Raw genomic sequence first — 72089 nt, forward strand, 5'->3', positions numbered from 1 at the left:
CATGCACTTTAACACTTAAAAAATTGAGCTATGCTAATCTTTATCTACTTTGTGTGTTTTCTATGATGATTTCTTTACTATATGTTCCATCCCTAATAGTCTTTCAAGGATGTCATTGACTAGAAGACTGGGGGCATGGGGCATGTTTTCTTGATTTCTGCTTGTGGGTATACTTTGTTTGTCTATAGTGTTGTAAGCATTTATGCTTGACCTATTCAACATTTTGACTTACAAATGTACCATCCTTGACTATTTCACAAGATCACACTTAGGGTTTATCCTGGTGCTTATGCCTTAATACAAGTGTAATCTTGCTAAATTAAACTTAGGGAATCTAATCGTGTAGTTATCTTGACTTACATGTCTCTGATGCTTAGATTGGATTTCCACATACCTATCTAATATCAATCATATTCATATCCTCGTAGTTATACTAGTGATGGTTGTATGATCTCATGATGTCCCTAATAAATGCCCAATGATGAAATTAAGAGTCTAAATGTTATGCACTTATTGTTGTAAACCACTTTTCATATTAGCTTGCATTTTAGGTTCATTTTCTAGCTTAGTCTTGCATTCTTGCATATGGGGAGAGCTCTCTCTTCATCTTTTCACAAACATATCGGTTAACTCCTTTCATATATTTCTTTACTTTCTTCTTGTTCATGTCTTTTCACCTTCTCAATCTTTTGCTTCATCTCTTTTCTATCTTATCATCACATTATATAAAGTTTTGATCTCTTAAATAATTTTGATGTCTTGGATTCATTTTCAGGATCGAAATCCAAATTTAAGTTCATCTTGATGGTCAAAATTGTATTTTAGAATTCTACTTTCTTCTGAGCAGTTAGTTGACCTTTTGAGGTCTAATCTCCAAATCATCACTGGGGCATCTTCATATCTTCATGTCTTCATCATTTCCATACTTCATATCTACTTAAATTCAACCTTTTCATGTCTAAAATAATCTTTCTACTAGATTTGACCTAATTTTTACATTGTATCCTTCATGGTCAATTCTAGTCAAACTAGGGCATTTTACTAGTCTCTTTAATAGTCATTCTTTGGTTCTAATCATCCATCTATCATCTTGGACATTTCTATATTCTAATTTTCTCATATCTAGATTGTTTCTACGTCCCCTTACCTCATTTTGATTTCAATCTTGAGGAGGCAGAAATACTCTATCACTGCTTAGGAGCATTTGTTAGATCTTCTCACTTGCTCTCACTCTATCTGCTTTTCTAGGTGTTAACATTCTTCTTGAATTCTAACATTGTTCTCTTCCTAGTGTTTAGTACTAACACTATCAGGCTGGACATTTAGGACTTGCTATCTTTTTGTACATTTCATTCTTCAAAATTAGATATCTATATCTATTACCGCCTACTTGGCTTTCTATTTTCTTTGACATAATGTGTTCCCAAATTAATCACACATTAGTCAAAGAGGGGAAAATGTAATCACCTAAAAATGGTCATCTAGACTATTAGCCCCCTTTTTAACATTTTGGCTAAATTAATTTAATCATTTACCTAGACCAAATTGCTAATAATCAATTTATTTGATTATAACCTATAGTTTGACTATGCTATCCTAAGTTCATTATTTGATTAAAAGAACATGTCCCCTTTTGATTAAATAAAAGACCCCATTCTTCTAACCCACTTAAAATGCACACATAAAGTCCTTTTTCTATTTTGCAATTAAAAGAAAAGGCTTTGTGACTTTTGTCTTATATGACAAGTCAACTTATATTCCATTGGTTGACTTGTGTGTGCACATGGATCACTCCTCTTTTCAAATTCCACCGCTGATCATCCACCATCTTCATCTTGATCTCTACTATCCGTACCACTTTAAAAGGGAGAGAGATTTCCCTTTCAAAGCATCCATCTTTTGAGTATTGTTATGCTGCAGGTTTTGTAATAGGTTTCTTTAGAGCTTTGTGGAGAACTTCTATTTCTTGTCTACATTCTCTCATACCATAGCATTTTAGCTTAGATTCATGTTGCATGTTATTTTAGCTTCTATTTTGCAATAATCTATCTCACATAGCTTAATATTTGGATTGTAACACTCTCATACATGTTTTAGCATAGCTGCATTTTGCATTTTCATCTTAGCTTAGTTTCCATAATTGCATTGCATTCTTGAGGAACTCCTTGAGACATTTGCATTCTTGCATCTTGTCTTTGGAACCTCCCATTGCATGGTTTACTATCAAGAAGAGTATTCCTAAGGCTTAGCTGACAGCCCTTGAACTTGAAATACACTCTTTTGCACTCTGTGGATAGGGAGCTCTAAGCCAGCATCCAAGTATTCCAAACTCATGGAATCATTTGGATAGAAGGGTTTAGAGTGAGGCACTTTCGAGTGTACAGATAGCAATATCATAAACCAAATATTTTCAAAAATTATTCAAATACATAGTTTGTGATAAGAAAATACCATCACTATTATATACAATTTCAAAACCCAATAAATACTTCATCTTGCCAATCATGCTCATCTCAAACTCCTTCATTTTACCAGCAAATTCCTCACTTGCTTCATCATCACCTCCAAAGATTATGTCATCCAAAAATGCTTTAATAATCAATAAAATATTCTCAATTTCCTTCAAATACAAGTTACTATCTATAGTACCTTTAGAAAATTGCAATTTTGTCAAATATTTATCCAACCTCACATACCAGGATCTAGGTTCTTGTTTTGATCCATATAGTGCTTTCTTCAACTTCTGTACCATATCTCCTTTTTTCAAAGAAAAACTTTAGGTTTCTCAATATAAACTTCTTCTTCAAGTTCTCCATTAAAAAATGTTGACTTCACATTTATCTAACACACTTTGAATTTATGCTTATCCGCATATGCCAAAAAAATTCTAATTGCTTCTATTCTAGAAACATGTGAAAATGTTTCCTCATAATCAATACCTTCTTGATGTGAATAACATTTACATACCAAGCTTGCTTTATTTCTCACAAACTCATCTTGCTCATTCATCTTATTTTTAAAAACCCACTTAGTTCCTATAACATTCCTATCCTTAGGTTTAGGAACCAATTCCCATATATCATTCTTCTCAATATAATTTAATTCTTCTCTCATAGCTTTAATCCAAAATTCATCCTTACTAGCTTCATCTACACTTTTAGGCTCTACTTGAGAAATTAACCATAGTTCTTCTCTTTCTACCTTGTTCCTTATCATTACTTCTTTTTCCTCGCTACCAATAATGTGATCAACAAGATGATTCTTTATCAACTTCTTATTAGGTGTCATTGTCTCAACTCTTACTTCAGCTCTAGGTTCACCCTTGGTTCTTCTATCTATTCCACAATTTGTATGTCATTCTATAAATCTATTTCAATCTCATAAAACAACTTAAGATTATCTTGGTTAGCATTTGGATTAGTCTTTTCATCAGAATCATAATCAAGTATTATTTCCTAAATTCCAAACTTCCCATCAACTCTAACATTTGCACTCTAAAAGATAGTCTTAGTTCATTGATCAAAACATTTTTATGCTTTGCATTTCAATGAATAACCAAGAAACATACCTTCATCACTTCTTGCATCAAACACACCAATTTCATCTTGTCTCTTAATGTAACACTTTCCTCCAAAAACTCTAAAAATACTTAGCTGAGGGTGGATGTCCAAACCAAATCTCATAAGGGTTCTTACCAGTACCTTATTTGATTTGTACTCTATTCATTGTATATATTATTGTGTTAACTTCTTCTCTCCAAAATGTCTTTGAGACATTGTTCTCAAACATCATAGCTCTTTATGTCTCTATTATTGATATGTTTCTACTCTCTAATATATCATTCCTCTTAGGTGTATTAGGGGCTAAAAGATGGTTTTTAATGTCATTTACTTCACAAAAAATTTCACCATAGAATGCTCTTGTCTTTATAGAACCATTAAGTCTATGTGTACTCTCTCCAACTTCACTGATGTAATAAACTTCTTGCTTTCAAAAAAAAAAAATTTATGCTTTTCCATAATGCATTCCTTTCATACCATGTTAGTAGGCTTCACTATTTTAAAAATGATATGATCCAACATTTTTTCCCATAACAAATTGTTATCAAATTTAGAAAACAAGCATGTCAATTGATATATTTCTACTCTCTACTATATCATTCTTCTCAGGTGTATTAGGGGCTAAAAGATGTCTTTTAATGCCATTTACTTCACAAAAACTTTCACCGTAGAATGCTCTTGTCTTTATAGGACCACTTAAGTCTATATGTACTCTCTCCAACTTCACTAATGTAATAAATTTCTTGCTTGAAAAAGAACTTTTAGTATGCTTTTCCATAATACATTCCTTGCATACCATGTTAGTAGGCTTCACTATTTTAGGAAAATCTTTAATAGAAAGTGTAATGCTCACCTTCATAATGTCATCAAAAATTATATGATCAAACCTATTTTCCCAAAACCAATTGTTATCAACTTTATCAACCAAGCATGCCATTTATGTAGGATTCAACTAAAAATATTACCTTTTGATCTTGGGACAGTGTTAATCATCTTACCATTTTTATCCCTAACAATACATGTTCTTTATGTGAACTGCAACTAATATCTCTTGTCAACTAACTATCTAACACTTTTAAGATTATGTTTCAAACCGTCAACAAAATAAACATCGTCAATGTTAGTTTTACCATCAAGAGTAATAGATCATGTTCCCTTTATACGTAAAGTTTCACTATTTCCAACTCTAACAATTCCTCCATCACAACTATTAAAATCAAAAAATATATTCGTATCACTAATCATATGATGTGAATAATCACTATCTATGATCTAATTAGATTTCTCCTTTTCAACTTGTGACACTAATGTCTTTTCTTCTCCAATTTCTTCTTTTTTGGGACTTTTCTCTTTAATTGCAAAAAAACCTATTTCATCACTCTCATTATCACTTTCACTCAAGAATCTTTCCACACTAGCTTCTAGATCTTCATCATTTTCATAAAGACATTCTCTAGGATTCCTAGGCTCGAAATTTATCTTATAATTCTTTGTACTCTCTTAGGATACTTAGAAGCATAATGACCATATTCATTATAATTCCAAAATTTAAATATTTTCTTTCCTTTAGGTCCTCTTCTCACAAGTAAGGAAATCCCTTCTTTAATCTTTTTGTCTTCCTCTGATCTTCCTCTACTAGTGCTAGCATAATCTCTAGGAGAATTTGCATTCCTTGATAATGTAGGTCAAAGAATCAATAAGTTGAATGCAGTTTCAACTCTAGGTAAGTCTCCACTTTGTCTCAAACTTATCTTAGTTGATTCCAATCTTCCAAGAAGAGTCTCTCTTGTGAAAACTCTTTGTACAAGATATCAATTTTTCAATCATATGTGTATCTTCTCATATGCAGTAGTCAAATTTTTCAAGATCCTCGATACATTTTCATCTTCATCATTCTCCCCATCACAAGCCTTAATTCCTACTGTACAATCGAATGTGTCACACTCTAAACCCTTCTATCCAAACAATTCCATGAGTTTGGAATGCTTGGATGCTGGCTTAGAGCTCCCTATCCATGGAGTGCAAGAGAGTATATTTCAAGAATAAGAAGGCTCTCAGATGAGCCTTAGAGATACTCTTCTTGCTAGTAAACCATGCAATGGGAGGTTCCAAAGACAAGATGCAAGAATGCAATGCAACTAAAGATTAAACTAGAATGAATATAAAAAGTGCAGCTATTCTAAGCATGGAAGAGAGTGTTACAATACCATTATTAAGCTATGTGAGATTAAGCTACATGTAAAAATAAAAGCTAAGCTAAGCTAGAATGCCATGGATGAGAGAATGTAGACAAGAAAGAGAAGTTCTCCATAAAGCTCCAAAGAAACCAGTTAAAAACCTGCAGCATAACAATATTCAAAATGAGGATCGGATCCTTTGAGGGGGAAAGCTCTCTCCCTTTTAAAGATGTACGAACGGTGGAGATCAAGATGAAGATGGTGGATGATCAACGGTGGAATTTGAAAAGAGGAGTGATCCATGTGCACACACAAGTCAACCAATAGAATATAAGTTGACTTGTCATACAAGACAAAATTCACAAAGCCTTTTCTTTTAATTGCAAAACAGAAAAAGGACTTTATGTGTGCACTTTAAATGGGTTAGAAGAATGGGGTGTTTTATTTAATTAAAAGGGGACATGTTCTTTTAATCAAATAATGAACTTAGGATAGCATAGTCAAACTATAGGTTATAATCAAATAAATTGATTATTAGCAATTTGGTCTAGGTAAATAATTAAATTAATTTAGCCAAAATGTTGAAAACGGGGCTAATAGTCTAGATGACCATTTTTAGGTGATTACATTTGCCCCTCTTTGACTAATGTGTGATCGATCTGGAAATACATTATGTCAAAGAAAATCGAAGCCAAGTAGGTAGTGGTAGATATAGATGTCTAATTTTGAAGAGTGAAATGCAGAAATAGATAGCAAGTCCTGAATGCACAGCCTGATAGTGGTAGTACTAAACACTAGGAATATGATGTTAGGATCCGAAAAGAATTCTAACACCTAGTAAAGCAAATAGATTGAGAGCAAGTGATAAGGTCAAACAAATTCTCCTAAGAAATAGATAGCTATAGCAATTAGCAATAGAGTATTTCTACCCCCTCGGGATCGAAATCGAAATGAGGTAAGAGGAAGTAGAAACTAGCTAGATATGAGAAAATCAAGATATAGCAATGTCTGATATGATAGATAAATGATTAGAACCCAAGAATGACTATAAGAAATTGATAAAATGCCCCAGTTTGACTAGAGTTGACCTTGAAGGATATAACATAAAAATTAGGTCAAATCTAGTAGAGAAATGATTTAGATGTGAAAAAGGTGACTAGAAGTAGATATGAAGCATAGAAATGATGAAGAAATGAAGAAATGAAAATTCCCCAACAATAATTCAAAGATTAGACCTCAAATGGTCAGCTAACTGCTCAGAAGAAGGTAAATTTTAAAATGTGATTTTGACCATCAAGATGAACTCGAATTTGGATTTCGATCCTGAAAATGAATCTAGGATGTTGAAATTATTTAAGAGGTCAAAACTTTATATAATGTGATGATAAGATAGAAAAGAGATGAAGTGAAAGATTAAGAAGGTAAAGGACATGAACAAGAAGAAAGTAAAGAAATATATGAAAGGAGTTAGCCGATATGTCTATGAAAAAGATGAAGAGAGAGCTCTCCCCATATGCAAGAATGCAAGACTAATCTAGAAAATGAACCTAAAATGCAAGCTAATATGCAAAGTGGTTTACCAGCAACAAGTGCATAACATTTAGACTCTTAATTTCATCATTGAGTATTTATTTAGGGACATCATGAGATCATACAACCATCACTAGTATAACTATGAGGATATGAATATGATCAATATTAGATAGGTATGTGGAAATCCAATCTAAGCATCAGAGACACGTAAGTCAAGATAACTACACGATTAGATTCTCTAAGTTTAATTTAGCAAGATTACACTTGTATCAAGGCATAAGTGCCAGGATAAACCCCAAGTGCAATATTGCAAAACAGTTAAGGATGATACATTTGTAAGTCAAAATGTTGAATAGGTCAAGCATAAATGCTTACAACACTATAGACAAACAAAGTATACCCACAAGTAGAAATCAAGAAAACATGCCCCATGCCCCCAGTCTTCTAGTCAATGAAATCCTTGAAAGACTATTAGGGAGGGAACACATAGTAACAAAATTGTCATAGACATCACACAAAGTAGATAAAGATCAGCATAGCTCAGTTGTTTAAGTGTTAAAGTGTGTGTGTGTAAGTCACTTGGTCATTTCTTCAAGACTTGATTCTGATAGTGAGAAATATCACATCAGAGACCATAGGTAAACTATCTATAAAGTGTTAAAAAACACTTGATGTCAAAGTGGGGGAAGTGTTGAGAAACACCATTTTGTGAGTTGTCCAAGAAACCCTAATGCACAAGAATACCTCAATAGGCTAAGTAGTTGTGCCCCCAAGATGAGGACAAGAAACAATTCCAAGCTAGGAAATGTGTAGCAAAGTGGATGATTGAGACAAATAGGCATAGGTGCGAGGGTTTCAAGTAGCACCTGTTTCCAAGTTTTCACCACTTGATAGATTTTTTCAGGACTTTTTTCAATATTTTTGTATTTTTAAATTTTTGAATTTTTTTTGGTGATACATCAAAGTGTCTATTGCTAGGTTTTCACTAAGATGATCATTTTTCAGGACATTTTTTGATTTTTAGGATTTTTTTTAGGATCATATATGATTTTTTGTGAAATTTTTTAGAAGGTTTTAGATATCACTAGTTCTCAAACAAGATCACATCATTTTCTCCCAATATCTAGCAAGGTATAGGATATGATGGAGCAACGAGCCAGTGGATAAGCAAAGATGGATGAAAAAAGAGTATGAAGCAAGTGAAAGTGATCCTCAAGGACTGACTCCTCAAGAGTACCCAAGCTAGGGAAAGAGGTGAAATAGTCATATGAAGCATATTTTGGATAAGCAATGGAAGTAATGAGAAAGATAGCATGTAGGATAAGCAGTGAAGCCAATAAGTGCGATAGCATATAAGATAAGCAATGGAAGCCAATGAGTAAGATAGCATGTAGGATAAGCAGTGGAAGCCAATGAGAAAGATAGCATGAAAGCATGCAATACAAGAGAGTAGACATGTCAAGAGGCCTATGAGAACCATGTTTCATTTATTATGATCAAGACCAAGGGGTCAACTAGATAGGATAGCGATGGGATAGAGCAATAAAAATAAAGCTCAAGATGGAGGCCATGAGGGAATGAGAAAGCAAAAATAGAGAATCTCATGGATAAGATAGCCAATATGCAAAGATAGCTCAACATTGTAAAGATCAAAGAGAGAAGAGGGGATAGATGGATGGTGGAAGAACTACACATGACGCCTGTTTGCTAGGTTTTCATCATGGTACTTATCCAAGGTGTCACAAGAAGTAATTTTCACCATAGGATAAATTTATTTCTCTTTACTTTTGCTACCAAGGTGCCACAAGAAGTGGTTTTCACTAAGGCACATTTTCATTTTTTTCATTTTTTCTATTTTTTCTTCTTTTTTTGTTTTTTGAATTTTTAGAAAGAGCTGAAGCTTTTTTGAATGTAGATAATGCTCCTATAGAAAAGATAAGTCATGATAAGCCAAGACCATAGAAAGGTATGCTCAAAGATGTTGATGGGGTGATAAAAGAGAAATGGTAGTAGGAAGAGTATATGGAGGATAATAGTTCATGTATAGAAAGTAAGTGTAAGCTTTAGAGGATTTCATGAGGGTAGTTGAAATATTGGACAAGATCAACATTGACACACACCTTGAAGGGTATTGGAATGATGGAGGAATCATGGATGAAGTAGCTTGAGGTTTAGATGTATGAGGTGGTAGAAGAGATTTGGAAAAAAGTGGAGTGGAAGGCTTTGGAATATTTTTAGAAATATTTTTGGAAGAAGATGGAATGGAAGCCTTTGGAAGCTTGAATGTCAACTTTGAAATATTTTCAATATTCAAGTCTTTTAAAAGAGACTTGGGAATCCATATAGCTTTAGATTTTCCTTTGGATACTTCAAAACACATTTCTTCAATAATGGGTTTAGGAACCCATATTTTCTTTGATTTAGCTTTTTTAATAGTGGACCTTTGCGATATCTTTTGTGCATTCTCCTTCTTAGCATTGACATATCGATTAGATGGGACATAGTGATCTTTCTTTTTCAATGGATTCTTATGTTTATTCTCACTTCCAAAGGACTTGGGATTTGTGGATGAATAAGGATGATATGACTAGTTTATATGTATATATGGGTGAAAATTCATCAAGGATGAGTGTCTTTGTTGATCTTGAGGTATTATAGGAGAGCTAGGGAATGAGCTAGGAGTGAATGTAGGAGATGGAGGAACATAAGGCCCCAATATGGATGGAAGGTTTGAATGCTTTAGCTTAGATGGATAAGGACCAAGGATAGATTTAGAAGATGCAAATGGATAGTGGGAAGGGATATCAACATCTTTAGAATGAGCAACATGGTCAAAGCCATCAATAGACTTATGAGTACCTTTGATAGGAACAACATTTTTAATAGAAGCACTTGAAGCTTGAGCATAGTTTTGAAGTGGATATGGAGAAGTAGAACATGAGGGGACACTTTGATCTTGACAAGTAGCTTTGGATTGCATATGAAGAGAACTTTTCTCATAATTTTCAGTAAGCTCAAGGGAGATAATGGAAGTGGTATCTTCATCATACTTAGGAGGTGGACAAGATATAGGATATGGAGGGGAAAAATCTTGAAAGAGATGAAAGTGTTCTTGATCTTGATCTTTCTTGACATTTATAGCTTTTTATTTTTGAGAGTCCTCTTGATATGGAGCCACTTCTAAGGACAAGGGAGAATGAAGAGTGAATGGAGTAATGCTTGGATTAGGCATAGTGGTGCATGAAGGTTGAGGATGTTTAGGATTAGTAGCATGGAAAAGGTTTGCAGCCAAGTGAAGGTTAGCTTGAGTTTCTTTTAGAGATAGCCCTTGAGGATACACATAGTCAATGTGGAAAGCATTAGATTCTTTATTTGATGGAGGCATGTTGGAAAGATTTGAAGTGTTGGGAGATGCATGAGTGTTGGAAGAAGTGGAAGATGTAATGAAGCTACTACTAGACATAGGTTCATTAATGTAATCTTGCTCAAGAAAAGTATCCTCATCGCATGAATCATTAGAGGTATCACTAATTCCATTATCAATAAGATCTTGGATTTTATGTTTTAGCTCAATGCAATCTGAAGTACTATGCTCATTATGCTGATGATAAGCACAATAGATATCCAAGAATGGATTTCCATATGAGTTAGACTTAGGTAATGTGATGAGCTTGGTGCCAAGAAGTTTTTTTAAAGTGTCATCACAAGAATCTTCCAAGGGAGCAAAATTCTATCAAAATTATGTCTAGAGTCCTTTTTTTGTCTCTCAAGTGAATGGTATGCATCCATGTCTTCAGCATTGTCTTGGTCAAAGATAGGCCCATCATGATATCTTGGAATAGGCTCAAAGTAGATATTACTTTCTTTCTCTCTAAGGAGGTCTTTAGATCTAGAAGATGAAGATATTTGATGTCTTGAAGTAGAGCATGGAGACCTAGAAGAAGTTGATGACCTCAAAGAAGGTGACTCACATGCATGTAAAAACCTTAAGGAAGATTCATGTAATGATGCAATCTTCACTAACCATTTCTCAAGTTTAGACTTCATTTTTGTCATGCACTTAGAGAGATGAAGGTAAGAAAGATCATTTGTCTCTTCTAGTTCTTTGTATTGTGCATATAGATCTTGAAACTCTTTAGCGGCATGGAGGATATCATGATCATCTAGATTTGGCCAAGATTTGATAGCACAAGCTTTGAATGCCATAGTGGTAGATAGATAATCAAGCATGAAGGAGACTAGAGGAAGCTAACAAGGTGACACAAGATAACTTGATGTCCAAACTAGAGATGTACATTATTCACTTGCCAATATAGTAGAGAGAGATTAAAGTGACTTGTCAAACAATATGTCCAAGAAACTTACGACATGAATGAATCAAGTCAATAGCTAGGCAAGATGCCCAAATAGCCAAATAAATAGAGCAAGCAGGGTGACAAGTGAACAACTTTCCCAACCCAAGAGTGTAGTCAAGAAATCAAGGTAACCATTTTAGCAAAAGGATAACTAGCAAGCATGTATAGACCATGAAGATAGAAAGACCAAGAGCACCAAGACCAGAGAGTCACTTTAAGCGTGTTCAAGAACTAGAGACATAAAAAATAAAAATCAAATGATGAGACTCCCCTTAGCCAGCAACACAAGAAAATGTTTGCATTTGATGTTTTGACTTGGTTGACAAAGTTTGACAATAGTTGATAGCATAGAAAGTTTCATGTTCAAAAGAAATTTCTTTCCAAGCAAGATAGTGACACATGGAGTAGTCTTCAAACAATAAAGCAAGGGACAAAGCAACCTTGCATGATACAAGCATATGTGAGGTCTTAAAAGAAAGTTGTATAACTATCATCATGTGTATGTTCCAAAGATTTCCACAGGTCTAGCACATTCCAGAACACATCAAGCAATATCTACCTAAAGGACATGGTTCATTACTCAACAACTTGGCCCACGCTTGATGCTCCTTTGCCTCACACCAAGTGGTTTCCCAGAAGAGATATTGGCTTTGTCATGGAAATGCCATAAGCATAACCAAGGGAACACATATGGTGAGTGTAAATCTCAGAGTTATTTGGGTAGTCCACTAGGATCAATCCTTGCACCAAGAAGTTAAGCGGCTAAAAAGGGTAGTTACTAACTTAGGATGTTTAGATAGGGCTTCCGTTCATAGTGTTCCTCTTTCTCCCAATTACGGGACACCTCACCTTGCGATGAGTAACTGATCCTGCGACCATAAGTGTACCTTAAGCATTCTTGCCTAGTGATCTCCCTATGGTCGAAATCCCATAAGTGATCACACTAGGCGAAGACAATCGCTATGTCTACCAAGGTTTTGTGTCCTTGATAGCCTTGAGTTTATAGTGGGTTGGAAGAGCTGGGTAATCTGCTTGTCCCCACTTGGGTCGTTCTGCTTAGGTTGTCCGAGAGCAGGCCCTCTAAAGGATTCTAACTACACAAAGAGTGGATTAGCTTTCGAAAGTCAAGATTTTTGATTCACCTCAACGGTGAAGAGCATACTCTCCTATTCCAATCATTTTCTCCCAAACACACCAAAAAGATTCAGTTGCCTCTTACTCTTGAAATCAAATGGTAAGTCAAGATTTTTGATTCACCAGAAGGGTGAAGAGCATACTCTCCTATCACCAAAAGATCCCAATTGTAAGTTTTAATGTGCCTAAAAATAAACAACTAGTATATGTCACACATGTAAAATTAAAGAATAAGAAAAATTGGGTTTTTATGCGTTGGGCAACCCTGCAAACAATCATTAGTAGCCCTTGTGCATTTGAAGCTCTGACATGCATTCTTTTTATGCAATGGTTCAATTTTTTTTCCACAAGGATGGCAACTTGCAATCAGAAATTGTTAGCACCACAAGTTAGTGTAAAATAACATAAAATAATGCAATAAAAAGTGGTTAGTTTCCTCAAATATCCAAGTTATCTTCCAATCAAGTGTATGCAAAGAAAGTGCAAGTTAATCACAAATGCTCTCATTTTTACTCTTTGATTTTGACCTATTCAACAAGATTGGAATTGTTTGCTATGATTTCATATCTAAAAATAAAAATGAAAAGAAGAGATCCCTATTAAAAATCAGAGAGCTTTTCAAAAATGCAAGAAATTTAAAAAAATCTCTTCATTTGCACTCTAGAGATCAATTTTGTGAAAATAGGCCAAATTTATCAAATTGAGTTTTTGATCCTTAATAAAACCTCAAAATTCAAAACACAAAAAAAGAACACCCATTAGAATTGAAAATTTTTTTTGGAAATGTAATTTTTTATGAAAAATACACTGATGTGCAACCAGAAATGACTTTTTATGAAAACAAAAGAAAATATCATAACTTCCGCAAATCATGTCAAAATGCTCTAAAAATTGGTATAAGACATTTTGAACACATAAGAAACTTGAAAAAAAAAATTTAGAACCAAACTCCAAGCGGTTTAAAAGATATGATCAAATCTTTAAAACAACTAGATTTTTGGCCTTCAAACCAATCTACTTATGGGTTGGCCTTAAAATCAAAGTGATAATTCTAGAAAAGCACTTGATTAGATCCAATATGATGCTATAAAAAAACCAAAGATAATAAATGAAAGCAAATGGAGCTAGAAACTTGATTCATGCCCCACGGTGGGCGCTAAAAATGTACACTTGAATGTGTCACACTCTAAACCCTTCTATCCAAACGATTCCATGAGTTTGGAATGCTTGGATGCCGGCTTAGAGCTCCATATCCATGGAGTGCAAGAGAGTATATTTCAAGAATAAGAAGGCTCTCAGATGAGCCTTAGAGATACTCTTCTTGCTAGTAAACCATGCAATGGGAGGTTCCAAAGACAAGATGCAAGAATGCAAATGTCCCAAGGAGTTCCTCAAGAATGCAATGCAACTAAAGATTAAACTAGAATGAATATAAAAAGTGTAGCTATTCTAAGCATGGATGAGAGTGTTACAATACCATTATTAAGCTATGTGAGATTAAGTTACATGTAAAAATAAAAGCTAAGCTAAGCTAGAATGCCATGGATGAGAGAATGTAGACAAGAAAGAGAAGTTCTCCACAAAGCTCCAAAGAAACCTATTAAAAACCTGCAGCATAACAATATTCAAAATGAGGATTGGATCCTTTGAGGGGGAAAGCTCTCTCCCTTTTAAAGATGTACGAACGGTGGAGATCAAGATGAAGATGGTGGATGATCAACGATGGAATTTGAAAAGAGGAGTGATCCATGTGCACACACAAGTCAACCAATAGAATATAAGTTGACTTGTCATATAAGACAAAAGTCACAAAGCCTTTTCTTTTAATTGCAAAATAGAAAAAGGACTTTATGTCTGTACTTTAAGTGGGTTAGAAGAATAGGGTGTTTTATTTAATTAAAAGGGGACATGTTCTTTTAATCAAATAATGAACTTAGGATAGCATAGTCAAACTATAGGTTATAATCAAATAAATTGATTATTAGCAATTTGGTCTAGGTAAATAATTAAATTAATTCAGCCAAAATGTTGAAAAGGGAGCTAATAGTCTAGATGACCATTTTTAGGTGATTACACCTACAACAATCTCTTATATTCTACCAAAATAACTTCTTCTAGATTCATCTTCCATCATTTTAGCTTCTTCAAATAAACATATCCAGTTCTGCAATCTAACCTTCTTAGCATGTTTGTCACCTTCATAAGTAGATTCTAAAGCTTTCCAATTTTCATGTGCCAAATTAAAATATTTCAACTAACTTTACTCATTTTTAGGAAGATCTGTCAAAAGTGATTCTATCACAAACATACTACACATGAATAGATTAGTAAGTTCTTCAGAATATCCTTCAAGTTTATCTTCTTCAATTAGTGGTTTCAATTTTTCAATAATCAGCCAATATCCTAGGCCTATGCATAAAAAATATATCTTCATCTTCTTTTTCCAATTGACATAGCCAATTCCATCAAAATTTGGACTATCCTTTCTAAAATGACTCGACATAGATCTCCTTAATTTGTTAATATTTTTTGTCAACAACCTAATGCTCTAATAAAAAAATTTAGAAAGTAAAGCCCACCAAGATAAATAAGAGGAGGGGGTGAGTCAATTATCTAATTAAAATAACCCTTATTAACCTTGTTAAATCTGAAATTTGTAATCAGCAAGTGTAATAACCACAAGAATATAATCATACACAGTAACACTAGATTTCTTAACTAGGGAAACCCTTGATCGTAGGGAAAACCCTAATGGGGATGGTACCCACAAAATGATGTACTAATATATAAGTTCCTTACAAGAGGATGGGCCCTATTAGGAGTCAATGAAATATATTTAATACATATTAGTCCTTTTTAGGAGACTTTGAATCCCTGTAAAGAGATTCTAACCCTATTAGAAATTGTTGAAGGTAGAAGTATCCACTTTCACAAAAGATTCAGGGGCAAGACCACAAAACTCACTATCCAACTAGCCTTAGTATTTTTCCTTTCAAAACAATATGAAATGATCAATTTTCCACTAGCACTCTTTGCCAAATATAATTACTTCACTCTTTCATTGTGCCTTTTTTGCACCAAAAACTTCTTTGATCTTAATACTAGATCTGCATACTTGCATCGCATGAAATCCCTTAGATTGCTTACTCACTTACAACTCACAATCTACATTTACAATCTATAATAAAAAATTTACACTTGATACTTAACCATGAGTAAAATATTTTTTCTTTATACCGAGTCCTCAAATTATTTTATTGAGTCAGCCTTAAGGATTTCTCAATTTATAATTACAATAGTACCTCATTAAGATAATACAATACATGTTACAATACCTTTTTTCACAATGACATAATATTTTTGGCTCACAATCTTCACAAATATTCACACATGAAATCTGAAACTTCATACAATCAACCATGTCATCATTGAGATGTCTTCTTCCTCTACCCAACTGTACTTCACCATATTCTATCTCTGTTAGGAGATATAATAAAATTACCATAAGCTTCTTCTTAGGAACTTTATCAATGCTTTGTCTTTAGTAAATATTGAACAACTATCACCATTCTTTGACTTTCTACATGCACAGTTAACCGTGTTATCATAACACTTTGTAGAACATGTCCTCAATTGGGCTTGACCTCATTTACAATCCTTGAACCTCATGATCTCAATCTTTTTCAGTCTTCATAGAATAACTAGTATGTTAACATTAATGATAAATACTTCCATGAATGTAACATATAATCATACTAAAAATTTCCCAAATTCTCTAGAAATTTGGGGATACTCCCTCATCAAAATGTCATCAGCATTCATTCTAACAAGGTTTCCTTGAAAATAAATTATGGTGTTTTGATTTTCATATTATTGTGTGGTTTACTTTTTAATTTATTCATGTGTAGTTACATATGGTTAAGTTTTGAAATATAAAACATGTGTAAAAGTGTTATAGTATTGATTCATATCCCTTGAGTATTGTCTATTTCTTATAATCATGATTGCAACCATTTTCCTTTACTACAATTTAGGCCTAAGAGGATATGAGGTTAGATATATTCAATTCTTGTCACTATCTCTCTTAACCACAACAAGAAACCATAGCAATATGTTATCCTACAAGGATGTGGTAGTGAACAAAGCCATCAAGTGTCATATGTAACATCCTCACTTCTTTGTGGTACAAAATTGGGTCCCACATAATAAGACATGAGGTAATGACTAGATATCTTTAAGAATTTCCCTCAAAAATCACCATGAGGAGTAAATAATACTTCTATCACCATGCCCATTAGTCATCCTTGCAACATGGAAACCACTTCTTGCCATCTAGATTAACCTCTATGAGGGTGTGATAAATGCTTTAAGCATCATTTGTTGAAGGTTCCCAACTTTTGTATTCATATAAACCATATAATTATTTTTGTAAATTCTTAGGGTTTTAGAGGTTGATATTATGAGACATGTTGGATAACATGGTATAATGGATTCAATGTATAACATATTATTATCTGTAGTCCAATTATCTTTATGTTGTATTGAAAATCTCATATGAACAAAATATAAAGTAATTTTTTATTTATTATATTTTCATATGTATGTGAGTTTATAATTGGCATGTTTTCTTGCTAAGAAAGAATTAAGTATGCTGCAATTGATAAATGTAAGAAGTGTATGTATAATGGTATAAATTTGATGATACTATTAGTTATGTGAGATTAGTACATAGATTTTATGCATATTTAGTAATTTGAATCTTGTATTTCTATGAGAAGTTAAACATAAAGTTGGATTTATCTTATAGTTTTTTTAGTGTGTTTCCCTATGGGTTGATTAACCACCTCTCCAAGTCATGTTTTTTTATTATTGATAAATGGATGAAGCCTTGATTAATTATTATTATTTGTTGGAATTTATTATTATTATATGTTAATTTAAGGTAAATTTAAACCCAAGATCTCCCACATAAGAGGCCCACAACTTACAATTGTGTTGTAGTATTTTTCCTAAGACATGTTAGAATGCTATTGGAGAGATCATTATTAACAATCTATAAATATTAAATCAATTTACTTTGTGTTATTGATTTTGTGGTTACTTATTAGCATTCTTAGTATTAAAGTAAAAGATGATGTGAGAACTTTGTTCTTTGATTTTTCTTTTAGTCATTTGAACTCTATTGTTTGACTATTCTTGCAACCATTGGAACTATGTTCTTTGATAGTTCTGATAGCCAAGGTAAGACAAAGTAACTTATTGTTTAATTTTCAAGGACCATGTTTCTATTGTTTTATTCACATCTATTTAGCTTTTTATTCATCTATAGTACTCTAGATATTCCTTTTTAAGCTTTTGTGTTCAATATTATTTCCTTGAAAAACTATGTTAGAATTTCTTTAGAATAACTGAGGGGGGGGGGGGGGGGGGGGAGGGTGAATCAGTTATTCAAGGTCCAAATGTCCTATTCAAACTTTTCTTCAATTGTAGTGAACCAAATTCAATCATTTATTCATCCAAGCTTTAACTTATCTAATCAACAAGTTACCATAAATCAACATGCAAGTATAACACTCAAGAAATCAACACATGACAAAGTGATTTATGTGGAAACCCAATTTGGAAAAAACCACTAGTAACATGCTACTCAATTTTCACCCTTTTGAAGTAATGTCCTATGAAAGGCTTGTCATGTCAAAGGCTTACAACACACTGTTAAATGTGACCTTGTTAGAGGATTTAACCACACTATTAAAAGTGGGCTTGGTTAGAGGACTTTAGAACATTCACTTGGAATGCCACCCTATTAAAGGATTTACAAATGGCTATTAGGCCAACCTAAGTCCATAGGATTTTCAAATCTAATACAATTGCTAGAGACTATTAGAAAAACTTGACCTAATTACTACATACAACTTATCTTGTAGATCTCAGATCACTTCTCAACTCATACCCTTGCCTGGTCTTCTATCTTTGCAACTCTTAACTGCTTACCTTACCTTTCAAGCTTTGTCTCTTGAGTCTCCATACTCAATGTACCAGTACAACCATCTCTTCATGACCACTTGCAGAAGCAAAGCCTCTATGTTCTTCCTTCTCCTAGATGTCTCCCACTTAACACCCTTTCAACCACTTCACAAATTTGGCACTTTTGTAGCAATAATATCAGTAGCTCCTTGCTTCTTGGTCTATGACTTCTTAAATAGAAGTCTTGGAGTACTTTTCCCCACTCAATTCTTCCATTTTTTAATTTCAATTCACATGGATTAGGTAGGATACATTTTATCTAACCCATATTATGTTTCCTCTAGAAAATTCTTAACTAATCCTTTAGAATTCACCCAAAAAATGGTTTACGTAGGTTTCTACACCAACAACTCATCATCCTTATCCTCCAATTCATTCACAAAATTCAATGTAACCACTAAGTCAGCTTAGATTTGGTGAATCTTTGTTAGTTTAAATAATGTAGCAGCTTGGCACTATTGAAATACTAGTGCTCGATACATACTATGTTACTTGGCATCAATTATGTTTTTCCTAATGCTCGGCACATACTATGTTACTTGGCATCAAGTATGTTTTTCCTGATGCTCGACACCTAATCTTTCCTCGACACTTGAAGATCACTCAAAACACACTAGGAATGTCTATTACTCAGCTTCTACTAAGAACTTGCTCAACTTCAACTAACTTTATTGGCACCCACTAAAGATTTTAGTCTAAGCTTTGCAGTCATCCTTGTTACAACTTCTTCCTCCAATGTTTCTAAGTGTGACCAACCTCTGTATCTATGAGTATGTCACTAGTACATTACTTAGCCATTGTCTTAATTGATCCTTGCACTTACAACATCATAACTCAACCTTTCCCTTAGGTGCTCTTGTTACATCTTGTTAATCTAATCCTCTTCATTAATCAACTAAATGATAGCACTTGGATCTTATAAGAAAATGTCATTCCTACAAATAGAAGGTTTTACATCAATGGCAAAACAATGATTGAGAACATTCTTTTACAACAATCTCCCTCTTTGATCTTCAACAATAATGAGCTTCTCAATCAAATTTTCAACAATCTCCCTCTTTGGCATTGATGGCAAACCAAACCTATCAACCATTAGACTAAAATATTCCACCAAAAACTTACTAGGTTAGAACAGTAAGTTAAAATACCAAAAAGTAAATTGTAACACTTTTACAACAATCTCCTTCTACTATTCTAATTGGTTCATTTCACTTCTCCCTCTTTGTTGTTGTATCCTTTATCTTTATCTTTCTTCCTCTATATTATTCATCTTCTTCTATTCTGATCAACCTCTAAAATCTCCCTCTACTTCTTTGATCCTTTATTTTTAACAGTTGTTGATCAATTGTTCACTTCTCCCTCTTTGACAATAATGCCAAAGACATATTAGCACCTTAATATGTAGATATAGCTCTTACAATTTCATTTAATGTCTCTCTTTGTCACCTTGCTTGTGATTGATTTGAAGTTTTCATGACTTTTACTACTTCAGGCATGGATCCCAAAGTAAACATCCTCTACATCAATGTGTATAATTTTCAACATTCTGCTTATTTGATGTAGGGAAAACTTGCTTTTTGGTTCAAGTAGCCTTAGCTAGGGGTATCACCCCTAACTTACCTCTAAGATACTCAAAAGTATCTTTAGGTAGTGCTTTTGTGAAGATATTAGCAATCTATTCCTTTGAGCTGGCATATTCTATCTTCACTTGTTTTTCTTCCATCGGTTCTCTTACATAATGATACTTGATTGCAATGTGTTTAGTTGTAGCATGCATTACTAGATTCTAAAATATATTGACAGTACTTGTATTATCACAATAAAGTTTCATAGGTTCAATTACCTCTTCCTTCATACCTTGCAGCAAATGTTTGATCTACACAATATTGGTGCAATTTATAGCAGCTGTCACATATTCAACTTCAGCAATAGATTGTGAGGTGCAACTTTTCTTTTTACTTGTCCATGTGATCAACCTCTTTCCTAAGAAAAGTGCTCCTTCACTGGTGCTTTTTCTATCATCAATGTTACCTCCCCAATCTACATTAGTGTAAGCTTTCAACTCAAACTTCTCATTCCTCTTGCCAAAGTCATCAATTCCATTCAAGTATCTTAATATTCTCTTTACTGACATTAAATGATTTTCTCTTGGATTGGCAAAAAAATTTGCTACTATTCCAACAGCTAATTTAGTGTTAGGTCTGTTGTGTACAATATATTGTAACTTTCCAATCCTTGACCTATACAATGTCTAATTTACTTCACCAAATTCATCATTCTTGGATAGCTTATATCCAGTTTCCATTGGTGTGCTGACTAGTTTTGAGTCTTCTAACCCAAATGTTTTGAGTACTTCCTTGATGTATTTGGATTGAGTCAAAAATATGCCATACTTCAACTAATGTACTTGTAATCCAACAAAGAATTTGATTTCTCCAAACATTGACATTTCAAATTCATGCTTCATTTGATCAGAAAAAATTTTGCATAAAACATCTTTTCCTCCAAATATTATGTCATCAACAAAGATTTATGATATAAAAATGTCTTTACCTTCCTTAGCTTTGATGTACAGGTTGCTATTGTCATCTATTCTTTCAAATCTTATCTTCATACCATGCTCTACGTGCTTACTTCAATCCATACAGTGCTTTATGTAGCTTGTAGACCATGTCCTTGTTCTTTTCATTGACAAATCCCTCTAGTTGTTCTATATATACTTCCTCTTCTAGTATACCATTCAGAAAAGCTAACTTCACATCCATCTGGTAGACTTTGAAACCTTTATATGCAACATATGCAAGTAATGTTCTTACTCCTTCGATTCTTGCAACAGGGGCAAATGTCTCTCCATAATCCAATCCTTCTTCTTGTGCATAGCCTTTGCAAACTAATCTAGCTTTGTTTCTTGTTATTTCACCATTCTCATCAAGTTTTTTTCTGAACACCCACTTGGTACCAATCACATTCTTATCAGCTAGTCTGGGAACTAAAGAACAAGTTTTGTTCTTCTCAATCTAATCTATCTTTTCTTTCATGGCTTTATACTAGTCATCATCTTGTAGTCAATCTTTTACTTTTTTTGGTTCAACCTTGCTCAATAGACATGATTCATTCCTGAGTCTATTCCTTGTCATTGATCTAGCATTCTTATCACCAATGATTTGATCTATATAGTGATGTCTTCTTACATACTTAGCTAATCTTGGTTTAGTCCTTCTTTCTGTATTTGATCCTTGAGCTTTAGAGTCATCTCATTCTTCTACATCTGGTATTTCATCATTTTTTCCTTGCATACTATTTTTAGAATTAGAATGTGCATTTGCCACATTCTGCAGCTCAGCTTTTGAATGCAACTCGACATTCACTAGTTGAGACTTGGAAGATACTGAGGTTTTTTGTTGATTCCCAATTTGATTTGTAATATTGCCTTCAACTATCATTCCTTCATAGATGTATACAATGGATCTATAATCCTCTGCTTGCTTTGATTTACCAACTTGAACTTTTGCATGCTCATCAAAATTTACATTTGTACTCTCCACAACTTTGTTAGTGTTAGTAATCAAACACTTATATGCCTTGCTTTTAGTGGAGTATCCAAGAAATATGCCTTCATCACTTTTTGCATCAAACTTGCCATTTCTGGTGTCTTTTAGAATATAGAATTTACAACCAAACACTTTGAAATGTTTAACATTAGTTGAATGACCATACCATGATTCAAAGGGTGTTGTATTTGTACATTTCTTGACTTGAACTCTATTCAATGTGTAGACTATAGTACTTACAAATTCTCTCTAGTACTTAAGTGCAACATTTTTCCCCATCATTAAGGTTCTAGCACAATCAATCATTAACCTATTTCTCCTTTCAACAATACCATTCTGTGGTGGAGTTCTTGGTGCTAACATTTGCCTTTTGATACCTCTCTCATTGCAAAATATTTCAAACTCTCTTGATGTGAACTCACCTCCTCTATCTATCCTTAGGCATTTCAGATTCTTTCCTATTTCCTTCTCAACTCTAGCCAAATACCACTTAAACATTTGAAATACATCAGATTTTTTCTTTAAGAACATAGCAGTCATCATCTTGGAATAATCATCTACAAATAACATTACGTATCTATCTCCTAGGTAGCTTTGTACTTCTATTGGACCACATAAGTCTATATGAACTAACTCTAGAATTTCATTGGAAGTGTATCCTTTTCTTTTGAAACTTGATTTAGTCATCTTCCCTAGTTGACATTGCTTACACATTGTGTTTTTAGGTTTCTTCAACTTGGACAACTCTCTAACTTTTTTCTTCCTGCTAATGTTGATCAGATTATCAAAATTAACATGACACAATTTTTTATGCCACAACCACACAACATCAATTTTAACAATAAGACATGTTGCTTATTCCATATCTAGGTAAAATAGATTACTCCTAGTTTGTTCACCCTTTCCTATCAAATTTCCATCAATATCATAGATCTTGGCAATTTTGTTTCCAAATTCCACTTTGCAACCTACATTTCCTAACTAAGATACACTCAATAAGTTGTAGTTCAATCCTTCAACATAGTATGGATTATCACATAAAATTTTCTCTATAAGTTTGATAGAGCCTTTTCCTTTGATTTGACATGGGGCATCATTACCAAATCTAACACTATTTCCATCATATTGAGTAAAGGTAATGAACTTACTTTTATCTCCTGTCATGTGATGTGAGCATCCACTATCTATGATCCACTTGTCATTCTTATTCACATAGGTAATCAATGTTGTTGCTTCATCTTCATCTTTGTCTGATTCATCCTTAATGGCTACATAGACTAGTTCATCATCATTTTCATCAAAATCTTCTTCAACAATGTAGCATCTCTTACCTTTTTCCTTATAGTCCTTACTATAATCTTCTTTCTTGTTCTTGTACTTATTTCTTTCTTTGTATTTCTTCTTCTGTGTACATCTTGTAGCAATATGACCTACTTCATTACAATTGAAACATATGATAGGGAGCTTAGCTTTGAATTTTCCTTTTCCTCTATGAAATGTCCTAGCTAGAAGTGCTTCTACTGTTCCCCATCTTCCTCATCTATGCTACTATGACTGGATGCATGTTTTCCTTTTCTTCTCCCTTTTGTGTCCTCCTTAGTATCTTTCATTTTCATCTTGGCCTTGAAAGAAAATTCAAGGTTCTCAGGTCTATAGTTGTCAAAATTGGATAGCTCAAATGCAATCATTCTTCCAACTATTCCTTCAAAAGTTAGTGTGTTCCCTTGTACACACCTTAGCTCTTGGATGGCTGAAACTTAGCATAGATAGGGAGCAGAGTTCTCAAGTATTTTCTAATGGATTTTTCTTCTTCTAGTTGTCCACCTAGACTTCTTATTGCACTCACCACTTCTTTTATTATTGCAGCATACTGAGTAGCATTTTCATCTCCCTCCATCTTCATGTCATCAAACTTCCCTCTTAGGTGTTCTCTCTCTACTCTCTGGACATTCTGATCTCCTCCATAATTTTTTGATAGGGTTTTCCACATCTTGAATGCAATTCTATAGTCTTTTACATCATCATATTTAGCATAGCTAAGTGCAGAGGCAATCTCCAACATTACTTGATTATGCTCCTTTTTGTTCAAATCATTTTTAGTAAGAGGTCTTGCTGGAGTTACATGTTTTTTTCCAATTGAAGTTTGTGCATAGTCACCTATTGATCCAAGGTGCAATTTCATCAAACTCTGCCATGTAGCAAAGTTGTCTTTGTTGAGCTTGGGAGCTTCTCTCTTGGACATCTTGATCTTCCTGCTTCTAGTAATTTAAAACTAAATCAACAAAGGGCTCTAATACCAATTGTTAGAATTTCTTTAGAATAACTGAGAGGGGGGGTGAATCAATTATTCAAGATGAAAATGTCCTATTCAAACTTTTCTTCAAGTGTAGTGAACCAATTCAATCATTTATTCTTCCAAGCTTTAACTTATCTAATCAGCAAGTTACTATAAATCAACATGCAAGTATAACACTCAAGAAGTCAATACATGACACAGTGATTTGCATGGAAACCCAATTTGGGAAAAACCACTAGTAACATGCTACTCAATTTTCACCCTTCTGAAGTGATGCCCTATCAAAGGCTTACAACACACTATTAAATGTGACCTTATTAGAGGATTTAACCACCCTATTAAAAGTGGGCCTGGTTAGAGGACTTTAGAATATTCACTTGGAATACCACCTTGTTAAAGGATTTATAAATAGTTGTTAGGCCAACCTAAGTCCATAGGATTTTCAAATTTAATATAATTGCTAGAGATTATTAGAAAAAATTGACCTAATTACAACATATAACTTATCTTACAGCTCTTAGATCACTTCTTAGCTCATACCCTTGCCTAGTCTTCTATCTTTGCAACTCTTAACTGCTTGCCTTATCTTTCAAGCTTTGTCTCCTTGAGTCTCCATACTCAATGTACCAATGCAATCATCTCTTCATGACCACTTGTAGAAGTAGAGCCTCTATGTTCTTCCTTCTCCTAGATATCTCCCACTTGACACCCTTTCAACCACTTCATAGATTTGGCACTTCTACAGCAATAGTATCAGCAACTCCTTGCTTCTTGGTCTATGACTTCTTAAATAGAAGTCTTGGAGTACTTTTCCCCACTCGATTCTTCCATTTTTTAATTTCAATTCACATGGATTAGGTAGGATACATTGTATCTAACCCATATTCTATTTCCTCTAGAAACTTCTTAACTAATCCCTTAGAATTTGCCCAAAAAATAGTTTACATAGGTTTCTATGCCAACAACTCATCATCCTTATCCTCTAATTTGTTCACAAAATTCAATGTAACCACTAAGTTGGCTTGGATTTGGTGAGTCTTTGTTATTTGAAATAATGCAGTAGCTCAGCACTATTAAAATATTGGTGCTCAACACATACTATGTTACTCAGCATCAACTATGTTTTTCCTAATTCTCGGCACATACTATGTTACTTGGCATCAACTATGTTTTTCCTGATGCTCGGCACTTGATCTTTACTTTGCACTTGAAGATCACTCAACACACACTAAAAATGTATATTACTTAGCTTCTACTAAGAATTTTCTCAGCTTCAACTAACTTGCTCAACACCCACTAAAGATTTTAGTCTAAGCTTTGCAGTCATCCTTGTTACAGCTTCTTCCTCCAATGTTTCTAAGTGTGACCAACCTCTGTATCTATGAGTATGTCACTAGTACATTACTTAGCCATTGTCTTAACTAATCCTTGCACTTACAACATCATAACTTAACCTTTCCCTTAGGTGCTCTTGTTACATCTTATTGATCTAATCCTCTTCATCAATCAACTAAGTGATAGAACTTGGATCTTATAATAAAATGTCATTCCTAAAAATAGTAGGTTTGACATCAATGGAAAAACAATGATTGAAAACATTATTTTACAACAATCTCCCTCTTTGATCTTCAACAATAGTGAGCTTTTCAATCAAATTTCCAACAAACTAGTAAACACTTTGTACATTAATAAAATTATCGTGAAGAAAAAATTGGCTATTCTGAAAAAACTTGTGTAACAAAGACAAAATGAAGTAGAAGAAAATCTTCAAATGATATTCTCAATTAATTTCTTTAGAAGTATTCATGCATTTCATTTCTTCATAAGTATTCATACCTATGTAAGCCTCACAACTAGATGTAATGAATGTTAAATGTTCCATTCATTCTCATGAGAGATGGGTTCATGTGAACCACTACTCATGAAAGTACATGGGTCAATGAGCTATTTTTACTCAAAAATACATAGTTGAATCTTGATAGAAATATCAAAATTTTACTTTCTATGGATAATATCTCCTACTTATCATTCATATTTTTGCAAAAGGGCCTAGTAAATAAGCTATTCTACTTGTCCTTATACAAATAATTTTTGAAAATGTATAAGATAGGCCTTGATATTCCTTTCATAGACACGAGAAATGCAACAAGTTATAGGTTAGAGTATCACTTTTATATTTTTTTTATCAGTTTCCACTAGTCAATGATATAAGATATTCTCCAAATGAAGGTTGTTACCTTTTTTTGTGTCCTTGATTGAATCTAGAAGTCATTGAGTTCTTATCATTATGAGACCTGTGATTTAACCAATATTTTGAGTCATGCCATTATTTCCCAATATGGGTGGTTTTGAAGGCATAACATATTGGGAATCAAAATTACACCATCTACCCTCATGTAGATGGTTGTGAAAACATAGCATAAGCATAGAAAAATGACTCCAAATCCCCATATTTGGTGTTTACACCTAGACTTTCTTTGCTTCCATTCCAACATAGGCAGAAACAAATGACTCCAAATTCATATATTTTGTGTCTACACCCAAAAATATCTTTCCTTCCATCCTATCTATTAAAACCAAAGTAGTATTCTGAGAGATTGGAGGTATTTGTAAGTCATGGATAGAGTAGTCAGTGAATTTTATATTTTTAAGTACCTATATGATTACATAATGTATTATTAACTGGTTCACCATAATGATCCTTGTATATTTCTGACAACATGGCTTAGTCAATTTGCACCTTCTTATTATGGTAAATTCCTTGATTTTTAGCCTCATCCTTAGCATTCAAACAAAGAAATGTTACTTCCAATAATGAAAACCCCAAATTTAGACAACAAAAAAAAATCCTTATGCATTTTTTCCTTCATTTATTTAAGTTATTTCTCACACTTTCAACCCCCTCAAATGAAGCAACAACTATCCTAAGATTCTTGTCTATCCCAAAAGTTGCAAGAGTTATCATTGTGTTATTTTCTCTTGGTTATAGAAAATTCATTTGTGACACAAAAAGGGTCAATTTGTGAGCTATAAGGAAATGATTTTCTATCAAGGGAATGATTTAGATCAAAATGAAACATTGCATCCATCTTGACATATATTTTCATATTCTTCCTACCACCATATATTGTGAAATTTTTTTGAGTAATCCACATACAAAGTCACAAGGTTGCAACTTACTCAACCTAGGTTATGAAACACATTTCACCACAAGCTCACAGCTTAACCCATTTATAAATGTGTACATATTAGTGTGTGTCTCATATGATGGTGTAGTATAACATTTTTTTTGTCTTCTCATATTACCAAGTTATGTCATGTCATTTGAATTGGTACATGTTGGCATGTTGGGATCTTACCTTGGTCTCAACATGTTATTGAGTAATATATTTATACATAGGAGTTTGTTATTACATGGCATGCGATGATGCAGTGTAATTTTTCTCATATCTCCTTACATTACCAAGCTACATTATGTGTTCTTTAATTAATATGGGTTATGAAACTCATTTCATCACAAGTTTGTAATTATTTTCCTTAACTAAAATTTAGGTCTATGAGAATACAAGGCTATAGGTCTTCAATAGATGTCATTACCTTGCTTAATTGTAACATGCAACCATACCAATTTGTTAACTGCAACCTACAAATAGATACTTATATCCCATGCCAACAAGGACATAAATGCCTACGAGGCTACCCAGCTACCAAGGGGCCCTATTCACATGCATAACCTTGCATGGAGGTCAGGTAAGGGCCCCTACATAAACAAATTATTTAGTATAGCACTTGGGAATACAAAAGGATACTATAGCATAAAACTAGATTTCTGCTACTCGACAGGGTGACATTAATTTCAGCACTAAAGTAGACACCACTATTGTAATGCCAAAATATTAGTTGCATTATTCCCAAACTAACACTAGTCCCTTTATGTTAGTACAAAAACTACCTTGAGTGGCATCCGCCTAATAAATAGTGTCATATTCCAAAAAAAATGGATAAGAAATACATTTTAAAAGTGTGTAGAAGCAAAAAATAGATCCAAAAAGGAAGCTAGTGATAGGGAATTTTTGTAGTGACATGAAGATATGGGTATCTAATGGACCTTCTCTAATAAATTATGAAACATGTGAATAAGTACCATGTAGGGTCTTATGAGGATTTGGTTTTCATTTAAAGAAATAAAATGCCACTAGAGTAGGTCAAACCTAAAAGACTTTGTATCTTTAAGGTGATGAAAGAGGATAATTAATGGTATACTCATCAGCTAAGAAGATGGTAGAATGTGAAAGTATAAGTTTAAGGGATGGAGAAGCTTGTATGCAAGAAAAGGAAATAGATGTGGCTACATAATAAGGGAAGGGGGCATGTTTGTAATGGTGACAAAGGTAGTGTATGAGAGTTGAACTCCAAGAAAAATATGGGCATCAACATAAGGAGGGGTGGCAATTTTCTCAAGGATCATTTAGTGTTAAGGAAAGGCAGCAGGTTGGACATAAAAAGAGGAGGGGGTGTGCAAATATTCTATTAAGGAATTTGAATGTAAACCCTCAAATTTGTGGTGTTGAGGCTAACCAAGTCATGAATGTCAATTATCAATTATGCATGAGAATATTAGTGTAATCTTAAGTTTTCTTATTAGGTATGAATGTGAAATCAATTTTGCATTTTTTATAATTAAACAACTATAAATAGAGGGTGACTTTAAAGGAATGTTTTTTGGAGAATAGACTCTATGCATTGATAACTAGATATGCTTGTTTTGTGCATTTTGGGGTCAAGAGGTTTTTTTTGTATTGTATCAACTACTAAATTAAAGGCCAAAAAATCCATTTTTCCATCTTGGGCCTAACATGTTTTCTAGAGGCTTTTTTCATACATTCATGCATATTTTCAAAGATGACTTGATGGTGTTGGTCTTAGATTGGTTTTGAGAAGTGAGTGTCGACACACTTTAGTCATTTACTTAGTTCATGTTGAATAAGTAAGTACATGTTGAGTACAATATGTATATAATGGAGCATGTTGAGTCCACAATGAGTGTCAAGCCACTCATGTGCCGAGTGATTCAAGTGCCAAGCAGATAGTGGATGCCAAGTGATACAAATTTTGAGCCAGAGTATAAAGAATAGTATATGTCAAGCATTAGATGTTGGATAAGATAGTTTTGTCATAGTTGTTTGTAATGGCACAAACAACTATGTAAACCATTTTTGAGATGACTTAAGGATTGAATTATGATATTTGGAGATAAGGATAAATCTTAATTTGAATTCCCAATACATTGCATGCAGCCAATTAGAAAAAGGGAAAGTTTAAGTAGCAGAAATGGATGAATCATAGTTGTTGATTCATACCTTATCCTAAGTCACCAAATTCTTCTTAAGGAGTAAAAACCCTAAACTATCTATGTTACGAATAGAGAATTTTTCATGTGTAAAAAGAGCATCCATGGTGGCCAAGGAGTTATGAACAAAGACTAAATTGTAGAATTAGTTATTGGAGAACAAAGGAAAGGAAAAAGATATAGTGGTGAGAGATTTGAGTAGAAGGATCAAGAATACATCCGTATAGAGGTGATCTATCATCAGGCAATCAAGTGCTAACTACATGATCATTGCTGAATTATTCTAGCAAATGAATTAGTTAAATCTCTTAACAAAGTGGTCCTAGTAGGTTGTATTGAAATCCTTTAAATAGTATACTTACTTAATTGTGAGTTGATGTCCTTTAACTAGGCACACTTCTAATAGGGTATTGAAATCCTTTAACAGGGTAAGACCTAATGGTCTTTTTAAGCCTTTAACAGGGTAGACATTTCACAAGGTAGATAATGTCTCATGATCAAAAAATTGTAACCTTCATTGGATACACTTTATTATTGTAATAGTGAAGATTTGTGGGTGTCAACCCCACCCAATTTTTACCTTCTCATTGGAGGGTTTTTGGGTAATCATATCTAGTGGCATGCATGTATGAATGTTGACTTGCTTTCATGCTTTACATGGTATTTTAGTTTACTTAGTGGATGTATGATATAGATGTGTGGTGAAAGTTTTTATAGCTAGAAGTTTAAACTACTAATTCACCCCCCTCATAAGTTTATCTTTCCTATTGTAATTCCAACAATTAGTATCATAGCCTAGTTCTCAAAAAGGAGAAGTTTTGCAGCTTTGAGGAAAGATCTTGAAAATGGAAATCTACAAGTTGGGAAAGATCATTGAGAATTAGGGAATTGAAATACAAATCATTCTATATGAACTAGATGAAGCAAGAGACAAACCAAAAGAAATCTTTGAAGAGAAGGAAGGAAATTGCTATTGAGGAGAATGACACACAACATAGAGAGATAGACACTACTAAGCTATTCTCTAATGGAGACTCCAAATGATGTAGCAATTGTAGATCTAATGGAAAGGAATAGAGCCTAATATAAGGAAATTAGAAATCTCAAGTTAGAGCAAGAATCACAAGACATACTGCTATGTGATGTCACTAAACAGAAAAAGAAAGCTATAGAAGATAAAGCCATGATTGAAGATGAGAAAAGAGTTTTCACAAATAGATTGGAAGAAAAGTCATCAGAGCTAGCCAAGATTTCCAACATGCAATTGGATAGTCTAAGCCAAATGATGAATGCCAACTATGAATTGAAATGTTAAGGACATTGAGATAACAACGTTAAAGCTACAGAATGAGAAATTGCAAAGTGACCTAAAAAGGGAAAAGGAATCTCTTGAAAGTTTCAATAAGCCTAATGAAGCCATCAAATACTTTGAGCAATTAGTGAGATCTCCTAGATCCAATAATGATACATCTGGACTAGGATACACAAGGACTGAAGAAGGAGATTCATTCAAAAATGTTGAAGAAAGGAACAAAAAAGGTAAGAACTCTAAACCTACTTGTCATAATTGTGGCAAGAAAGGACATACTACTAATGTGTGTAGAAGCAAGACTATAAATTAGAATGTCAAGCATAAGAGCATGGTACACTATCATAAGTGCAACAAACAAGGACATCAAGAAAATGAATGCAAAACCAAGACCATGCACACACAAAGATTTGAAAGACATTGTTATAACTATTAGAAGTATGGACATAGAGCTTTTGAGTATAGATCCAAACCTATGTGGTCGTAAAATAGGCAAACAAAGGTAAGGAACAATGGCAACTCTTATAACTAGGATCATAATACAAGATATAGTTATCATTATTGTTAAGACTATAGACATGTTCCTAAGAATTGTATTAGGACACACTTTAGAGGTGACTACAAAAGGTGGTTGAGTCAAACCACATATTTTAGCTACTTGAAGATTGGTCACATCAGTTGCTATTGTCCAACAAGGTCAAAGGCACAAAGTTGTGAATTTAGTAAAGAAAAAGATAAGGCGGATGTTAAAAATGTCAAATATGAGATTCACAAGACATGGAAGAAAAAGGATGGTTGTAGCACATTGAATGGAGAATAGATCACTTCACCCAATGGGTCAGGTTATCACACCTCATCAAATAAAGCATTTAAGAGGTATGTGAGACTAATATTTAAAGGTCATATCATAAATCAGTTCCAAAAGGACTTAGTACTTAATGAATGAAGATGTAAGATGTTATTTGGAATACAAGAAAATCTCTAAGTTTTTCATGTTACTGCCAAGTATGAAATGTTTCCTATGACTATCAAGTGGAATGCTAGAAGATGTCAAACTAATAGACTAGCTAGTTGATGCCAATCTCACAATGGTTTCCAAACAAATGGAATGATAATGGAAGCCAAGTAAGTTTGAAACTAGTTTATGTCAAGCTTTCAACAATGTAAGCACTCAACATTTATTGCAAGGTTTTAAAGGGTATTTGATCAATTTGACTCATTTTCAACATTTCAAAATTGAGAAAGAGCTAGGAAAGTAGAAGGCAATCAGAAAACTCATCCAAAGTAGTTGTAGAATATTTTAGCAGCAATTCTACATCATTTCATTAGATCTTACAAGGTATTTATCAAGTGTCGAGTTATGATGTTTATATTTTTGTAAACCCTAGTTTTACAAAATGGCATCAAGTTCAAAGAATACAAAGGGAAAGGAAGTTTTGAATGTTCAACTAGTTAGTAACAAGGTCAAGTAACCAATATTCAAAGCTATACCAAACATCACTAACAAAAAAGACCTCTCTAGTGTGTTATCCATGATACCACCATAAGCTTTAATGATAAAAGATGTTAGGAAATGTTATAACTATAAAATTGGAAGTATTGGTGATACAGAAATTAGGCAAGCATACAACAAAATTTGTGAGAATAGTGTGCTAAGAGAAGAGTACAAAATTGTAGAAAAGAAAGGGTTAACACAAGCCCTAGATTTCCCAAATGTATTCAAAATGGAATGGATTAGGATAGTATTAAGCAGAGTTCATGACAATTCATTATGGATAGATAATGGAGCCATCAAGATAACCAAAAGGATAATCCATAAGGTAAAAAGGTATCTAAACCTAGATCAGCCTAAGACCCTAAGAATTGACTCAAAAGAAATTATTGAGAAAAACACTGGATTTGTATGGAATAAGAGAGGAATGACTATTGATACCATTATAGATCCCTTGATAGAGTTTACAATAAGGGTTATTCCACATAAGTTTTATCAATCTAGTGGATTGAGTAGTGTGCCCTATATTACGATAGATGTTGGATACAAAATTGTCAAGAAAGATCACACATATAATCTGGCAAAACTACAACTACAGCAATTGGTTAAAAACCTAGGATATATAAAAAAGACAAAGAGTGCACAATGCAAGTTTGGTTATATTTTGATATGCATTTTCTTTTATGTACAAAACACTTTTTCCACATTTGGTACAGTTGCATGAAAAACCAACAGGTCAGTGGCAGTACAAATTGGTGAATTCATTAAACAATTGGGAGATAACTTTGAATAAGTTATGACCAACTATTTTGAGGGTTTCAAGCAGTCAATGAAAAAGAGATTGAGAATTCCAATGTCACTAGTATAATAAGCATTATGATGATATTTTTTTTCTAGTGGATGCTAACTATACATTTGTCCAAGCAGCAACACCAAGAGTGAGATGGCTAAGGCCACTTGGATATGAGATCAATGCAATGACACCTCAATAGCTATTATAGCATTACTGGCAAAAGAATTTGATAAAAATGAAAAGGAATTTGGAAACTATGAAATGGAAAAATCCAAAATCACCATGAAACTAAAGATTTCTTCAATTATCAAGAAGAAAGAGAAGTTGGTGAAGAAGCTAAATGCTAAATTTGGAGAAGGTGATGAGTAGGAAGAAGATGAAGAAGAAGATGATGAACAGGCAAAAGACACCCAAGCACAATCACCACTAGCACTTACTCAAGGAATAGGCGAAGACCAACTAGAGGAGGAGACTAAAGGTGGCAAGGGAGAAGAAGATGAGAAAGCACCTACTCCCACAGACCAAAAGAAGAGGAAGGCTAAGGCCCAACCATTGACAAAAGAAAAGAAAGTAGCTAAGATGAGTTAGCCCAAACCTTCTACACCTACTACAAGGGCTAGTGCATGTTTAACTACACAAAAGACAAAAGAAAAGACAAAACTAGTAGAGTAGGAAGGTGAAGTACATAAATAATGAGAAGAAAGTACATTGCACAAGTAGAATCTAATGAGGAGAAAATAAAATCAAATGACAACAGAAAATTCAAAGTGTTGAGTCACAATCCTCTATCAGACTTAGAAAATCTATGTGAAAATATTAAGAATAGTGTAGATTTATCAAGATTTTCTCATGTTGATTTTGATAATCTTGGAAAAGTTGAGAAAACTCAAGTAGAGGAAGCTATATATGCCATGATGGAAAATTTTAAGAAAACCCCATTAGAAATTGCCAACTCAATTCTTAAGAGCCTATATGAGAGAGTTGAGTAGAAATGGCACTATTGCTTAAACTTGGAGAGACAAATAAGAGAGACTTCACTTGCACAAATAATGCCTGAAATTAGTAAGGCATAGATTGCTAAGGCCATGAAGAAATATGCAGTTAGGTTTGTACCTAAATATAACATTTTGCAAAACAATTTTGAAGATGTAGTTAAGAAGTCCACACAAATGTAGAAGGTAACTTAAATAGTAAAGAAAGGTGAACAAGAGCCTATTGAGGTGAAGGATGATGATGAAGATGATGATAATCAAGAAACTATTGAGGGTGAAACAAAAATGAAAGAATATGACAAGGCAATAGCTGAGGTAGAGCAGCAAGAGGAATAGAGTGTACAAGATACACAACTACCTAATTTTAGCCACCCAACATGAAACAAATACTGAAATAGTAATAGTTAAGGATGTATCTAATGTCACAGCTGAAAACATCAATCCCCTTACAGAGGAAGATCTCAAGAAGATACTTGATTAGTCTACACTATAGGCCAAATTATGTGATAATTTGATATTGGTGAATGTGGATGAGATATAAAAAATAGTGACTAAAACAAGGGAAGAGGTGAATACACAAGAACCACCTACTATTACCCCTTAAGTCACTCATGTACAACCTTTCGATAAGGTACCTAAAGTTACATCTAAAAAGGTTGATACAACTGCAAAGGACACAATGGTAACTCAAGGCACTATAGAAACATAAAGTGAAATAGGCTAGATAACCTTATCTACACCTATAGCACAAGCACAAGGTGCAAGTCAAAAAATTGTGGAAGAACAATACAAGCTTGAAGAGATCAAGCTAACACCTAAGGTAAAGGAGAAAGTGGTAATTCAAGCCTTGATAACCTTACTAGAATCTAGCACTCCTTCAAGACACACTCTTCAAAAGTCAAGCACAGATGCAACACCATTGCAAATCTTAGTGTCGAGCCCAAGTTCATCAAATACTAAAGAAGTAATACAATATGGAGATGTGAGCCTTAATGAAGAAATTATTTTTCCAAAATATGATTATGATACCATAATAATTGAGTAGGTGGGCATATTTCAAAAAGCCTTAGCAAGAAAGAGAAGACAAGAACTACTCAAAAAGGAGCATAGCAGAAGCAACATTACAAGATATCAAAGACATCTTTTTAGATGCATTTAGTCTGTCGACTCTAGATGAGACAAAGCCACTCATTGAACAACTAACACATATAGTGGAGAAGGTTAGTGATACAGACCTAGACATAAATGAAAAACTATTAGAATGTTTAGAAAAGAAATTCCAAAGCAAAGTTAACAAGAAAATATAAGGTGACATAGCACTCAGATAAGTTGCATTGGCAACTAAAGTAGAAAGTGTGAAGGAGGTACTTGAGAATATATTCTAATTATACACAAAAGTGTGCAATCCAACACTACTCACACAAGAGACTAGAAGTCACATTTCGAGCTTGGAAAGTCAGATTAGTGCATTAGGTGCTAAATTGCCTATGGCACTAGCTCAAAGTGAAAAGCACTTTAGAACATTGCTATAAACCTAGAATTAGTTAGCTACATTATCAGTAGAAGAATCCAATATAAGGGCTAAACTAATTTCATCTAGGAAACTTTGACCCCACATATGGAAATTTTGCACAAGGAATTAGGCTTTGCCAAAGCCCTTGTGAAGAAAGATCCAAATCTTTCAACATTAGATGGTCTAGTCCACCTTGCTACTGAGCTAGCTATCCAAATCAAATCTTTGGATGTAGCATGTGAAAACTGGGATGCAACTCTCAAGATTATATTAAAGGTCCATAAATCCTTTTTGGACAAACACACAAGTGTACAACCCATTTGACATAAGTGTCAAAAAAAGGGGAGAATTAAAACAAGGGAGATATAAATTTTGAGGAAATAAAAGGAGATAGAGAGCAAAGGGGAAAATGAACAATAGGGGAGAAATAAAAAGAGGAAGATATATAGCAGAGAGTAAGAAAAGGAATAAAGAAAAGATAGAATAAGCTAAGTGGGAGTAAAAACAAATAGCATGAAGTCAAAACGCATCAATAGAGACATATTTACTCAGTAGGAGTATAAAATTTTGAATACAAAATAGACCTATCAACTCAGGGGGAGTTATCAAATTTTGAGGTACAAGTTGTTACGAAATTTTGAAATTTTGAAGTTCTATATATAAGCTGAATAAGAGATATGTTATGCTCACAAGAATAAAGGATATTATTGCATGACAAAGTGTTTTTGATACTCATGTCAAAGGGGGAGATTGTTGGTCTCAATTTGGTTTTGGCAAGTGAGTATCTACACACTTTAGTTATTTACTTAGTTCATATCGAATAAGTAAGTACATCTAAAGAATAGCATGTATATAATAGAGCATGTTGAGTCCATAGTGAGTGTCAAGCCACTCATGTGCCAAGTGATTCACGTGTCGAGCAGACAATGGATGTCGAGTAATACAAATGTCAAGCCAGAGTATAAAGAATACTATATGTTGAGCATCAGATGCCAAGTAAGATAGTTTTGTCATAATTATTTGTAATAGCACAAACAACTATGTAAACCATTTTTGAGCCAACTTAAGGATTGAATTATGACACTAGTGCATTTCACCCTAAATCGCGACCAAAAATTGCGACCAAGTTTTTTAAATGGGTTGGTTGGTCGCGTTATAAAGCAATTTTTTGTTTTTTTTTAATAACATGCCCGTGTTGGTCACAATTGCAAAAAATTAATTTTGTTGGAATTGCAACACACACGGCAGCATAAAATGAAAAAAAAGGGAAAAAATGTAATTCACATTTCATTTGGTGAAGCTACGAGTCCGATTTCCATCAAAATTGGCGTGAGGGAAGCTGCAAGTCCAGTCTCCATCAACATTGGTGTAAGGGAAGCAAAAAATTTTGGTCTTGATCAACATTGGCACGAGGGAAGAAAAAAAGTTTGGTCTCCATCGAAAATGGCACAAGGGCACGTTTGTTGCAGATCATTGACGGGTGCGTTTGATTGTAGAATAGTGTAATAAAACTTTGTTGCGACTTATTGCTATGATTGTAGACTTCCATTTGTGCTTTCTTGAATGTCATCACCCTTTTGTTTTAGTTCTTGTTCTTGCCACCTCCTTCATGCTCCGATCACATGGTATTTTAAAGTTTTTTTTGGGGTTCTTTTTCCCACTTTTTATGATATGCAATGTATCATCTCATTAGATTCTTCACTCATACTATGAGACTTTCCATGAACTACCTATTTGGATTATGTTCATGATCTAAACTATTAGGGGAAACTCTACACACTTTGTCTTCTCTCGACTGTATAGGGCTCTAGAATTTTGAATGCTTTTGATCTCCTTAGGGCTTAAAGAGCCTTATCTTTATCAGGTCTTCTTCCTTTGAAATGGATTTCATCTAAATTGACACTGAGTTTCTTATCAAACGCAATTGGCTACTTTGCATAATTCACACTAATAGAAACAGCAACACCAACTACTTGTTACTCTGCAAGGAAAAAGTGAGCATCTTCTGCACCCCTTTCACAACTTTCATGCAATCTTTTGTGTCTGTTACAAAGTGCACTCCACATTTAATGATTCATCTTGATAGAAGTCCTCTCCTTGGAAAATAACAAGCTTTTTCATTCTTGAATAAGGCTTGACTACTATTCTATTTATCACAAGAATGCCATGTAAAACTCTCTGCCATATACTGACATATTCAGGCTGTATTGTGTTTTTTAATGGACACTTTTAATGGATTTCTACCAAGCCACTACTTTAAGAATATGCTCTCTTTCATCAATATTACTTTCTAGGATAGTTACTAAACTTTTTATGTCAGTACTTCAGTTAGAAATATGCTTTCTTGTTCAGCAACACAAAATATGCCTTGTCTTCATAATTTTGTAAAGTTCTATGATGCTCATCTTGCAAAATCGACCTTGACATTTTTAAAAATTCATTGAAACATAGTGCATATTCCTTGTTTCTTGTATCATATTTCATTATTTTGCAAATTTTTGCTCATTATCAAATCATACAATTACATAGCCTGACAGTTCCTTAAATCAAATTAGCATACATATAGAAAAAATGCACGGAGATGGCAGGTTATGAAAGCAATCATATAGGGTTGCAATGTGGGCGGCCTGTATTAATCCTTGAAACCTACCATGTGTATGAGGGCTTGGCACTACTGACAGTTGGCTAAACACACAGAGTGCATTCTTTAATTCAGACACTACATGATGAACCTCATCAGCAATACGTTTTTGCTTTTGAAGTGTTGAAGTTGAAAACTTCTGCATGGCAACACCAATATCAAAGTGTAACATGTAATTTGAGGGTGCCAAATGTACTGCTCTTAATAATGTTCTTTTACAATCTTGCCACTATTCTACTTCATAATGTGATCGAGCTAAATATAATAAAATTTGGGTGTCAGTGCCAAAATAGAATTTCCTCAAACAATTTTGATACATTTTCACTGCAAGCCCAAACTGTCCTTGTGCAAAGTAAACATGTGCTAGATTTACCCACACATCAGGAATTTGAACAAACATGTTTCCTCCTGCAGCTTCTTGAACTTGTGTGAAAATTTCCTTTGCAATATCAAAATGACCCCTTTCGGCTAGCACAATGCCTACCCCATTTGCAGCATAGACATTTCTAGGTCTCTGAGCCAACACTTTACAATACAGTTCCCTAGCCTTATCAAGATGTATTCCCTCCACATCTGGATCCTTCTTCTCATTGCGTGAAGTTGTAAAATAATTCCAGTTTCCAAGAGAAATGTCAGCATAAGCATCCTTACCATCTAATACATTTTGTGCAGTTTTAATTGTTTCTTTTGCTTTAAGCCAGTCATCTATTTTCAGTTCCAGGTTGCCAAGCATGGTAATCACATTTACTAAGGTTTTATCCACCTTAAGTTCCTCCCCAATCAATTCTAGGCTTAGTTGGATCTCATTTCGAGCCTAGGCCATGGCTGCAAGTTGTAGATATGCATCCACATAATCAGGAAACTTGAACAATATTAGCCTGTACAAAAGATTTGCTTTTTTAGAGTCATGTAGTTGTTCAAATAGCCTGGCAAGATTAAATAGTATGGTATATGAAATATTTTACATATTCAACAATGGATGATCTATATTCCAAGAGATCTTTTGTAGTCAAAATAGAAGTTTGAAAATTATTGAAAATCTAGTATAAGTTTATGTTGAAAATGGTTCTAATCCTTTAAATTGAATTCACCAAATAAAGTTATTTGAGAAGATGTTTTGTAGTCAATATAGAAGTTTGAAACATAGAAAATGTTATTTGTTTTTTATTTGTTTCACAGAAAGATTTTGAAGTCAACAAAAGGAAAATCAAGTGATGAAATTTTGTTCCTCTTATGTTCAATGATATAGTTCTATTATCTTTTATTTTATTTTATTTTTATTGAATATATATCTTAAAATTATTTTAAATAAATCTTAGGTTCAAATTTATTCAATATTTGATTTATTTTTCAAAAATAAGAAATTGTAACCCACTTGAAGGTTTTTGTGACATATGACTTCTAAATGATCCATGAGAATTTAACTTATATCTTGAAAATATTCCATATTGATTTGATTTACATTATTACATATATACATATATGTTTCTAGAGATATTTAGTTTATTTAAATATGTTGTTGCTTCTGATCTATCTACTGTATAGGTAAAATACTAAAGGTTCACCACACAAAGAGTCTTTTTGATGAAATGATGTATTCACCAAATAAGAAGTATTACCAATGTAGGATGGAATGAATTATTTATTATATCATCCCCAAAATACCTCAATAGGAGACAAGAGGTAGTTGAATCATGAGCTTTCCATTGAGTTCGAAGAAATTTTTAGAAAAAAATTATGTATTTTTGGAGAATGGTTAACACTATAAAAGACAAGTTATCTAAATAGATTATTGAATTTTTTGTTAGAAAATATCAACTAGGATAAGATTATAAATCAAGGATAACAACATGATTTGGTATCCTATTTCCAAGATAAAATAGGCTACAAAGAAAGAAAAGTGGTTCACTCATAATATTCTAAAATGCTAATTTGGGTATAAATTGTGTCTTGTTGTCTTTATGGGCTACATTTGGCTGGTCATTAGCTAAAAAACTAGGAATATATAAAGATCAATTAAATAGCGATAATCATTTATAGTTTTTGTATGAACACATTTAGACTATTCTAAATTAAATATATTGATTTTCCTTTGCATTGAGTTGCTATAATAATTTTGTTTGCTTCAAATCCATATAGTAGATTAAATAAAATGTCTCATTATTTCTATATTCACCACTACTTATAGGTGAAAAAAGAACATTCAAGCATTCAAGGACTATTGTGATATTTGTTATGCAAGCTCACAATGTCCAATAGACTTTCAAACAACTAGAATGCTTCATCCCATGTATGAAAGTTTTCATTTATAAAATAGTTATTCTGTGGTATATGAAATATTTTATATATTCAAAAATGAACGATCTATCGTTCTCTTGTAACATTTAGCAAATAGTTTGAATACTTGACTTTCTATAATATTTTGTTACTTGTATGCACATTTTTGGGGAGCCAAATGACAAAGATGAGCTTGAAATATTTGAATACATTCCTTTTCATACGAGTGATTATGAACATATGTCAAGATAGATTGAAATATACATATATATTTTTATCACACACTTATGTAGTGCACACATTTAGATATGTGTAGTTACTTTTAAACATGTTAATCTAGTGTAACTTATAAAATGTCTAATATAAGTCTAGGTTGAAAAAGGTTATAATTTTTTAATGGAATTTGTCAAATAAAGTTATTTCAGCAGATGTTTTTTAGTCAACATAGAAGTTTGAAACATAGAAAATGTTAGTTATTATTTTATTTGCTTCATAGAAAGATCATGAAGTCAACAAAAGGAAAATTAGGTGATAAAATTTTGTTTCTGGGTAGGGCCACAATAATGGTTCCCACTTTCCATAATGAAGAAATCAGATGGAAAGTGGGGAAGCTAAATTTTAGGGGCTTCAAATGAAGCCAAATCTTTGAATGAAGGTCCCAAGGGGCTTCACTCGAAGCCTCCATGCTGATATTGGTGAGGGGGCTTTGAATGAATCTTAGAGCTTCATTCAAATATGACATGCAGACCTCGTTCATACTCCTAATAACTGATCGGAAAAGCTTTTAAATCCAACATTTTTTCTTTTTTGTCCCATGGTTTCATGTATGAGTTGGTGGACTAGGGCGCTAAGAGGGAAGTCAGTAAAATCATACCTTGCATCAGCATCTTCGTCTATGATGCAGGAGCACCTATTCATTGGATTTCTCATGGATAAATTCATATTTTAAAATATATTTAAATAGTATTTAAAAAGAAACTCAATTTAAATAGTGTTTTCACTTTATCCCATGACAACTCAAGTGAAACACCTTCTTCTTCTAGTCGATGGAAGAATTCCATATCCTTTAAACACACAGGAAAAACTTCAGAATTGATACTGGGGCTTTTATTGATGAATTCAACCCTAACGCCATTTCCTAATGCCTCCATGAAAGTTTGTTGAGCCAACTCTAGTTCATCATGCTCAAAATGAAGAACCCCAATGTTGTTTAACAATTCAATGGGTACATCTTCTCTGCTCTTCTTCAGAAGAGACTTTGTTGTGTTAAGAGAATCTAAGGTTGTACTGGGGTCTGATGATATCAATAACTCACCCATCTTAATAAAGGAATGAACATCGCATGGATCTATGCGAGTTTCCTTTCTTAGAATTTCCAAAGCCTTCTCTCGCTGCCCTTGTTGAGCATATATATGGCCTATAGCTTTCAAGCTCTCACAATTCTCAAGGTGAAGCTCCAGAACCTTTTCAAAATTTGAGAGAGAACTCTTAAGATCTCCCAATTTCATTTAACCTATCCCAACCCAAAGTATGGCAACACAAAATCCTGTGGCTTCTGGCTTTCCTTGACTGATGCCATGTAGTAGCAGCTAGCAATTTCATAATCACCTTTGCTATGATAAGATCATGCAAGATTATAATATGAATGAGATTTCATGAAAGGGTGGTCTGTCAAAACAAGAGCTATCTCAGTCAACTGTTCATTTGGATCTCCACATTGCTAATCACTTGGATTAATGCTTTTCTCTTTCTTTACAAAATAGGTTTGGTCCCAAAGTTCAACAAGTCAAGAAATTTAACCATTTAGGTTAGTGTCTCCCCTCCCAAATGATTTCTTCAAAATCAATATAGATGGGTTTTCAAGGAGTAATCCACATCCAACAGGAATGGGCGGTACTAGTAGTCGAACTTTAAGCCCTATTTAGTTTTTCTTTTCTACTTCCTTAAGTACTATTCAAAAAATTAGATGGAAGCTTGGGCTATTCTCTATACTCTTTAGAAAGCCTGTGTATCGGTCTGGAAAATGATTTTTGCAAGATGGACTATGATTCTTGTCACCCTTCTGAATAGTGGAAATTTTCTAGATTGCTCTTGGAGGCTAGCCCTGGTGGCTATGCTGATGTACAATTTAATATGTTTGAGAATGAATATGAACCTTTTTGTTAATATGATTCTAGATGTTAAGTAGTTAGCTATAGATGCACCCTTATGTGTGATCTTTTTTCTTAAATCAATATAAAAAGGTGTGGCCCCTCAGGCCACAATTTACGTGGAAATGAAAAAATGTAAAATAATCATAGATATGAGATAAGAAAAATAATAAACAATGGAATAATAACAAAAGCAATAGCCATTGCTAAAGTCTACCCTTCTCATACTTTTTCACTTGCATAAGCTCAAAAGAAGAGATGCTATAAGCCCTAGAAAAGACACAGCTATTGAACCTAGGAATTCTCATAAAACTTTTCAATGTGGAAATCATTTCTCATCATGCATCTGAAAAATAAGTCTCACCGTAGATTTTTCTTAAAATCACAATCAATGAATTTAAGGCTATAAGAACAAAAATGCCTACCAAATATGACACTTTGGGTTTCAACCTTGAAACTAAAAAGCATCAACCTACATTGGACAAAACAATTTAAACAAATTGAAATGGAGTACCCAAATCGAGAATTGCTAAATGTCCTAATCAACCAGTTTTTACGCTCTGCAGTAACGACCTAGTATTTATACTAATTATGCTAATTTTTGTGGAATATGTATCATAAATATTGCCTCAAATCCTTAGCCTACCCTATGGCCCAGAACCTATCCAGTTTGCAAGTACTAACTAGAATTCAAAACTGATATCTTGATGTATTTGATAGATCATTGTCAATTGTCTGATTTCTCTTTATTATCATTTCTTGAAGGATTGATGGGTGGATGCTTAACCAATTGATGTCTTAATTATAAATATTTAAATGATCGGATATAGAATGGTTGATACTCAAATAGTTGATATTTGCATGTATAAGTGACTGATTGTTTGCTTGCTGGTTTGATTGTTTGGTTATTTTGATATTTGATTCCCAATTGATGATAGGTGGAAAATTGAATGGCTTACTTTGATGGATTTAGGATTGATGATTTAAAAAATGTTGATAGTGATGATTGAATGAATGCTGATTTGATATATTGGTGTGTAATGATTTCATAAATTGATTCTTGAATGGATTTTTGATTTTGTATCTAGTTGAATGAGATTACATTTGATGGTGAATTTCTATTGATCTTCCCTTTATATTTTATTTATAAAAGAATTGCCTCCCTTCAAAAGGAATTGAGTCGCCACCCTTCATTGCTACCTTACAAAATAATAATTTATTTCCAAATGATTTTTTGCTTCCTTCACGTTCTCTTCTCATAGAATGGTCTCTCCTTTATATCTTAATCCTTCAATACTCATAACTCTTTATTGCATTCATTTTGATCATTCACTAAACTTAATTAAATTATAATTATATTACATGTTATTTTAATTTTTTATATTTTTACTTTTTATTTTTTATTATTGAATGTCATGTCAAAAAGGGGACATTATAGTGAGATGCATTACAATATAGCAAAATAACAAAAACATTATTGAAACAAACTGATACGACATTCAGATTATAAAATTAGACTGCTGCAACAACACAAATTAACCTAATAGAAAGCATAGAATACCATTCCCACAATGATCGAACATTTACCCATTGAACTACACCTCTTCTAAATAATGTAAGATGTTGATAACACATTGATACTACCATCACACATGTCAAATTAGACTGATACACACTAAAAGCCACCCCAATCAATTGTAGCTAACATCTGGATGCACACTTATAACTGATGTCAATTAGAATATTGAAGGTCTAGAATAGGGCATAGTGGTTGCTGATACAGTAGGTACAAACTCGTAGAAAGCTCACTAGATTCACCAAAGTTTACATAACTAAGACTTAGCATCAAAGGTTCTCCCTAGGCACCTCTAAACCACCAAATATTGGCCCCAAAATAGGAGCCCTTCATCTTCAAGCTCTCACATACTTGCTCCACTTGGTACAGCACCCCATAAAGGTCATCTATTCACTTTCAACTTGGATAGCCTACAATATGGTCTTTGTATAAAATTAATTTTTTGTCATTTCATTATATGGTTTGAACAAGTGTGGAAAAAAATCAGATTTTTATTATGAATTTTCTGTTCACCAATCTATGTTAAACTAATTAGCAAGGTCACTTTCCTAATACTTTATGAACTAGATGCTATTTGCAAGGTCAATTTCCTAATACTCACTATAGTACTTGCTATTCAATTAAGATAGACACGGCTCATTAGTTTGTTTGTATTCTCTTTGGATTTTGTTAAAGAAGATAGCTGAATGCTATATGATGAACTAAAAGTTATGTGGTGTCAACAAGCTTGTGCATCTCTTCAACCAAATTACCAACCCTAGTGACATTTTTTGTTGTTCAAAAGTGGCACCATACTAGACTATTTGCAAACAAACATACAGATAGGCATTCTATAGATAGACTTGGGAACATCTTGCCAAGTCTTCAGTACATAATAAAGCAACTGAATTTCATAAATTATTTTTTTGATAGTTGATTTTTTTAAATATTGCCCATCAAAAATTACTTAGTACATCTCATCTTTTTTCTGCACAGGAGCTTGCAATTCTGAAGAATCTGATAGCGAAGAATTTGAAGAAGATATTGTACCAAAGGTATATTTGGTGTTCTTTTTTAAGTGAAAATGTGATTGGAAATTTTGTATATTGTCATATTTCACTTGCAAAAAGGTAAAATTGTAAATAGAGGTGAAGTTGTATGGATTTAAGTTTCTTCTTCATTATTTATAATGCTCTTGATTCCTCCTTTGTAGCTGTAAAAATACTTGTTTATTTTCACCTTTCCAAATACCCTTTACCAAGTTCTTCAAGATTCCAAAATATCTTGGGCTAACCCCACTCCAGCATGTCCTAACTCCTACTTGGTTCAGAGACATAACTCCTTTTTATATGTGTCTTCCTCTTACTACTCCATCTGCAGGTTGCAAACAAATCATCCTTCTTCCACCAATGAGTCATTCCATTCAAGAAAGACAATGTCTAATGATATCAATGCACAAAAGAATAGGGAGACAATTGCTAGACTATGGTCTAACTTAAAAAGAAAAGGTGATGGAAAATGTTATTGTCCTTTCAAAATGTGTAAGGGCTTAAAGACTCGAAGATATCTAATCACAACAGCTGAGCAACATTGTAGGCAACATGGTCACATTGAAGGGGGAAATGAGTATCGCCCATTGGTATGTATTTTAATAGTTTATAAATTACATAAGACATGATTTTATGATGACATCATGGTCATGGTTAATATAAGGTCATCATTTTCATATAGGTCAACATCCCTGAGTTTCATGTTATGGACCATGACAATTCGGAGAATGCAGATTTCCAAACGAGGGACCATGGAGGTGTGAATATTGAAGTAGAAGGTAATGATACCATGGAAGAAGATGAGGATGATGAAGATCATCTTGATCAAGATGATAATGATGATGATGATGATGGTGATGATGATGTAGAGTTTGATGTACCTTTACTTGAGAAGGCACACCAGTCCCTATATGAAGGCTCCAAAACAACTCTTCTTGCCATTGTATTGCTATTGGTGAACTTGAAGGTTATGAATGGTTTGTCCAATGAAGCAATCACACATATGTTAAGGTATGCCATCTTCTATCATTATTTTACTCGTAGTTCCCTTACAATTAACATTGGGTTCATGTAGCAATTAATATTCTTAAATTAAGAAATTATATTTTTGGTTGTAGGTTGATAGGTGAGTGTTTGTTACCACCATCAAACATTCTACCTCACTCATACCGAGAATTATCTGCCATCATGAAAGATATTGGAATGGAGTATCAAACAATAGATGCATGTCCGAATGATCATATTATATATCATAAACAGCATGAATTTGCAACACAATTCCCTACTTTTCATATCAGTAGATATCAATCAGATTGGTTAACAAAAAAGGTGCCTCGCAAGGTTCTTCGGTATATTCCCATTATTCCACGTCTGCAACGATTATTCAAGTGCAATAGCTTGGCACAATTTATGGATTACCATGCACGCAATAGAAGTCAAGATGACATTATGCGAATGCCTGCAAATGGTTCAGCATTTAAGGAAATAGAGGAAAAATGGCCACACTTTAAAGAAGAACCTCATAATCTCAAGCTTTCATTGGCAGCGAACAGTGTCAATCCTTATGGAGAGATGAGATCTACTTACTCAGTGTGGCCTATTTTTGTTATCAACAATAACATACCTCCTTGGTTGTCCATAAAGAGAGAGCACATAATGTTGACATTGATTGTTCCAGGTATTTTTTGATTTAGTGGTCATCTAAATTAATTTATTATTACTAATCCATCAAATGGTCAAAATAATTATGTAATGTTTTTGCTCATTCAACTAGGTAAGTACCAAGTTAAAGATATCAACGTATATATTGAACCCCTTATCGACAAGTTGGTGGTGTTATGGAATGGGGTTACTATGTATGACATTTGTAGACCAATAGGACAAAGACAATTTCAATTTCATGCAATGCTTGTATGGACAATACAGGATGCCCCTGGGCTAACACATTTATGTGGTATGTTCTCTTCTTGACACCTCTTTTTTGGTATGTCAAAGTTAACACATTTAATCCAATTATACATGATCTTGTAGGTCTTCAAACAAAGGGTAAATTTGCATGTCCAGTTTGTGTTCCAAAGATGAAATCTCGTCATTCAAAAAGTTTAAGAAAGTAGGTGTTTGATGAGAATAGACACTTTTTGCATAGAAATCATAAGTACCGAATTACCGAAAAACATCTTTTGAATGGTCTAGAAGAGACTATGTCAAAGCCATAGAGAATGGCACCTCGCCTATGGAAGTTGGCATATAATAAAATAAATCGTCGAGGTAATGTCATTCCATTTGATGCTTTTTGTTTCAAATTTATATTTTGATATTGTGTTTTGTTTACTAATGATGTAATTGATGGTTGTGAAGGTCGTCAAGACATCAATGTCCAACTTCCAAAAGGACTAAAAATTTATCCTATGCAATTTACTAGGTTTTCGTACTATGAGAAACTCCCAATTGTGCATTTTTTTGATCCTATGCATATTGGAAAGAATGTAGCAAAGACATTATGGAAAATTGTGGATGGAAGGCGTGACAAAGATCAAATTGTCAAAACTTGTAGTGACATTGAAGAATCCAACCATGCAATGAAAAATGCTATTCGACCAAATAACAATGGAGATTGGATTGATACAAGTGCCCTTAGTTGGTTATTGTCAGAGCAGCAGAGCAATGCTATAAAAGAAGTCATAAAAAAAATACGATTTCCCACAGGATTTGCTGCAAACATAAACAATGTCATATCAAATAAAAGTGAATTTGGGCCAGGGTTGAAAACACATGATTGGCATACATTTATTAAGGTAATTCATGTTATTTTGTATTCACTATATATTTATATACTGCATATAGTTTCAATTGCATTCTTTTATAAAATATTGACAAGATCATTTTACAAATATTACAATACGTTCTACCTCTATCTCTCCCACACCACTTTGCCAACAATGTCAAACAGGTTATATATGATCTTGGAAAATACATGAGGTGGTTGTCATCTAAAGAAATCAATAAAGAAGATATAAAATATTGGAAGAGAAAATTTCCTATTCTAATGTGTGAAATACAAAAGTGTCTACCTCCAAATTTTTTCAATGCACAAGAACACTACCTCATACATCAAGTTGAGGAGATTGAATTGTGTGGACATGTACCAACCAGGTCAATGTGGATGGTTGAGAGGCACTTGAAATTTTTGAAAGGCTTGGTTCGACAAAGAGCACATCTCGAGGATTCTATGGTGGAGGGATATATGGTATACTAGACCATAGTGTACATTACTGAATATCTTCCTAAGTTTACAGCAAACATCCATGTAGATCGTATTTGGGATCCCAACTCAATTAACAAATTTGAAGGGGAGTACTTGATGGGAAAAGGTAGATCGAGGAAAGTGAGAGGTAAATCTAAGATGGTATTGTAGTTAATTAGTTCATATAAATCTTCAATATAAGTTATTTTTAATTGGTGTATTTTTTTGAAATAGGTGGTCGAGAGTGGGATGCAATACATTTGTATATTGCGAACAATCTTGATTGGATGACGGAATGGATTGAACGATGTCAACAAAATGGTTGCTCATTAACATGGGAAGGTGTTGCTTCATTGGTTACAGAAGCTCATCGTAATGGAGATTCCAATGTTATGCCGATGGTAGTTGATCTAGTAAAGGGTTTAAGAGGTGGAGAGGTACGTAGAAATTTATTAATGATCATAACTCGACATATGTTTAGTATCAACTCACGATGCAAATAATTTACACACACTTCAAAAATTGTAAGTCAAGCACCACAAAGCTATGTACTATCATGGCCATAAATTCCACATAAAAAATTTGGATGACACAAAGAAAACTTGTGATTCTAGGATAACTGCAATTTTCGAGGTCACCAATATATCATCTAGAAACAACATACATCCTCAACAATCTCAAAATCAATACTATGGCATCTTGGATGATATAATTGAGTGTGAATTTAACACCTTCAAAGTAGTTCTATTCGTCATCAAATGGTACAGGTTACGACTAAATCAAAATGATCTAGATAGAACGGTTATTCAACATGATAATGGATTTACAATGATCAATACAAGGTCGTTTGAGCCAGTTGGAGATGAGCCCTATGTTCTTCCAAGCCAATGTGAGCAAGTGTTTTACTCAGAGGTTCTAAATAAATAGGGTTGGTCATTTGTTGTTAGACATGATCCAAGAGGAAGGCCGATAAAGTATAATGTTATGGAAGAAGAAGATATTGAAGATGATGAAGAAGCAGATGATGAAGATCAAGATGATGGTAATGATGATGATGGTGATGGTGATGATGATGATGATGATGGTGATGATGATGATGGTGGTGATGGTGATGATGGTGATGATGATGGTGATGATGGCGATGATGATGGCAATGATGATGGTGATGATGGCGATGATGATGGTGATGATGGCGATGATGATGATGATGATGAAGAAGAAGAAGATAATCAATGACTACAAATGTCATCACCCCTTTTGTTGACGATCTTGCATTCCATATATAAGGTAAATTTGTTCATGTTTACGATGTTGCATATTGTTCATGTCATCTTCTAAGTTATTTGTAGCATACATGTATCATGTAATTTTTAGTGAACTTAAGATAAATGATTAACATATGCAAGAAATTTGATTACATATTTATTGTGTTCATTTCTAATGATTACAACATATGTTATTTATAGTTACCAATGTTTATGTTGTGTCTGATTATGACCCTTTTTGCAAATAGTCAATTGACTATAGGTACATTGTCACCCCTTTTGTTGATGATCTTGCATTCCATATATAAGGGAAATTTGTTCATGTTTGCGATGTTGCCTATTGTTCATGTTGTCTTCTAAGTTATTTGTAGCAAACATGTATCATGTAATTTTTAGCTAACTTAAGGTAAATGATTAACATATTCAGGAAATTTGATTACATATTTATTGTGTTCATTTCTAATGATTACAACATATGTTATTTATAATTAACAATGTTTATATTGTGTTTGATTGTCACCCTTTTTGCAAACAGACAATTGACTACAGGAGATTTGACCTATTTGGCGTGGACTGTGCACAATGACATGGATCAGCAGGTATAAGTCAATAAATAGACATAATTTTCTTATATTCTTCTTGTTTATCATTGAGCACGTATGTTATAAATAGACATATTATATAATCATATAATGTATATATAGACAAAGAAGGTCCGTATAGAAATATAATTATAGAAATATAATTGTATAATCACTTTCAACTTACTACATTTTATATATGTCACTTTCACTTTCCATTTGATGGATTTCAGGACCCACCAAATAGGTACTTGTCAGATCTATCTACACCGAATGAGGGAAATGAGGAAATGGTAGATGAAAGCTCTACATGTAGTATGGCTAAAAGAGGGAGATCAACTAGAGGTCAAAAGAATAGAAAAAAATTTGATAAACGCATGCAATTTTTCCTTGATAATGGGGGGTCATGTTCTTATGATGATGATACCAAAGGCGACATTAAGGTGCTCCTTTCGGTACTCTCACATTGAGAAAGAAGGGATACCCAATGAGCTACCTCCAATTAACACAGATTTTTGTGTTAATGAGAGGATATATCGCATTGCTCCATCCTCATTACATGGTTTGGGCCTATTTTCCATGGATGGGATAAAGGTATGTTACAACAAAGTTGTCGAATTGTTCAAGTATGTCGGTCCATCTTACAATTACAATGATTGGATATGGATTGTTCGATATAAAAAAAGTATGCATAGGTATGGGGTATCAGCTAATTATATACAACGGAAAGAAAATGATCAAAGTAAAAGATTTGCTATGTACATTGATGGGAGACCAAAAGCAATAGGTAATATTGCAAGTTTTATGAATAGTACACGACCTTCTTCAACTAGTAAGCAACCCAATTGCATATTTGAGGCGTGTGAGGGGAATGAAGTTTTTGTTTGTGCAATAAAACCAATAAGTGCAGGGGAAGAACTGCTAATTGATTACCATTTAAATCGCATAGATACAAACAAAGTTACTATCATGAGGGTTGTAAGTACTATTTACCATTTTGTTAATAAGTTTTTTTTTACTGTCTATTGCTTTCACTTAGCTAATTTTTTTATGTTTAATCTTTGTGACAGGACGTTATGGATCTGACAGATGATAGAGGTCACCAAGATGCTACTCCCACCCCTTCTTTAGCAAGGGTAAACCTTTTTGAAATTGTACAAATTAGATAGTTGAAAAATGTTATATTATTATGTTATTTTATTTACAGTTTTTGAGTTTTTATGATAATTTTACTAATATTCGTCTCACAATTTGATGTTCAGGATAAGGGTAAAGCAGCAGTAGTAAGCACCGAGCCACTAGCTATGCATTTTGATGAGGATATCGCTGATACTCCCAATTTCATAAAAATGTTGAAGAAAAAAATTAGAAAAAATAATATAGAAGCAATGAAAATTTTGGATGAGGCAAATATGGAACCCAGGGAGATGATGAAGAAGCTATCAGATTTGAAAGCGCAAGCTCAGCATTATGAAGTAAGCTCCAATGAATATTTAGTTATAACAAAAGTTCAATAAAGATTTATATTTTATAATCTTTTATGTTGTGAAGTAAAATATGTAATATGTGCAAAAATACTTTATTGATGCAATTTTTTTAAAGAGTTGTAAGAAACTTTAACTACTAAATTCTTGTTATACAAGAATTTTTGGCAATTGATCCACAACTTGGTCAAGGACAACGCAGTGAGGCCGGTAGTAGTAGAGCTCCAGCTGCCACTGATAAAATAATCTTTTAGTTGACAAGTTAGAAGGAATTTTTTATTTTGAACATTCAAAACTTCTTAACTCTTACTTTTATTATTTCAGAATGTCTTTGCTAACAATGTATTGTTCAAGTCATCTAGTAAAGGAGACTCCTACAAGGTTGACAGATGCCCGTACGAGATTGCCGACTGCAATGTCAGCAACAAGGGGACATCTAGCTAGTAAATCCTTATTTTTCTATATTTGGTTTTGTGTTAATTATGAGTTGATAATATGTACTTTAATCTTGGGATGCATCACATAGTGTATTGTTGTTTTGTGGTAGGAGATGTACCATTTGGTACGCCACCAAATGCGGATCATAGTGCATCTATTGGTGATAATTCACTGTCATTTCCTAGACCTACCCGTGTTTCTAGCACGGGATCTATGGAGACATCATTGTTGATTGACGATAATGAATTAATGCCTTTGAAATGTCCTAAGATTCCAGGTACTTTAAATATTTTTTTTATATTGTAATAAGGATTTTCTTGCAAGATATAAACATGATAGGAAGTGGTGAATGCAAGGGCTTTTGATGTGGAGTGATGCCTCATGACCTTCTTTAGTGTGTCATATTGTGCAAGTTGTTTAATTATTTTGGAATTCCTTTTTATTAGGGGTTTGGTAGGATCATCTAAATTATCAATGACCTTTTGTCTATACCAGTAATTCTCTAATTTAGTAATTTGGTACATTGCAATTTCATGCTTTCAGTAGAAGATACTAACCAATTTTTCTAGAAAGAACCAAAAGTGGGAGTCTTCTTTCATATGATTCACTTTAATGGTTTTTACTATTAATTATCCCATGACATTTTTTGCAGGAAACAATACATTTTATAGGAGGCTTTATGACCTCACACTGCGAAGATTCGAGCCTACCATACGTACTAGGTTGTTGTACATCATAACTAAACTAATTTTATCCCACTATTTTTTTTCATATAATTAATTGGTGCAACATTTTTCCTTTCATTCGAGTCTTTTCTTATACTAGCTATATCTAACAATTTTGTGTTTTTTCTTAAAAGGTGGAACTACCAATCTCAAAAATTCAAAGATGAGCTCATCAAAGATATAGAGCATGAGTTTGGTAGTAATATTTTTGATCGTAAGAAATTGTTACAAAAAGTTGCCAAACATCTTAAGGTTGTGAGGGACACATATAGAAAGAGCCTCGTCCTAAACCCGAAGTACAAGGGTCCTCCCTTTATTTTAGTGAGGGACTAGAATGAGTTCATTTTGGATGCAAAGGAGAAAGGGCAACATCCAAAAGAAAGTACACCAGCAAATCCAAAAAGGTATGCAATAGTATTAACTACCAGTACATTAATGAGCAAATTTAGGGTTCAACTTCAGTATCAACAATTTCAACTAGCTCAATTTAATCTATCTATTGATAAAAGGTATGTAATTTATATGTTGACACAATTGCTTATAAATCTCAATCTCAATTTGGGCATAAATCCTACATAAGATATATTGACAAAATGAAGCCCTTTATTCATATTTAGTGACAAATTTTAGAGCCTATGTCTCCTATGGGTTCTTTTCTCAAATTTTATCTTTGTTGAACTCAAACTCGAATTCAACTAAGAAATTCCTACTCAAAGTTGTGACAACCGAATCTTGTGATATGATGTACCATGTTAGATTTTGAGTCATAAAAATAGGCAATGCCTTAACCACTATACTTGTTGACTTTCCCTTTCTTTTACAATAATTGCTCGCTATCTTGAGTTTCCTATCCCCAGTTTTCTTTTGGTTCATGTGTGCATCAAATCTACACTTAATCTGCATGTAAATCCTCATGACATCCATCATTGAAGATATCAAATCCCATATTCTATAGTATTCTATTAACTATGATAACAGTATATAATGTTGTCGTTAGTGATTGTTATTTTATACTATCATCAATTCCATTTTGTGCTTTGTTGCATATCAAAAAAGAAGTGCATATACACAATACATCAGATTTAAGTCTGAAGCATCACAAAATCTAATCTCTATCTTCATATAACAATGTAGTCTAAGAATCCTAAAGAATTTAAAGTTGAGTGTTTCCACCACATCTAAAATCCATTCTTCTTTTTTAGTATTTTCCATTGCTACTGAAGCTTTGATCACATGGATTATGTGTCTATACCCAACCAATAGATTATCCTTTTTAGGGAATCCCTGCTTTTTCTCCTGTGGAAACTCATTAAGAGATTTTTCTTGATATCACCCTGCTTCCAATCTTTCTCTTCCATTCCTTAGCTCCTTGCAAGCTCACAAAAGGCGTATCAGCTTTGGTAACATGTTAATTATTTGTGTGTAGACTAATTCAAACACATATATCAATGAAGTAAAGAGACAAAGTACCAAGCCTAACACATCTACCTTGGGGGAGAACTCTTAAAATAAAACAAAATTCACAGTGTGTACAAATGACTGTTCATGTGATTTGAACCTTCACCTACACCTCTTGTTCCTTCACATTCCCTTTTAAATTCAATATTTCTCGCTATGTTGTTTTGTCAAAATCCCTAAAATAGGAGTTATTTCTCCAACATACTACCATGCATAATCCTCAATTTTTCCATTTAAATTTTGTTATTGTAAATATGAAAGGTATGTAATTCATATGCTGACACAATTGCTTATAAATCTCAATCTCAATCTGGGCATAAATCCTACATAAGATATATTGACAAATGAAGCTTCTAATATGTTCTCTCTATGACCAAAGGCACTCACCCTTATAAAACCTTCACCTACGGGTCCAAACCCACTTCCTGGAGTTGTAACTATATGTGCTTTCTCAAGGATCTCAGTAAAAATATCCCATGAATTTTGACTAGGAAATCGAACCCATACATATGGTACATTTTTTCCTCCAAAGACATCAAACCCAAGTGAAGTGAATGTTTACACAATGATTCTAGTATTCTCTTTATAAAATTCAACAACTCCATGCATGGCCTGCAACAAAATTGAGCATCCCACATTAATAATCATCATATGAAAGATTTTAGCACTAATGCAAGTTAAAGTGAACGACCATTATTTTAGTCTCAAATAAACTTCCCTACAACTTTGTAGATCTATGTGACCAAAACCATGTTTTCTTATAATAAGAAATCTCAATCCAACAGAGGAAAGGTCAAAGAAAATTTGACAACAGCTACCTTATCAATGACTCTTTTTTGACATATTATTTTTTCTTTTCATATCAGCAAGAACAAGTATGATTCATACGAATTTGGTAAGTTAATTAATCATTGATAAAGAATAGATAAGGTAAATTATCAATGAGTGCTTTATTTTCCTTTTGCTACCTTATCAATGTCTCTTATCAAAAAACATAACTTGAAAATGATAAATATGACACAACAGAAACTCGGATATTACATATCTGTCAAACAACCATTTTGAAGAGCACTTCTTACCTTTAACCCTTTTGGAGAAAGGCAAGCTAATCCACCAGCTTGTGCAATATTAGATGCAACATTGAAACAAGTACACATGATACGATTGAAATCATTTACAATAGGGAATCCATCAGAGAATCAAAGCTCATCGGGAAGAACTATCCATCCAAGACGGACACCTGTAAAGCCAACATATTTGGAGAACGATGTAGTCTCAATTGCAATCTGCATCACAATATACAACATTAGTAACCAAATGAGAATACTTTCAAAAGTATAGAAAATAAATGCATTAAAACTTAGACAATTTCAATAAATGGCAATGCAAAGCAGAACATGTCTAGACTCTAGTATGATAAATAGCATGAACTCCATGGATAAATAGCATGATTACACATGTCAATTAAAGGTATGATGCTATACTTTCTTCCCCTTTTTCATATTTCTGGTGGAACATGCTACTTTATGCTAAAACCTTCATACCAATATATAATAATCCACTATTTAGTATTGATCTTTATATCTATATCATCTAACATATTTCAAGCTTTTCATAGGTTTCAGGACACATCAAAGGCAACAAAGGCGAGGTTGGAAAAGGTTGGGCAGCACAGACTTGGCTTTGGGGGATATTCAAAAATCAAAGCATGTGTTGTAAGTAGCAATAAATGAATTGCAAAGAGAAATTATTTATAAAATGAAAATAATTTTGTTAATTAATAAAAAAATGTAGGGCGCTGATTTTAATTTGGAGGCCACAGAAGAACACAAAAAAATTGCCTTCGAGCAAGGCTGTGTAGCGGTGGCTGAACGCCTATGGCAAGCTTCCATTGCCCCAACCGAGCAGTCTCCTACATCATGTGCACAGGTAAATATGCCAAAAAATATATTAGAAATTGAATACTTGAGCAACAATTTATTTGATAATAATGTGCATGACATTGCAATGCAGCCTGTTAATCCTGACATAGATCATACGCAGCATCATGAAGCCCCTGATGTGCATCGTACTTTCGATGGAGGTGCTCATTTATTATTTAAAACTAATTATGTAATTATTAATACAATTTAACATCTTTAATTGAACTTGGTGTAATCTTTTTGTGTTGAGGATATAGAATCATGTCATGTTGAACGAGTGCCGGAGGATGTTCAGACTGATCAGCAGGTAGATCATGTGGCACATTCAGGTAAAGAAAATCTATGTTTTGTTCTTTTGAATTAATTTTTTGATTTATAATTCTTTTACTTAAATAAAAACTTGTAATTCACTAATATAAAATGGTGGGAATTTAACCTCATGAAGTACTTGTTATTGCAGTGGAACCCCCTTTGGTGCAGTAGCCTCATGATGTTCCTGAACGGATGAGGAGGAGACATGTGTTATAACCAGTAGAGGAGGGGGATCCTGATGAGGACATTGATATTCCTCTTAGAAATTATATGAAAAAAAGAAACAGCAAGAAAGCAAAAAAGACATGATTATTCATGAATGACTTACTCTTGAATATTGTTAATGAATATTGTGTTAATGAATTATTCATGAATGACTTACTCTTGAATGTTGCGTGGTAATGAATTTTGTGTTAATGAATTATTCGTGAATGTTGTGTGTTTATGAATTTTATGTGTTAATGAATGTTATCATGTGATTATAATGATTGAATGTTATATTTCAAAAATGGATGAATTGAATGTTATTAAATGTTAATGGGGATGACAAGGACATTGATATTCCTCTTAGAAATTTTATGAAAAAAAGAAATGGTAAGAAAGCAAAAAAGATATGATTATTCATGAATGACTTACTCTTGAATATTGTTAATGAATATTGTGTTAATGAATATTATTCATTAATGTTGGGTGTTAATGAATATTGTGTTAATGAATTATTCATGAATGACTTACTCTTGAATGTTGCGTGTTAATGAATTATTTATGAATGTTGTGTGTTTATGAATTTTATGTGTTAATGAATGTTATCATGTGATTATAATGATTGAATGCTCTATTTCAAAAATGGATGAATTGAATGTTATTAAATGTTAATGGGGAATTTAGAGTGATGTTAGGGGGGAGGGTCCAAATGAGCTTCCACCTTCACGTGGTTGGCCCTATTAAGTAGAGAATATTTAACTATTCTCGAAACCAAGTGAAGCTCAAACTTTAAAGATAAGCTTATAGTTAATAGTGACAACCAATTAGCAAGTCAAAATGAAGTTCTTCGTTATAGGTACCTTTTTAGTTTTTAAAGCATGATATCATGTTTTAATATTGTATAGTTTTTTTTCTCTTAAGTTAAAGTATTCTTTTACTATAACAACATAATTTATGACCATTTTAGTAACTATTCTAACATCGCTTTATGAAAAATCCTATTTTGGAAAAGATGGCGATACGTGGTGCTGTCTATTCCTTGGGAGATTGGATTGCACAGGTTTGTATCTCAACATCAACATGGAAAATGGTGTGAAATTGCACTTTCCTTAGTCAAATTCAATAGTTTAAGAATAGTCAAATTCAAAAATAAGAAATGATAGTCCCTCCTCATACAATTGAATTTTAATAGGAATGTTGAGAAAACAATAAAAATGTTGCTCCATGAACAAAGTTGTTGTCTTGCAGGACATGACAAGCAATAAGGGGTGTACATATTAAAAAACATGACAATTACTGTAGCAGGTTAGACAAACTCTTTGTGCATTCACAACATTCTTTCTAGATTTGTTCTTGAAACCCAAGGTGTTTTTTTTCCCCTATTTTTACTTCCTTTCTTTAATCTTTACATTATATTGTAGAGCCCCTTCTTGGAGATGAAACCAGCATTCATAATGACAAGCTAGCTATTGAAGACACTCTTAATGACTTGGTTTTGGATGGCAGTTTTGTGACACCAGAAAGCAACACATTTGGCCATGCTTTCAAGTGATATATTTTTTTGCAATTTCCATGGCTACTTCATTTTGGATTAATCATAAATATCAAAAACATTATTCATATTGCACTATAATCTTTGATCTTTAAAGAGATTATGAAAAGGAAAGCAAGAGGAAAAAAAGTGTTGAAGAGTTTTACAGAATTCAACACATTAACCAGACTTATGATTTCATACATTTTATAACTTTCATAAAAACATTTTTTCTCAAATAGATGTTTTGAAAGATTAGAACTATACACTCAATATTGGAAAAATATTTTGAGATCTCTTGTTTGTCATAAAAATAAACGAAAAATTGGGTTTGCTTTACTAATTTATCCAATGCCTTAGGGCATTCAATTAGAAACTTCAAAATTATATTTTGAGAGACAACTCTTGAATTCAAATAGTAAAGCTTATATGATCAACATATTGAAAAGTATGAGATATTAAAAGTTTGTTGTCCTAAAATGTCTTATTACTCATTGCTAATATTTGGTAGCATCTTCTTATCTTCTTCATTTGTACAAATTGTTTCATTACACTATGTTTTATTATAAATGATTATCTATGCCAGGATGATTTGGGTTATAGATTTTTTTAAAATGTGGTGTTTTTGGCAGGTTTGGCAAGATTTTTGTGTCGCATGTGTTTGGACAGCCCACAATTGTATCTTGTGATTTTGATTTCAGTTTGTATGTTCTGCAGAATGAGGATCGGTTGTTTCAGAGCAGCTATCCCAAGTCAATAAATAGTATTCTTGGCGAGTTTTCTGTGCTCATCACTGTGGGTGATGCACATAAAAGAATGCGATCTCTGGCAGTTAATATGATCAATACTGCTAAGAAAAGTGCTAGTATTTTAGAAGATATTGAGTGGCATGCACTCTATGTCTTTGATCAATGGAACCATCAATAGGACATACTTTTCTCTAAGGAGGCTAAAAAGGTATGTTTTTCAGACTTCCAATTTGTGCTTTCCTTTAGAGGGGTCTTTTAGAGGATGATTTACCAAAGAATACTCACCCTCGATCTTTTTGTTACTATGGTAAGAAAGATCCTACTAGGTTTTCTAGCTTATCAATACTAGTATAAGCTTTCTCATGTCAATCATAGTTTATGCATATATTTGCTGTACTGTAGTTAGGCTGGAAGTAGTAATAGTCTAATACATTTATATTTTTACTATATTATAATCTTGTTCTCTACTACAATCGGTTATGGTAATTGCAAGGATTTCTGGAGAGGGAGAGGGAGAGGGAGTGTTGTAATGGTAGGTTTGAACTACAAAGTTCGCTAACTGGTAAAATTACTTCCTCTCATTAATTGCTTTGAATTGAACTACATTTTATTATGTATATTATTATTATTACATGGGGGAATCCCTTTGAAAGACCGGGATGGCTGGTAAAGTCAAGGATTCTTGAAGGATAGCCTATACCAAAAGTTAAATTGTGCAACCATAATTTTAGTAAGAGATTTGTTCATTGAAACAGATGCAACGTCTTTGACCTAGTTCTCATACAGAAGGAGGAGGATTATAAAATAGATGCATCTTTAACTTAGTTCTCATGAAAGAGTTGGATTGTAACATAAAGTGGTAGTAGAAAGTTTAAGTCTAATGTTCTAATAGGTGAACTCTATTGAAATCAAGAATATCATAACTTCTTATGTCATACAAGGAATAATATGCTCTTCACTATCTACAGTATAGTATGACATGAACTAGCTCTCTTAGTCCTCTTAGAAAGCTCTGGTTAATCTCTAAAACAACCAATCAAAATGTTATTAAGCCATTTATTAAAAAATTTAAGTTGAAAATAGTTCTCTAAGATCTAATTTCTTTTAACATTAAAAAAACTATTTTGAAATTTCATCTCCTATTTCTAGCAGGGTTGCCATGATCATTATCTACCATGTCTCCTTTGTTTGTGAAACTATATTTAAGAACCCATTCTCACCGCAGGTAATGGATGGATAAGTCTTAAAAAATTTAAACAGAATATTCAGCTTGTAATGATCACTAATAAAATAATTTCTATGAAATATATATAGAGAGAGAGACAAATTGAAGCACTGCATCTTATTTGGATATTCATTTTGTGGCTAGGAACGCTTGGCTGGGAAGGCTTGTGGAAAGTAAAAAAATTTGTTTGTTTTACATGAAACAAAGTGGGTTGTCTTAATTATCAATTATTTAGGGTAATAGGATAAAATGTGCATCAAGTCTTGTCAAAGAGGCATCGCCAGCATAAGATATTTTGGTGCGAAGATAAGGGGAAGTCAGCTATCTCCACATCACACAAAAGGATTATATTGAAATTTGTAACAAGCCACTACCAAAACAAACTCTACATATCTTGGCAAGAGATTTCATGGAAATTTAGAAGTTTAGAATTGAAATTTGAAAACTGAATATTTTATGGAAGGATTCACATGACTAATAAGATGATAAAAAGAGAGCTTTTCTGGCAAGTTTATAGCTATAGTAGAATTGCACATAATGGTTTATAACTACAATGGAGTCTTACATTTAATGCAGACTCATAGAGTAAATACTGTACAATCTTGTACAATGGAGCCTGGCATTAAAATCAGTCCAAGAAGAAAAGAATAGGGAGCTATAGAAGTGCAGCTCTTGGGATTGATAGTAACCTTCACAATAGTGCTATCAATAAAGAGCCAGGATAATCCAAGTTTATCATAGGAATCATTTGCAATATTTCAACTCTTAGAAACTGCCAAAAAGACATATAAACAAAATGGATTGTTCACACAAAATGGTGGCATAATATTTATGCTGAATTGTGTACTTAAAATAAAACTAATATTATGCTCAGATGTACACAATTCATTTTTATATAGTGGTCTATGAAAATACCACCTTCAAACCAATATTAGGGGTTTAATCAAAATAAAATTACAACTACTCATAGACTAGTCATTGATAGATGCCAGATAGATAGGAATCTATCAGAGGTATTTAATTTTGAAAAAGTAAAACTTACCTCATATTTGGTACTATGTAATATGTTTTGTTGTAAAATGTGCACAGTTGATTCCATATGAAAGCTTGCGGTTTCAACTATTTTAGAGTGTATGGATAACAATTTGTTGGTTTGAAATCAGCTTGACATATTTTACCTTTTATATATTGATTGAAGTGCAACTGCTCATCTGACCATGCTAAATAAAACATTAACATGGTCGGATGTGCATCAAAATGTGCTGCCATGTTTTATATCACAAGTTTAGACTCCAAAAAGGGGAGGTGACTTCTACCAGTTAAAACAATCGAAGATATGCCTCAAGCTCTGTCATTCAAGAAAGTTTGGAAAGATGAGATTGTTTGTAATTAGATCTTAAGAATAATGAAGTGTAGTCTTCAAAGCATGTGACTAAATGTTTCATCAACTTCACCAGTGAATGCCATAAAAATGGAGTAGAAAAGAAGGCATAGGCTGCCACCGATACTGCCCATACTATTCCATCGTTGTAAAGAGGAAACGCCATGAAAAGCAATGCTCCAAACACTACAATCCAGATAGTAATAATATCCAAAACAGAGATATGGAATTTGTTCATCATGACAAGAAGAAGGGACAGAGAACCCAGTAAGTAAATCCCTCACCCTATTAATGGATAAATTGTTTTTGGAACAAGGACTAATGGAATCAAATAACTTATAGCTATACAAAAATGAATTAATTTCTTCAGTAACACTGAATGCAGAGAGTAGCTCAGTACAGATTTTGGGCAGCAGAGATTGGATGAAGAGAGTTGTGTCTTGAAGCTTTTCCCACTAAATAGTGCTATTATGGTTGTTACCAGGTAGAACACCGACTATGCTACTGAATGGGTATCTCCTCATCACAGCTATCACATAAGGAAATTATTCATTAGGGCAACATGATTTTGGATATTTTCTGATGATGTTTGTGATTGTGTTGTTTCTTAGATGTTGAGCATGGCTACAGTTGTGCAATTGGCATTTCAGAGTATTGGTGTGGTTTATGGGGACATAGGAACATCACCACTTTATGTGTATGTGAGTACTTTTCCTAATGGCATCAAACATCCTAATGACGTTCTTGGGGCTTTGTCTTTGATCATATATTCTCTCACTCTTTTGCCCCTCATCAAATACGTCTTCATTTTATTGTGGGCCAATGATAATGGAGATGGTAAGATTATAACAACTCTAGTTTCACTTTGTTTTTAGGTCAAAGTTTGATCTTTTTGATGTGAAAACATGTGTTCTAAGTTTAAAGGGACGGTTTCTTTTGCAGGTAGAACATTTTATCTTTATTCTTTGATTTGTTGCCATGCAAATGTCAGCATGATACCCAATCACTAGGAAGAAGACAGGAAACTCTCCTCGTATACACTTGAAGTTGCAGGTAGATAGCCCAATAGAGCCATTAGGATAAAGGAAGCTCTTGAAAAAAGTAACTTTGCCAAGAGATGTTTGTTAATACTAGCCCTTGTGGGGACGTGTATGGTTATAGGAGATGGCATCCTCACCCCTTGCATCTCTAGTACATATTATTGTTTTTACAATATGTAATGCTTTTTTTTGTTATTTTTCAATATATTGTATGCTTTTTATATCAATGTTTCAATAGTGTGATCTATTATCATATGTTAGAAATCAAATGATCTCGAAGTCTACTTAATTCACAATAAATCCCTTAGATTGTACAAAATTTGTTAACTTTTCCCTTTCATTTGTTCAAGTAGTTTCACTAACACTTAATTTGTTGATATATTTTAGTTCTTTCAGCAATGGAGGGAATCAAAAGGGTGGACAAGTCGCTCAACCAAGGTGACTTTTTGGCATTTTCTCACATTATAATATTTGAGATGGGTAGGAAGAGTGGGTCATTTATTGAAATAGGAAGCACCCAACGTATAAATTTGGTGTATAAAAGTTAATTGTATATTGGTATCCTAAACATTAGACAAATTGGATAACAATTTCTCATACCTTCCAAAAGTATCTGAATTTGCACAAAAAACTAAAATAGAGTCCATTTCATTGGTCAAAGTGATTTGAGGAACAAAATTTGTGGGGTTGCAGGGGACGAGGAAATGAAGCTAAAACACAATTCCTTAACAAAAGAAAACCAAAATAGAGTACATTTCATTCGTAGAAGTGAATTGAAAAACAAAATTTGGTGGGTTGTAGGGGAAGAGAAAAATGAAGCTAAAACACAATTCCTTAACAAAAGAAGATCAATGATATGAATTTGTGCAAGAGTATGAATGGAAAATCAAAAAATTGCTGATCCATTGATCTGATCAGGTGCTTTAAAGGTCACTAGTGCTCTTGAATATTTTCCACATTATGAACAACACTAGAGTTCAAGAAAAATGATTGATTCACCAAGCTTTGGAATGGCCAAATCAGACACTTGAATGCCTCAGCCTGAGCGAAGAAATAAATAAACAAGCTATGCTTAAGCTTTTACTATTTCAAACATAGATTACAATATAGACAATTAATGATGTTCTCGTTGAGATTTTTCCTAACTATTTCAATAGTATTCTACACATGTTGCTATCTTTATTTCACAATATCTCATTCATCGCTTTTAGGGGTAGTTGGTCTTATCTACATTTTATACTAATTCTTCCACGCCCTACGTAGATAGCATCTGGATTAATAGCAATTGTAAACCTGACCTCCACCACATGAAAATATGATGAATACACTTTTTTTTTTATTAATCAAAATGATTTTTTGATCAGGTGATGTTTGAATATAAAAATTATTTGACTATCTTAGAAAATAAACTTGACTTTACTTTAGGTTTGATAGGTACATTGAATTTACAGGAATAATGCAAGATGATTTGTATGTGTACAAAGATTTAAAAATAGTCATTTAGAAGTTATCTTGGAGAATTACATATTGTTGTTCTAATAAAAGAATGATTACATAGAGGTGATGTTAGATAATTACTTTAGGTTGTTTCAACAATAGTTTCAATAGAGCCTCGCAACTCTTTCAATTAGATTACGTGAGCAAGGAGTGCAAGATTAATAAAACATGGGCTATCTCTTTCCATTACCAACATCTATGGATCTATATGTAATTAGTGGGCATACAAGTTATATTGGAGAATTACTTAATTTTGTTCCAATAAAAAAGTGATTACATAGATAAGATAAGATAAGATAAGATAAGATAAGATAATTTTATTAATGTCAAAAAAAGACCACTATAGGTCTCAACAATAGTTCACTATAACTATTTCAAAAGTCTGTACAATACATATTTTTCTAATATTAGATAATTACTTTAGGTTGTCTCAACAATAGTTCACTATAACTATCTTAAATGTGTGTGCAATACATATTTTTTCTAATATTCAATACATTTTCTTCTAACAACTATTATCAATACACTCAATACACAAGCACAAATGTCTTTACTTGTCTAGTACCAATAAGGCCTCACACAAGCGGTGCAAGATTATTGAAACATGGACTAACCCCTTCCACTATCAAAATCTATATACCTATATGTAATTAGTGGGCTTAATCTTAAGGAACTCTATAGTTACACATGCTTTTATTGGAGTTGTATTCAGATTGGTGATCTCCCCCAAAAAAACCCAATACCTAATCTATCAACTTTCTGAATAATGCGTCCACTAAATGTACCATTTATTCTCATAAGAGATGAATTTTTATGAATGACTACTAATAAAACATGCATCAATAAAATTCTCAAGGGATGATATTTGAATTGTGGATATTTGTAAATTATGTTGGTTTTAAACAGTTATAGTTATAGTTATATATGCACTCTTATGATGATGTGATTGGGACTGTAATTTTTTTGTCATGTTTATCTGTTTAAAAAAAGATGAAATTATTGGCTTTCATTCCTGATAAATAATTATTTCCTAATTTTATTCTTCCCTGCAGGAACCAAAATTTAGATGCTGTGCCAATTATTGCAAAGGCTTTACTCTCATAGGAGCCTTCTAAACTCCACAAAATTTGAGTTGTAAAGCATAATTGCTCAATGGAAACAGGATATCGTGCACATTTCATCCTCCTTCGCATTGTTTTGTATAAAATAAATCATTTGACGAATGAAACAATGGTGTGGAGGTAGAAATGTGCATGATACCTTGACTCTCATGCATCAAGCAATTATGCTTTATAATCAAGTTTTGTGCAGTTTTGAATTCTCCTATGAGAGCAAAGCTTTCAAAAAAAAATGAGACAGTGCATCTCAATTGTGACATATCTTGGTCTCAATTGAGACATATCTTCGTCTCAATTGTGACACCAAACTGGCAAATTTTACGTCGCAAGTATGGCACTAGCGTAGATAACTAAGGGTTTGTGGTCAAAATTTAGATGCAAAATTGGGTAGGTTTACGTCAAAATTGAGACAACTTGTGCTCCCAAATGAGAAAATAACAGTTTAGGTTGGCTAGAGAAATCGATGAAATTCGTGTCGGTAAGTCCACGTTTATGAAGTCAAAATTGTGACTCGCAATGAATGTGGTGGGAAATCGGCCAAATTTGTCCGACAACAACTTTGGTGGCTTTAGTGACCTACTCTTGTCGAAATTGAGACCTTTTCGCATCGCAATTTAGCCCTAAATTTACTAGTGTGATATTTGGAGATAACAAAGAATCTTAATTTCAATTTCCAATACATTGTATGTAGCCAATTAGAAAAAGGGAAGGTTTAAGTAATAAAATGGATGAATCACAGTCATTGATTCATACCTAACCCTAAGTCACCAAAGTCTTCTTAAGGAGGAAAAACTCTAAACTATCTATGTTGTGAAGAGAGAAGTTTTCATATGCAAATAGAGAATTCATGGTGGATAAGGAGTTATGAACATGTTGATATATGATTGAACAGATCATTTGAGTAGAAAAATTGTTATTGTTGAAAGAAGACTCTATGTTTTTAATTATTGTTTTTTCATTGATGTCAAACCTGCCCATACTGATAAGACAATTGCTTATATCTTTCAAGCACTATCATTTAGTTGATTGATGAAGAGGATTTGATCAACAAGATGTAACAAAAGTACCTAGAGGAAAGGTTGAGTTATGATTATGTATTGAAGTGTAAGAATCAGTTAAAATAGTGATAACATAATGTATTGATGATCTAATTGAGGTTACAAAATGATTGGCTACACTTAGAAAGTTCAAAAGAAAAAGGTTGGACAAAGTACATTTGTTAAGCTTGACCAAGTTAGTAGAAGGTGTCGAGCAAAGTTAGTGCAAGCCGAGCAGGGGCCAAATGAAAAAAATTTCTAATGGATGTTAAGCAAGTTAGTAGGTACCAAACAAGGTAGTTGAAGCTGAGTGATTTTTAGTCGATGTCAAGCACTAGTAAAATTCAGTTGATGCCGAGTGATTTTACAATAGATGTTGAGTAACACAATATGTGTTGAGCATCAGTAAATTGATAATGCCAAGGTGCTGCATTATGAAAAAGATCAAAGATTTTCCAAATAAAAGCTAACAAGTTTATTTTCTTGGAACTGAGGCACAAAATCTTATGTAAACCATTTTGGAGGGGAATTCAAATGGATTTTAAGAGAAGTTTCTAGAGAAGACAAGATATGGGGTAGATACATTGTATCCTACCTAATCCATTGAAAACCCTAATTTTTGAGATGGATAATGAGTCAGAAAAAGAGTTCTAATTCCCTATATGTAGGGATGTCTAGTCATGAAGCAAATTTCGATAGAGGTCAAAGAATTTTTGGATGTGAAAATCTAACAAGGTGAAGTAAGAGGGTTTGCTTCATCAAGTGAACCAAGAGGAGAAGTCTGCAATGGTGAGCTAAGCAAGAAGGCTAGAGAAGGGTGAATGCTTGAAGAGTGAATAAGATTTCAAAACTATAAAGATAGGAAGCCAAGCAGAGTTGAGCACTAAATAGTGATATGTAATCTATAAGTAAGGTTGTAAGTTGTATTAGATCAAAACTCCATTGTTACTCTCTAACAATTGTATTAGATTAGGGTTAATCCTTTGGAGAAAGGTTGACTTAATAGTCATTGGAAAATCCTTTAATAGGGTGGCATTCAAAGTGAATGACCTAAAGTCCTCTAACAAGGCTTACTTTTAACTGGGTGATTAAAATCCCTTAATCAGGTCATATTTAATAGTGTGTGTTGTAACCTTTAATAGAGTTGGCCTTTAACAGGGCATCACTTCAGAAGAGTGAAAAAGGAGTAGCATGTTACTAGTGGTTTTTCCCAAATTGGGTTTTCACATTAAATCATTGTGCCAAGTGTGTTGATGGATGTGTTGTGTTCTATGCTTTACATTTATGCATTTTGATCTAACAGTAATATATCAGTTTTTGCTAACACACAATGAATGCATGCATGGTTAAGAATATTATATGGGTTCACTAAATTGTGAAAAGTTTTATTTTGTACATCTAGACCTTGAATAACTAATTCACACCCCCCCCCCCCCCCCCCACAAGTTATTCTAAAAGAATTCACACAATTGGTATCAGAGCACAGTTGCTTAAGAGGATTAGTTTTAAGGTACTAAAAGCATAAAGATTAGGATGTCAAAAAGAGAGAAGCTCAAGTTGAACAGAGATAAAATTTTTACATGGAAAATTTTGATGAAGCTACACCTTGGAGGACTTGGATATTATGCACAAACTTGCATTACAGTAGAACATGTTGATCCAGAAGGATCCCTAACTACTAAAGACTTGAAGAAAAAGAAAGAACACAATTAGGCAATGTTGGAGATTGCATTTTCCCTAAGCTATGCTAATTTTGATGACATCAAAGAACTTAAAAGTGAAAAGTAGATGCAAGATGTTGTAGCCACTATCTATGGAGGAGAAAAAAGTGTTCAAAGAGCCTAAGAGGTAAGTTTGATGACATGAGAATGGAAGAATGCAAAAACATTACTCAATATGTTGCTAGAATAAAAGAAGTTGTTAGTTCAATAAAAGGTGCTACTAGTAAGATAGATGATGATATTGTGTTAGGTAAAGTTTTGAGAACATTGTTTCGTGTATATGCCATTAGAGTGTTTACAATTCAAGAGCTAAGATGTGTGTTAGGGAATGATCTAACCCTTGAAGGTCTAGTGGGTAGACTCGCTGCATTTGAGTTATCTAATTTTGACAACTATAGACCAGAAAGTATTGAATCAACTTTCAAGGAAAAATTGTTACTGAAGGATTCTAAGGAGGTAAAGCCAAAGAAGAAGAAAAGAAAGATAAAGTATGCATCTAGTGATAGGAGTACAGATGAAGAAGACATTGAACAATTGAAAGCATTGCTGGCAAGAAGATTTCACAAAGGAAAAGGTAAATTTAAAGGTAAGCTTCCTATCATTTGTTTTAATTGCAATGAATTTGGTCATATTGTAGCAAGATGCACACAAAAGAAGAACTTCAAAGAAGGGAACAAGCACAAAAATAGAAGAACAGATGATGGAAGAGACTATAGAGACAAAGGCAAGAAGTCTTGCTACATTGTTGATGAAAATAACTCTGATGAAAATGATGATGAAGTGGTATATGTTGCAATGAAGGATGAATCATATGAGGATGAAGCTACTGCACTTACGACTTGTGTGAACAAGAATGACGAATGGATCATTGATAGTGGATACTCACATCACATGACTAGAGAAAAAATTAATTTCATTACCTTAACTTGCTATGATGGAAATAGTGTAAGATTTGGTAATGATGTACCATGTTCAATAGAAGGAAAAGGGTCTATCAAGCTTATAGACAAGATATCATGTGACAATGCTTACTATGTTGAAGGATTGAATTATAATTTGTTAAGTGTGTCACAATTGAATAATTTGGGATGCAAAGTTGAGTTTGAAAACAAATCAGCCAAGGTATATGATACAAATTAAAATCTGATTGGAAATGGTGATCAAACTAGGAGTAATCTATTCTATTTGGATATAGAAGATGCTACTTGTCTTATTACAAAATCTGATGATGTATGGCTTTAGCACAAGAGATTATGGCATGTCAACTTTGATAATCTGATTAGTATCAGTAACATGAAAAGAGTTAGAGGTTTGCCTAAGTTGAAGAAACTAGAAAATATAATGTGCAAACAATATCAGCTAGGCAAAATGACTAAGTCAAGCTTTAAAATTAAAGCTTATACATCTAAAGAAATACTTGAAATTGTTCATACTAACTTGTGTGGACCTATCGAGGTGTAAAGCTACAAAGGAGATAGGTATATAATGCTACTTGTTGATGATTACTCTAGAATGATGGCAATCATGTTCCTAAAACAAAAATCAAATGCTTTTCAAATGTTTAAATGGTACTTGGCAAGATTTGAGAAAGAAACAAGCAAGAGCTTGAAATGTTTGAGATCAGACAAAGGAGGTGAATTCACTTCACATGAAGTTGAGATATTCTACAATGATAGAGGAATCAAGAGATAGACATCAGCACAAAGGACCCCTCCACAAAATGGAATTGTTGAAAGAAGAAACTGATCAATAATGGATTGTGCTAGAACACTCATGATGGAGAAAAAATTTACCCTAAAATATTGGAGAGAAGCTGTAAGCACTGTTGTATACACCTTGAACCATGTGCAAGTAAAGAAAGGTACTCACTCAACACCTTTTGAACTATGGTATGGTCATCCACCCAATATGAAATATTATAAGGTATTTGGAAGTAAATGCTATATTCTTAAAGATGTTAGGAGTGGAAAATTCGATGCAAAGAGTGAAGAAGGTATATTCCTTGGTTACTCTACAAGAAGAAAATCTTATAAGTGTTTAATTACTAACATTAAAAAAATTATGGAAAGTGAAAATGTGAATTTTGATGAGCTTATAGAAGCACATGAGGCAAAAATTTAAAAATAACTAGAAGACTACAAGACATTTGCATACTATTATGAAGGAATTCCTACTGAATAATATGTTACAAATCATGCAACAAGTCAACAACAAGTTTCAACAACTGTCGAGTCACATCCTATGAATGTTGAGTTGCATTCAGATGTCGAGTTGCAAAATGAGGAGAATGCACAATCTAACTCTAAGGTTGGCACACATGAAAGAGATGTTGAAATACCTGACAAAGATGCACATAGTGATATTGAAGCTGAGAAACAGAATGCAATCCAAGAACTAAGCCTAGACTATCCAAATATGTTAAAAGACACCATTTTGCAAATCAAATCATTGGAGACAAAGATGCAAGGCCAATGACAAGAAATAGGTTGAGAAGTGATTCATGTTTTCTAAGCATGAAGTAACCTAAGATAGTGAGAGATGCATTGGAATATGATGATTTTTACAAGGCTATGAAAGAAGAAATTCAATAGATAGAAAACAACAAGACTTGGAGCCTAGTTCCTAGACTAGAGGACAAGAATGTGATTGGCACAAAATGGGTATTCAGGAACAAGCTATCAAAGAATGATGAATCATATGAGGTCAATCAAACATTGTATAGATCCATGATTGGAAAATTGCAATATTTAGTACACAATAGACTTGATATTGTATTAGTTGTGGGGATAGTGGCTAGATTCTCTACTAATCTTAGAGAGAATCACTTGATGGTAGTAAAAAGAATAATGAGATACTTGAAAGGAACAAAAGAGTATGGCCTATACTATAAGAAGAATGAAAATTTTGAATTGAAAGCCTACACTGATGTTGATTGGGTTGGAAATATTGATGACAAAAAGAGCACTAGTGGAGGAGCATTTTTCTTAGGCAAAAGATTTATTGCATGGACAAGCCAAAAGTAGAGTTATACTTCCCAGTCTACTATTGAAGAAAAGTATGTTGTTGCTGCCATTAATTGTACAAACATTGTATGGATCAAATAGCTACTTAAGAGAATGAAGGAAGAGATTACTAAACCAATGACACTTTATTGTGATAATACAAGTGTTATAAATATATCAAAGAATCATGTAATACATACAAAGACAAAGCACATTGCAATAAAGTATCATTATGTAAGGGAGTTGGTTCAAGAAAAAGGGGTGAAGATGGAATATATTAACACAAAGGAGCAAATTGTTGATATCTTCACCAAAGCATTACCTAAGGATGCTTATGAGTATCTAAGAGGTAAATTAGGGGTGATACCCCTATCAAAGGCTATGTAAAAGACAAAGGGAGT

General features: G+C 33.3%; 1 pseudogene; it reads right to left on the minus strand.

Annotated features, from left to right (window-relative positions):
* Window positions 1-38595: 38595 nt before the first annotated feature.
* LOC149552296 (protein CTR9 homolog) lies at window positions 38596-56106 on the minus strand (annotated as a pseudogene).
* Window positions 56107-72089: the final 15983 nt, after the last annotated feature.

This window comes from Cupressus sempervirens, chromosome 6 (genome assembly GCF_028749045.1).
Source record: "Cupressus sempervirens isolate cs-2001-9-10 chromosome 6, ASM2874904v1, whole genome shotgun sequence".
Lineage (NCBI taxonomy): Eukaryota > Viridiplantae > Streptophyta > Pinopsida > Cupressales > Cupressaceae > Cupressus > Cupressus sempervirens.